Source organism: Salmo salar, chromosome 17 (assembly GCF_965601325.2).
Source record: "Salmo salar chromosome 17, fSalSal1, whole genome shotgun sequence".
Taxonomy (NCBI): domain Eukaryota; kingdom Metazoa; phylum Chordata; class Actinopteri; order Salmoniformes; family Salmonidae; genus Salmo; species Salmo salar.
Window position 1 is genome coordinate 1,350,898 of NC_138307.1, and position 72,089 is coordinate 1,422,986.

At 42.4% G+C, this 72,089-nt stretch overlaps 2 protein-coding genes across 2 annotated transcripts in view; one reads left to right on the forward strand and one right to left on the reverse strand.

The window, feature by feature from the left end:
- LOC145861461 (dual specificity calcium/calmodulin-dependent 3',5'-cyclic nucleotide phosphodiesterase 1A-like) overlaps positions 1-10,439 on the forward strand; it is an 18,835-nt gene extending 8,396 nt beyond the window's left edge. The window contains exons 6-8 of the mRNA XM_082964376.1: positions 9,444-9,523; positions 10,050-10,172; positions 10,385-10,439. Of these exons, the coding sequence (XP_082820502.1) occupies positions 9,444-9,523; positions 10,050-10,172; positions 10,385-10,439 (258 nt within the window). The remainder of the gene's footprint in view (positions 1-9,443; positions 9,524-10,049; positions 10,173-10,384) is intronic.
- Positions 10,440-22,281: 11,842 nt separating this feature from the next.
- LOC106575153 (protein phosphatase 1 regulatory subunit 1C) lies at positions 22,282-49,692 on the reverse strand. Its single transcript, XM_014151381.1, has 6 exons — positions 49,581-49,692; positions 48,744-48,804; positions 30,706-30,746; positions 28,360-28,426; positions 23,388-23,615; positions 22,282-23,035 (listed from the first exon to the last, which is right to left on the reverse strand). Exons 1-6 carry the CDS (start codon positions 49,659-49,661, stop codon positions 22,980-22,982), a joined length of 534 nt encoding a protein of 177 aa, XP_014006856.1. The 5' UTR covers positions 49,662-49,692; the 3' UTR covers positions 22,282-22,979.
- Positions 49,693-72,089: the final 22,397 nt, after the last annotated feature.

Genomic DNA, 72,089 nt, shown 5'->3' on the forward strand with positions numbered 1-72,089 from the left:
AATTAACAGTAACAAACAGAACAGACTCAACAAAACAGTAAACACCACACAACGTCATATAAAGAGCTCCAGATCATCATAAATTATGGTAATTCAAATAAGCTTGTCGCCATGGTGCCAGAAGCTGATCACTCCTGTGGCTTAGTTGAAATTAGTTATTTTAAAGTTATGTTTTTTTGAGATTGTTACTGTTTCCATTGGGTAAAATAGTATGTTAATGGTGTATACAATTCTCTAAAGCCTTGTTCACATTGGCAGTTGTGACTCAAATTCATACATTGTTTTTGCATATCTGATTCAAATTTGTGCTTTTTCCTCCAGTCTGAACACCCAAAAAGCACATGGAATCAGATATTTCAAGCCACATTTCACAGGTGGTTTGAAATCAGATATACATCTGATTCCTGGCCATGCGACTTGTGTCTTAACGGTCAAATCTGAAAAATTCTCCTCAAGTGGTTTTTAGACTGTCATTTGGCATATCACGTTGCTTGCTTGCTAACTACCCTGTTGATAGTTTTGACAAGAACATGTGGTAGCTGTGGAGCTAACTATCTTGTTAATTGTTTACAAAAAAATTATTGAATGTGCTAGAAAGCTAAACATCTACCTAGTTAGCTAGTTGACAGCTGTGGCTGGCCAAAAAGGACTAGTCTTGCAAGTTGGATCATCTTATCTATCCTTTGAGGCTTTAAAAGTGTTCTTACACTAAGCAACTGTGAAACGTCCGTAGCAGGCATCGTTGTCACCTTAGCTTGCTACATAACTTCTAAGTGATAGGAAGCACGAGCACCACCACCAATCAGCCTACACCACTGTGCACACACCCGTTGTTACTATGACAACAAGCATAGCCATGTCAGCAAATTAATGCTGTCTGAACACATACAGTGGTTCCTCCTTTAAAAGTTGCATCATACTGCAGCACACCTTGCGGGCTGCTGCAGCATTCTGTGGCACGTTATCTATATGTCAGCCATTTTTTCTGTCAATGCAAGTTATTGCTAGTTTGACCAACAGAGGGCATCTTTGAGATACATTTGATAGTCTTCCATGTTGCAGGCATGCGGGAGACCGGGGTTCAATCCCCCAATGGGGAGGAAGGAGTAGACTGTCCTTGTGAATAAGAATCAGTTCTTAACTGATTCCATATGTGTTATTTCATAGTTGTGATGTCTTCACCAATATTCTACAATGTAGAAAATAGTACAAACATAGAACAATCCTGGAATGAGTAGGTCTGTCCAAACTTTTGATTGGTACTTGCTTAATTAATTTAATTAATATTATGGTGTTTCTATTCCATGAAAAACAAAAAACCCTGACGGTCGGCAGTACAGTACTGGGCTATTTAGCTAAAGAATCCCTGTGTTGTGTGGACTGGATGGGAGACCGGGGTTCAATTCCGCGATGGGGAGGAATGAGTAGGTTGTCCTTGTAATTAAGAATTTGTTCTTAACTGATTTCATAGTTGTGATATCTTCACTATTATTCTACAATGTAGAAAATAGTCAAAATAAAGAAAATCCTGGAATGAGTAGGGGTGTCCGAACTTTTGACTGGTACTTGCTGGGTAAATTCAGACCGTTTTGCTCTCTGAGCGCACACTGGACGTTCGGGCCGAGGAGTAGGGTTGATTTGAGCATTCTGGCCTTACAATGGCAGTCAAGCACCCAAGCTAACGATGGCTAGCTTGCTAGCTACTTCCAGACACAAATGAGACCACTCTGACCATTTGACTCACCCTAGCAGAGCTGGTTAGGCAGTTTTTGTGTTAACCAGAGCGTTGGTGACTGTAACTTTGCTGCTGGAAACAATGTAATTGCGCTTTTTTTGGCAACGTTTACTGACACCGGCCATATTTAACGGGTATTGAGCGCTTGTAAATTCATTATTCTGCGCTCTGGTACACTCAGACGAGAGTGCTCTGAAATCGGAGTAGATAGCCAGGGCGAATTTACGAATGCTCCCGAATGTCCATTGAGAGCGCACAACGACTATACCATTTAGCTAAGCTAAGAAATGGGAATCATTAAGTCAATAAATGTTGGGTTGTTAGATAGCCTATAGTTAATATACTGTCAAGTTTGATGTATAACTACTAACGTTAGGTAGATAGCTAACATAATGGTACATACTGCTGTAATGATTTGCTATGTGGGTCGTAAGGACAGCGTAGCTAGAAAATTGTCAGCCAACATAACGTGTGAGGTAACTTATTTGAAAAGTCAATACTTTATTACATTGAGTAGCAAGCTACCCTTGGTCGTTAGGGCAAATCTGGTCTGTGATAGGAGGGGGGGGGGGGGGGTTTCACACCTAGCTCGGCTATTAGACTAATCTTTAGTAAAGGTTGAGTAGTCTATTGTTCAGCTATTAGCTATTATGCCCCCTCCCCAACTTGCAACAAAACAGCAAAAATGAGGCTTCAAAGTAAAAAAAATTTGAAATCAAATAATTTGTAATAGAGTGCAACACTTTATGCATTTTATTCCCCCAAAATATTTTGAGAACAAGAAATGTATTTCAAAACAAAATGTTGCTATCAACCAGCCTCCATTTCGACCATTTTTGAGTGTCAGTTTGGCTACAACCAATACTGTTCAGCCTTTCTTTCCGACACAAAGGAAGTCACCTACGAAGAAGGACTGTGTAATGATGGCATCTCAGGTAAGCAGCACTGGGTGTTCTTCAGTCCAACTTTTACATTTCTAGTAGTTAGCTCCTATGATTCAGTGTCAAGTCATAACATTGTACTATATTACATACATACCATAGAATGATAAACCATGCAATTATTATTCTCAAGCTAACCAAAAGCATTTAGCTATGAACGCCTGTTCTCACCATTTTCAGTTGAATTAATCTAACTTTCTTTCATAGCAACTCATAAGCAGGCCATGTCCTATTTATTTCATAGTCGATATATAATCATATTTCATGACAGTGTAACGATGACCTTTTTTTACAGAAGGATGAAAGAACACTATGTTTGTCACTATGTTTGTCATGCTATTCTGATATGTCATATAAAGAGTTAGACCAGAAAGTCAACGCAATTAAGACAAGGATTCCCCATGCGGGCTTTAGAATTGTCAAAGGAGCAATGGGCCATCGTGTATAATGGCGAAGAGTTAGGGAGTCTTTGCAGCGTGTAGACGGCGGAGGTATCATTGCCAGAATGATCCACCTTCGTTGCATTGCTCGGCAAAAATACTCTGTTCCTGCACCCCCTGTCTCGCGTCCACATTGATACAAATCATAAATTGATAAGGTATTAAGATATATAATGTCTCCATCAAATCTAAGAAGTTATTTAAACTTTTATTCTTTGTTATTCCTAGAAAAATGTTCAATGATGTATGAAGTTGTTCTTCATCAACTGGTAAAACATAAATAATGAAGGAGGTTAATAGGTTAAACATTTCACTTTTAATTCCAATGCTTTTTTTCAAGATACAACAGGTAAGTATATTATTTTGTATACATACTGCATATTTCCCATCACCTAATGAACAACCACAATACCAGTCTGGTGTTAACAAGAAGTTAAGCTTTATTTTGATGTATCAAGAATGTTAAATATTTGAATTTAGTATTTTTGAATTTCGTGCTCTGCAATTTCACCGGATGTTGGACGGTAACGTCCCACCTGCCCGTAAGAAGTTAGAATAAAAAAAAGGCTTAATCGTGCTCTCTCTCTATCCATCTGTCTCTCGTCTCCAGGTATGTTTTGATGTGAGAGAGGAAGCCAGTCCAGTCATCGCCACCTCACCCGCTCTTAAGATAACCTTTGGGCCAACTGGGGGCCCAAGGCTGGTAGGAGACACTGTTAGAGACACTGTAATTGTGATGAACTGAGATAATATTAGGGTAGCACTGTAATTCATTTAATCATATGCTGTCTGCTTCTGTTCTTACCTCTTTCTGTCTTCTACACCTCTCTCCCCACCTCGTATTTCTTCCTCGTTTTATAATGCACACCATATGTGCATTGACGTACAGATTGAACTTGTATTTATAATATAATATTACAATTATCATAATTATAATGCATGTATTATGTATTTATGACACCTGGATAATGAACTTCTTTCAATAAAATGTTTCACATTCTCCTCTGGTTGAAATGAAGTATCTCATTGAAATATTATACTGTGTCCTCAGATTAATGCAGATGAAGGGAGTTAGATATGCAATGTTTTTTTTTCTGTATTCATGAATTACAAATCAGCCTTTACTTAAATCATGTTTCTAGTCTATTGCATAGTTACAATGTGTAATCATTGATGTCCCAGGAGCAGGAGTGATGAACACTGTTGAAGTGTATAATTGTAATACATACATCCAGACACAGCATCATTCAAAGAATGGTTTGATACACCTGGTGTTGGATATGACTGAAAAAGAAGAGATTCATACCTGAACCACACCTTTATTTGCCAAGGAAGAGTACATGATCAGTGAATATATTCAATGTACAGGCTACAATGTGGGGATATCATGCGTGGTAATAACTACAGTACAAGTATATAGGACTTGCATCATTGGCACAATAAAGTTATTATATCCTACTCAATCCATGCCATTCAGACTTGAAGTTGATACAACAACTCTGATAGCTGAGGTTCATAGACTGGTATGAAAATTAGTTCAGAACCTATAGTTTTAGGGTCCATACACAGATCGGCTACATACTGTAGCTAGCTACACATCCATAGGCATACAGTTATTTTTATCCTCCACTACACAACAAGCAAGTAAATAGTTAGCTAGCTTTGTTACTTCAGCTGCATTGCATGGCAAGGCAAGCTTACACAACTGTACATTCAATTTGCAGTAAATGCTTTAGCTAGCTAGATTCGTTACATCCACTGTTTCCCAAGACGACAGCCTGGCTTGCTGGTTTTCTCAGGAGTCCCTAAAACATTAAACAACACAAATTACAATGTCATACTGTAACACCAGCTAGCTATCTGGCTAATGTTAGCTAGTCAGTTAAATTGCTAAATCATGATTTTCGTAAATTAACTTATACATTATATACATTAACCTGTTGGGGATAGGGGGCAGTATTTGCACGGCCGGATAAAAAACGTACCCGATTTAATCTGGTTACTACTCCTGCCCAGTAACTACAATATGCATATAATGGTTTGATTTGGATAGAAAACACCCCAAAGTTTCTAAAACTGTTTGAATGGTGTCTGTGAGTATAACAGAACTCATTTGGCAGGCCAAAACCTGAGAAGATTACAAACAGGAAGCGCTCTCTCTGACCATTTCATGGCCTTCTTGATCATCTCTAACCAAAACAGGGGATCTCTGGCATGACGTGACATTTTCTAACGCTCCCATAGGCTCTCAGAAGGCGCCAGAAAGATGAATGGTGGCTTTGCAGGCCCTGGCTGAAAAACAGTAGCGCATTTTGTGTGGTCGATCTGAGGACAATGAGACTGGAGGCGCGTGCATGACAACGACTCACGGTCGGAATATTATCGCTTTTTTGCGCGAAAAATAGCATAAAAATTGATTTTAAACAGCGGTTGACATGCTTTGAAGTACGGTAATGGAATATTTTGACATTTATTGTCACGAAACGCGTCGGGCGCGTCACCCTTGTTTACCCTTCGGATAGTGTCTTGAACGCACGAACAAAACGCCGCTATTTGGATATGACTATGGATTATTTTGAACCAAACCAACATTTGTTATTGAAGTAGAAGTCCTGGGAGTGCATTCTGATGAAGAACAGCAAAGGTAATCAAACTTTTCTAATAGTAAATCGGAGTTTGGTGAGTACCACACTTGGTGGGTGTCAAAATAGCTAGCCGTGATGGCTGGGCTATCTACTTAGAATATTGCAAAATGTGCTTTCACCGAAAAGGTATTTTAAAATCGGACATAGCGAGTGCATAAAGGAGTTCTGTATCTATAATTCTTAAAATAATTGTTATGTTTTTTGTGAACGTTTATCGTGAGTAATTTAGTAAATTCACCGGAAGTGTTCGGTGGGAATGCTAGTCACATGCTAGTCACATGCTAATGTCAAAAGCTGGTTTTTGATATAAATATGAACTTGATTGAACAAAACATACATGTATTGTATAACATAATGTCCTAGGATTGTCATCTGATGAAGATCATCAAAGGTTAGTGCTGCATTTAGCTGTGGTTTGGGTTTATGTGACATTATATGCTAGCTTGAAAAATGGGTGTCTGATTATTTCTGCCTGGGTACTCTGCTGACATAATATAATGTTTTGCTTTCGTTGTAAAGCCTTTTCGAAATCGGACAGTGTGGTTAGATTAACGAGAGTCTTGTCTTTAAAATGGTGTAAAATAGTCATATGTTTGAGAAATTGAAGTAATAGCATTTCTAAGGTATTTGAATATCGCGCCACGGGATTACACTGGCTGTTGAGTAGGTGGGACGCAAGCGTCCCACTGGCCCAGAGAGGTTAACTAATATATTCTTCTCAGTTGTAAATGTTTTGCTTGACTCGTTATGACGTTATAATTGCTTACATTTGCTGCCCCTGTAATGTTTTGCCAGCCATCTTTGCTGAAGAAAGTCACCAGGGACGGGTGACTCGCGTCAAATTTGTCATTGGAACCACTCAATATGATTTGTAATATAAAATCTTGGAACCAAAATGCATAATGAGTGTTCTACCTCCCCCTTGTGGTGGTGTGGGGCAATGAAGCCGTGACGCTGGGTACCTCTAAGTCCCGCGGTGGAAGCTCACAACTTTTAACCTCTATGGGCTAGGTGGGACGTTAGCGTCCCACTCTATTCATCAGCCAGTGGAAGAGCATGGCACAAAATACAAAAACCTCAAAAATGCTATAATTTCAATATTTCAAACATACGACTATTTTACAGCTATTTAAAGACAAGACTCTCGTTAATCTAACCACACTGTCCGATTTCAAAAAGGCTTTACAACGAAAGCAAAACATTAGATTATGTCAGCAGAGTACCCAGCCAGAAATAATCAGACACCCATTTTTCAAGCTAGCATATAATGTCACATAAATCCAAACCACAGCTAAATGCAGCACTAACCTTTGATGATCTTCATCAGATGACACCCCTAGGACAGTATGTTATACAATACATGCATGTTTTGTTCAATCAAGTTCATATTTATATCAAAAACCAGCTTTTTACATTAGCATCTGACGTTCAGAACTAGCATACCCCCCGCAAACTTCCGGTGAATTTACTAAATTACTCACGATAAACGTTCACAAAAAACATAACAATTATTTTAAGAATTATAGATACAGAACTCCTCTATGCACTCGCAATGTCCGATTTTAAAATAGCTTTTCGGTGAAAGCACATTTTGCAATATTCTAAGTAGATAGCCCGGCATCACAGGGCTAGCTATTTTGACACCCACCAAGTTTGGTACTCACCAAACTCAGATTTACTATAAGAAAACTTGGATTACCTTTGCTGTTCTTTGTCAGAATGCACTCCCAGGACTTCTACTTCAACAACAAATGCTGGTTTAGTTCCAAATAATCCATAGTTATATCCAAATAGCGGCGTTTTGTTCGTGCGTTCAAGACACTATCCGAAGGGTGACGCGCCGGCGCATATCGTGACAAAAAAATTCAAAATATTCCATTACCGTACTTCGAAGCATGTCAAACGCTGTTTAAAATCAATTTTTATGCGATTTTTCTCGTAAAATAGCGATAATATTCCGACTGGGAGTCGTTGTTTTCGTTCAAAGACTGAAAAAGTAAAATGGACTCTTCATGTGCACGCGCACACCCGTCTCATTGTTCTCAGATCGACCACTTACCAAATGCGCTACTGTTTTTCAGCCAGTAACTGCAGAGTCATCATTCAATGTCCTGGCGCCTTCTGAGAGCCTATGGGAGCCTTAGAAAGTGTCACGTTACAGCAGAGATCCTCTGTTTTGGATAGAGATGACAAAGAATGCCAAGAAATGGTCAGAGAGGGCACTTCCTGTTTGGAATCTTCTCAGGTTTTGGCCTGCCATATGAGTTCTGTTATACTCACAGACACCATTCAAACAGTTTTAGAAACTTTAGTGTGTTTTCTATCCAAATCAAACAATTATATGCATATTGTAGTTACTGGGCAGGAGTAGTAACCAGATTAAATCGGGTACGTTTTTTATCCGGCCGTGCAAATACTGCCCCCTATCTCCAACAGGTTAACAAGAGTCTTGTCTTTAAAATGGTGTAAAATAGTCATATGTTTGTAGAAATTGAAGTTATAGCATTTTTTAGGTATTTGTATTTCGCGCCATGCGATTCCACTGGCTGTTGAATAGAGTGGGACGCTAACATCCCACCTAGCCCAGAGAGGTTAGAGTACACATTTTTTTATGGTGAACGAGTGTTGCGCCTTTTCCTTTCCAATTATGGAACCATACCAAACATAACATAACATAATTATAGTGTTCCGGATTTACATTTACTATGTTACGTCTAGCCTATGAGACCAGGCTGACCAAAGATGCTGCTCCCTCCACTCCCATTCTGAACTGCTTCGTATCAACTCTCCAATCAACTCTTTATTCCCCTTATCTAAATCGACTCATTTAAAAAAAAATTCTGTACATGTTTACTCTAGCTTGGTCCCAGATCTGTTTGTACTTTTGCCTACTCCTTTGTCATTGTCAAGCCTAACAGTCTGGCCTTTCAGAAATCTTCAAATATGAACATTCTATCATCAATGACCTCGAAGAGAACAGAGGATTTGATCCTTATTGGATAACCTCCAAAGCAATCAGCTGCGAATACGTAGAAGCTCAAATAAACCTTAGCACACAATGAAACCTTAGCATTCATACATGAAAAATATTGAACAGAAAAAGAAAGGCATTGTGTGCTGTACGTGTGTCCTGTATATGTGCATACTATATGGAGCAATTATTAGTGTGTCAAAACACAAACGCACTGTCCTCATGTCTTTGTTCTGTCTTTTTTTGTTTGTCATTGTCACGTCCTGACCAGTATAGAGGATTATTTGTTATTGTAGTTTGGTCAGGACGTGGCAGAGGGTAGTTAGTTTATGTATTCCGGGGTTTTGGGTTTATTTTCTATGTTTGTGTTTCTATGGGTTTTCTATCTGTTCTGTTTCTATGTTAGTTAATTGGGGTATGGACTCTCAATTGAAGGCAGGTGTTTTCTAGTTGCCTTTGATTGGGAGTCCTATATATTAGGGTGTGTTTGGTCTTGTTGTTTGTGGGTAGTTGTTTTAGCACTGCTATATGTGTGTAGCCTGCTATACTGTTACTGGCGGTCATTGTTTTCTTGTTTTTGTTCACATTATAATAAATTATGATGAGCACGCAATCCGCTGCATATTGGTCCACTTTTTCCGACAGCGATTTCAACATATCTTCTGACGAAGAGGAGCGTGACAGTCATTGTCTTTTTTTGTATGTTTTCAGGGTGACAAGGAGGCTGAATTTGGACTGCCCTTCTCTCTTCTCTGTGACCGCAACACAACCATGATCGCTCAGTCACAGATAGCCCAGTAAGAATAGCCCAGTAAGCATCATCATTCATTTTTCATTTGTATTTACTTAGCCAGGATAGTCCATTCAATTCAATGCATTGGAAAGCTTGCTCCAATCCTGTAATGTCAGATCAGTGATTACTTCAAGGAAGGAAGCATTTCAAAGTGTTTGGACAGGGCTTCTCACTATCTCAGTCTTAATCACAGGGCTTTACCACCCTGTGTGGGCAGAGGAATATTGGGAAATTAGCTTCAACAATTGCTTGCATCTCAATAAAAAAGCGGCCTCATTGTCTCCTTCCCTATATCTGCACTGATCTAGCAGAACTGGAATAGAGAACAACATAACTTCCAACATATTGCTTTTCACCTGTTCTCTGTTTTCAGACCAATCCAGGTGAGTATAGTAGATGAGGAGAGGAAGACACTTTACTACTAAGATGCACCCTCTCTGATGAGGAAAATGTTTGACCTTAAACTTTGTCATGATTACAAAAATCTTTGCAATTACTCTTTGGAATGGTCTCCCCTCTCTCTCAGGATTCATTGACTTCATTCTTGAGCTGATGTTCTCTGCCCTGATCGACTCTACAGTGAAGGCGATCTCTCCTCTCATAGAGGAAGCTGTGAAGTCAGGAGCCTCTGGAGTCAGAATGTCCAGGTACTTTCCATGAAACCCCAGCAGAGACCCATAGACTCATCTGACACTAGAACAGATGTATTAAACAATGGCATTTACTTCCATGTGTTCTGGTATAAGTAAATTCAAAGCATGCGTGTGTGTGTGCTTATACGTGAGGGTGCTTGCTTACATGTGTGCGAGCCTGCACGTGCATGTGTTGGTGTGTTTGTACGTGTTGGTCTTTCTTTTAGCATGACTGGCACAGACGCAGAGACAGTGATGGAGTCGGTACAGAGACACATTTGACTACTCCCTGACCAGCATAGACCTCAGATGGGTACACCGTCTAACCTTAACCATAACCCAGCACAACAAGGAAAGATGGAAGGAGCTAGCTGAGCAAAGTAGCCCAACCTAACTCAGTCTTATTGATTTAGGAAACATAACAAACAGACCAGTCTTGTTTAGCGTCTTCTAGAGTAGAAGCTTAGGAGGTACATTCAAAAAGCCAACAGAATGCAGACTAACTGTTTATAAAAGGTAGAAAAAATAAAGGACATTGCACACTATAATATTCCCAGCTCTTACAGTATATTACTGCATGACTAAATGGTCTAACCCTAACACTGTCTATGCCTAGCCAGCACAAATCTGTCTTGCCGTGTTTCACATAACTCCAGTTTATTTATCCAGAATTGTGTACAAAGTGTGTACTACACTTGTAGTGCATGTGTAGTAATAATAACACAATAATGTCTAGTGAGCTGTCTCAGTGTCATTGTCTTCTGTTTGTTGATGACCAGAGTTGGCCAGCAAAGAGAGGTTGTGTCATAGAAAGGAGCATGGACAAGACCAGTCGAGCACAGTCAGAGGGGTCAAAGGTTTCACTGACAGACAGCTTTGGAGAGGAGTGATGATATAGACGATACAGAAGATACAGAGGGTCTAAATGAACTGGATGATGCCCATAATGCCCTACCACAGGACTGCTGGCCCTCCTTTGTAGACAAAGGGGTGGACACACCCCAGAAACACAGGTCTCGAGTTTGACCACAAGGACACACAGACAGACATATGCCATGTGCATGTGCGAACACACACACCACTGTGTGCACAGGTGTGTTCAGTGTATATATTTTTAACAAGAAGATCACAGTGCTTTAGGATTCCAACCTTTTGTTTCATTTGGATTCAGCTGGATTTTTACATCCATAGTATTCTAATGCAGACAAATGTTCCAATTATATTGTGCATCCTTCTTCCCCTGAGACAAATGTCATGTTACCTTGGTGACAGGTGTGTGTGAAAGACGTTATCGTGACTGATGTGTCTTCACAGGAGAGAGTACAGAGATAAATGAAGAGAAAGAGGAGCCCCAGAGCCCTTGATCCACCTTTTTGCAAAATTGTCTCATGTTCAGTATCAGTACTATTATTTTTTGTAAATGCATTATTTTCAGCTATCTATTAAAGGTAGGGTACTTACTGCAGCACAATGTTTTATTTTCAACAATCAGTTCTGCATAGGCTACATTGTTATGCTGTATTGGCAACATTTTCGGGGTGCTAAAGAGAACAGATCTGTGCAAAAAGTACTGATTTGATTTGAAACTTTTCTTAATAAATAAACGTGACAAGGAGGCGACATTTTGCATTTCTCAGTTTACAAAACTCTAGTTACAGTAAATATGTGCTCCCTTACGTTTACATTTTAGTCATTTAGCAGACGCTCTTATCCAGAGCGACTTACAGTAGTGAATACATACATTTCAATTTTTACTTTCATGCATTTTTTTTTTGTACTGGCCCCCCGTGGGAATCAAACCCACAACCCTGGCATTGCACAAACCATGCTGGCATTGCAAACACCATGCTCTACCAACTGTGCCACAGGCAAGGCCCTTATAACACACATTGTTGAATAAATTATTTAAATTATTACATCATGCTAAGTCACCTTTATAAAGGTGTCGACCCCCCACCCTCATACAATGGATTATGGAATTTAATCATGAATCATCTAGCGCTGTGCTCTGTAGCATACAAGGATAAACATGTTTATTTTCTCCCAAAATATCCAAAGAAGAAATGGTGCCAAAGCATATGGTTAACATACATGTTTATCTTGAACATAATATTAGGCCTATAGTACAGGCTGGCTACAAAATAATAGACAAGAGTCAAAGACAGATGGAGGATTGGCAGTTTTCCCTCTGGAAATATGGACCCATCATGGATGTGTCAGCTGAAACCTAACTCTCCAGTCTAGTCTAATGAAGAGGAGCACAGCACTCAGTTTGATTCAATTTCCTTTTGATGGCCATTAGGGGCCATGGTAAAAGCATTCGCTAAAGGTATGGGTAGTTCTGGCTTGGGTAGTTCTGGCTTGGACAGATGCATTAGGTGATATAGCCTTTGCAGCAAACCAATTCCGCCATAGTATATATACTGAACAAAAATATAAACGCAACATATAAAGTTTTGGTCCCATGTTTCATGAGCTGAACTAAAAGATCCCAGAAACGTTCCATATGCACAAAAAGCTTATTTCTCTCAAATGCTGTGCACAAACTTGTTAATTTAAGATAAGATAAGATAATCCATCCACCTTAAAAGGTGTGGCATATCAAGAAGCTCATTAACCCTCCTGTTGTGTTCGTTTCATGTTACCGTAATTTCCGGACTATTGAGCGCACCTGAATATAAGCCGCACCCACTGAATATTTTTTTTTTTTTTTTTTTTACATAAATAAGCCGCACATGTCTATAAGCCGCAGGTGCCTACCGGTACATTGAAACAAATTAACTTTACACAGGCTTTAACGAAACACGTCTTGTAACAAAAATAAATAGGCTTTAACGAAACACGGCTTGTAACAAAAATAAATAGGCTTTAACGAAACACAGCTTGTAACAAAAAATAAAAAATTTGCAGTAAGCTTTAGTTGTCTTTTTGCACTGAGTCAATTCCACACGCTGCTGTTTCCAACGTCTTATCATCGGCTCATTAAGACCAAGCTCCAGTGCAGCAGCTCTATTTCCTTTTCCAACAGCCAGATCAATCGCCTTCAACTTGAAAGCTGCATCATATACATTTCTCTGTGTCTTTGCCATGATGAGGGTGACAAAATGACTACCGTAATCAGAATGATGGGAAGTTTGTGAGCGCTCGATTTAATCTAAACAGTAAACAAAAAAGTTGTTTGACCTTAACCCGTTCGGCAATTTAATTGGTCTAATGAAAGCTTCATGCCGGCAAAAAACTGAGCACGTCACAGAATGTGTTTTTTTGGAGAAAAAAAAAATTGAAAGAGGGAAAAATCCATATATTAGCCGCGTCATTGTTTAAGCCGCGAGGTTCAAAGCCTGGGAAAAAAGTTGCGGCTCATAGTCCGGAATTTACGGTAGTTAATTCTGTGTTCCCGGTCCAAAATGACCACCCCATTATAGCTGATTATAAATCCATAATAATACATATGTTATCACCTAATGTCGTGCTGGATGTTTTTATCAACTTAAGTTCTTGTGAACATTACAAGTTTTGAACTTCTATTTGCTATTTATGGCCTGTAGTCCAGACTGACCTGAGCTCATAAAAGCATAATGTACAGATTATTTTGACTATAACAAATACTCAGATGAAACATATTGTGCTATTTATCACAGACTACTTTGTGTCAAAGTTTAACAAGGACTCTCTCCTCCTCACCAGTGTCATGATCAAAGATATGATCAAGAACCTCACATACAGTATATCGTTTGGTCATTGTGCTGCCACAGAATGAATTGTGAGCAAGGCCTCAAAAAAGCTTTATATACCGGAGCCAAAAGAAAAGTTCTATATATTATTGAAACAATGTTGCGATTGTTTGTGAGAATGCTAACAAGTGTGGTTCCCATGGGGGAAAGATTCTATTGGGGAAAGGTTCTCGTGGGGGTTGACATAGAAGCCAAGAAGGGGAGTTAGGTGTCTGTGTGTGTGTGTGCTCAAACACACATGCATGTGGGGGTCTGGGAGAGGAAGTGTGTTCATCTGATGAATGGGCATGTGCCTGAACTCAATTTTATACACTAATTGTAGTCTCACTCATTCATTTCTAATGACCTGTCATTTTTGACCGGTGTCACGCTCTGATCTGTTTCACCTGTCCTTGTGCTTGTCTCCACCCCCCCCCAGGTGTCACCCATCTTCACCATTATCCCCTGTGTATTTATACCTGTGTTTTCTGTCTGTCTGTTGCCAGTTCGTCATGTTTGTTCAAGCCTACCAACATTTTGTCGCAGCGCCTGTTTGTCCCTAGTCTCTCTTTTTCTCTTCCTCCTGTTTTTTGACCTTTGCCTGTCCTGACCCTGTACACGCCTGCCTGACCACTGCCTGTCTCTGACCCTGAGTCTGCCTGCTGTCCTGTACCTTTGCTCCACCTCTGGATTACCAACCTCTGCCTGCCTGCCATCCTGTACCTTGGCCTCTGCTCTGGATTATCGACCCCTGCCTGCCTTGACCTGTCATTTGCCTGCCCCTGTGGTTACAATAAACATTGTTACTCCACACAGTCTGCACTTGGGTGTTACCTTGATTCCTGATAACCGGGAACACCACAGGTGTACAAAAGTTAAACAAAAGACCCCATATTTTATGAAAATCATCAAAATGTATTTTGTTTATTCAGATGCCCTGTGTGGACAAAGTCATGGAATTCTTATGACAATCAGATTAAATTAACTACATTTTTCAGAGAGACAACTTGTAAGTCGGTCCAATTCGACCGGAACACAGCAGGAGGGTAGATCTGAACATCAGATTTAGTTTAATATTGCATTATTGTTAGTAAAGAAATTGAGACTGTTAATCTGTTGTTGTTTTGTGCTATATAGCTACATAGAAATGTGGTTAACGAAAGTAGCTAGCTAGCAAGAGTCATTATATAAATTATTTCGCAAAATATTTAACAAAACGTTAACATTGAACATTAGCATAGGTAACGACCCTACTTGTCTAATACAAAAGGTAACTTGCTAGTGCAGAAGCTAGATGTTACCCCTCATCATGATCCATGGTTATTTAGCAAGCAGCCCAAGTTAGCTGGCTAGCTAAGCTATCACTTGTCATGATCCATGGCTACATGGGCTACTACTTGAGTAGTAGCAAGGACTCTGTCAACCCTGGGAAAACATGCCAATATAAAAACTTGGTACTTAACCTGGTATTAGCTACACTACAAATAAACATCCGGACAATACGGACCCAACAGCTAGGTGAATATCCATCTAGAGGAGGGAAGCTAGAGGGCGGCAGTGGAAGGTAGCACTGAGAGCTGCTGTCGTGGCGCTGTCTGTGAGTGTAGGTATCTCTTGTGGTCTTCCCAATGATTACAGGTGATTAGTTGTGGTTTGCTGATATCATCAGGCAGTCAGCACTGGTCGCCATCTTCTGCGTCAGATTTTATTTTTTAAGTGAGAGTCGGCAGATGAGAAGTGTGAGTGCCTGTGAGTGCCCTATAACATTACAGGGCACAACTATGACCTGTAATGTTACTGCCTATTCTCTTAATCTGCTGCCTGCCAGACATCCAGGCTAATGGTAACACAGATGAAACAAGATAACTACATAAAGAAAAGTTTAAGTTCATAATTATCAGCTAACTATAGGTGAATCATAACAATCGAGCTAGGCAGCTAGTTTAACAGGCAAACCAAAACTAATGTAATGCAAGGTAGATGACTAGCTAGCTGTCAATTATTCATGGCAGCTAACATTAGCAAGCAATTCTTGTGGATAGCTACAGTTGAAGTCTGAAGTTTACATACACCTTAGCCAAATACATTTAAACTCAGTCTTTCACAATTCCTGACATTTAATCCCTGTTTTAGGTCAGTTAAGATCACCACTTTATTTTAAGAATGTGAAATGTCAGAATAATAGTAGAGAGAATTATTTATTTCAGCTTTTATTTCTTTCATCACATTCCCAGTGGTTCAGAAGTTTACATACACTCAAGTAGTACTTGGTAGCATTGCCTTTAAATTGTTTAACTTGGGTCAAACGTTACGGGTAGCTTCCACAAGCTTCCCACAATAAGTTGGGTGAATGTTGACCCATTCCTCCTGACAAAGCTGGTGTAATTGAGTCAAGTTTATAGGCCTCCTTGATTGCACACAGTTTTTCAGTTCTGCCCACAAATGTTCTATAGTATTGAGGCCAGAGCTTTGTGATGGCCACTCCAATACCTTGACTTTTTTGTCCTTAAGCCATTTTGCCACAACTTTGGAAGTATGCTTGGGGTCATTGTCCATTTGGAGGACCCATTTGCGACCAAGCTTTAACTTCCTTACTGATGTCTTGAGATGTTGCTTCAATATATCCATATAATTTTCCATGATGCCATCTATTTTGTGAAGTGGACCAGTCCCTCCTGCAGCAAAGCACCCCCACAACATGATGCTGCCACCCCCGTGCTTCACGGTTGGGATGGTGTTCTTGTCACAACTTCCGCCGAAGTCGTTCCCTCCCATTGTTCGGGCGGCGTTCGACGTCACCAGCTTTCCAGCCACCGCCGATCCACTTTTCATTTTCCATTTGTTCTGTCTTTGTCTTACATACCTGGCTTCACTCAACCAATTACTTGTTTATTATTTAACCCTCTGTTCCCCATGTTGTGTTTGTGAGTGATTGTTTGTTGTAATTCGGTCCGTCTTTGTGGGCTCGGTATGTTCCTTTGTATATTTGTCTTTTTGAGTAAAAGAACGTTGATTACTCATATTTGCTGTCTTGGGCCTGACTCTCTACACCAGCTACACACAGGACCCTTACAGAATCACTCACCTGAAGAATGGAGTCAGCAGGAGCAGATGCCCTCCCTGTTGCAGTGGAGGAGCGTGTTCAGCAGCACGCGACCATGTTGCAACATCTGGGCACTGCCATAGATCACGTGCTGCAGACGATGGATCGTTGGGAGAGAGGAGGAGGCTCTCCAGCACCTCCACCAGCTCCACTACAGCCGGTCACACTGTCCACCCCTCCTACACCCGGTCCCAGCGGGATTCGATTCGCGCTCCTGAGGGAGTATGATGGGACGGCTGCCGGATGCCAGGGGTTTCTACTCCAGCTGGAGCTCTACCTGGCGACCGTCCACCCGGCTCCTGAGGGGCGTGAGAGCATGTCCGCCCTTGTCTCCTGCCTCTCAGGCAAAACCCTGGAGTAGGCCAACGCAGTATGGAGTGAGGGAAACGCGCCATTGGACCATTACGCAGAGTTCACCCGCCACATTCGGGCAGTGTTCGACCACCTGCCTGAGGTTCGAGCGGCGGGTGAACGTCTGTTCCACCTGAGGCAGGGGATGAGGAGCGTGCAGGATTTTGTCTTGGACTTCCGTCCCTGGCCGCCAGCACAGGATGGAACGACAGGGCCCTGATCGATCACTACCGGTGCAGTCTGCACGAGGATGTCCGTCGGGAGTTGGCCTGCCGAGACACCACCCTCACATTGGACCAGCTGGTGGACCTGTCCATCCAGCTGGGCAACCTGCTGACTGCCCGCAGACGTCCGGATCGGGGCCTGTCAGTTCCATCCCCCAGCACCTCCGCTCCGCGACCTGGGACGCCACCCATGTGCACCTACAACGGGCCGTGAGGCAGCAAAAAACGAGCGCCGACCGCCACCACAGCGAGGCTCCAGTGTTCGCACCGGGGAACCGGGTCTGGCTCTCAACCCGAAGCCTGCCCCTTCGTCTGCCCTGCCAGAAGCTGGGTCCGCGGTTTGTGGGGCCATTTAAAGTCTTGAGGAGACTGAACGAGGTATGCTACAGGTTACAGCTTCCCCCAGATTATCGTATTAATCCCTCATTTCATGTGTCTCTCCTCAGGCCGGTGGTGGCTGGTCCACTCCAGGAAGCTGAGGTGCGGGAGGTTCCTCTGCCCCCTCTGCCCCCTCTGGACATTGACCAATTACTTGTTTATTATTTAACCCTCTGTTCCCCGTGTTGTGTTTGTGAGTGATTGTTTGTTGTAATTCGGTCCGTCTTTGTGGGCTCGGTATGTTCCTTTGTATATTTGTCTTTTTGAGTAAAAGAACGTTGATTACTCATACCTGCTGTCCTGCGCCTGATTCTCTACACCAGCTACACACAGGACCCTTACAGTTCTTCGGCTTGCAAGCCTCCCCCTTTTTCCTCCAAACATAACGATGGTCATTATGACCAAACAGTTCTATTTTTGTTTCATCAGAGCAGAGGACATTTCTCCAAAAAGTACGATCTTTGTCCCCATGTGCAGTTGCAAACTGTAGTTTGGCTTTTTTTATGGTGGTTTTGGAGCAGTGGCTTCTTCCTTGCTGAGCAGCCTTTCAAGTTATGTCGATATAGGACTCGTTTTACTGTGGATATAGATACTTTTTTTTCTATTTCCTCTAGTGTCTTCACAAGGTCCTTTGCTGTTGTTCTGGGATTGATTTGCACTTTTCGCGCCAAAGTACGTTCATCTCTAGGAGACAGAACGCGTCTCCTTCCTGAGCGGTATGACGGCTGCGTTGTCCCATGGTGTTTATACTTCTGTACTATTGTTTGTACAGATGAAAGTGGTACCTTCAGGCATTTGGAAAATGCTCCCAAGGGTGAACCAGACTTGTGGAGGTCTACAATTATTTTCTGAGGTCTTGGCTGATTTCTTTTGATTTTCCCATGATGTCAAGCAAAGAGGCACTGAGTTTAAGTTAGGCCTTGAAATACATCCACAGGTACACCTCCAATTGACTTATGTCAGTTAGCCTATCAGGAGCTTCTAAAGCCATGACATAATTTTCTGGAACTTTCCAAGCTGTTTAAAGGCACAGTCAACTTACTGTATGTAAACTTCTGACCCACTGGAATTGTGATACAGTGATAAGATAAGTGAAATAATCTGTCTGTAAACAATTGTTGGAAAAATTACTTGTGTCATGCACAAAGTAGATGTCGTAACTGACTTGCCAAAACTATAGTTAACAAGAAATTAACAAGAAATTAACAAGAAATTTGTGGAGTGGTTGAAAACAAGTTTTAATGACTCCAACCTAAGTGCATGTAAACCTCCGACTTCAACTGTAGCAAGTTAGCCCTGCTAATTTACAGTACTATGGGATTGCGATATACGCACATTACCGTGAGTATTGTAGGCAGGTAAACATGCCAAAATGAACACAATGTATTTATTAATGTATCAAGATAAAATATTGTAAACAAGGCAACATGTGAGATATGAATGGGCAACATTTTATTCCAAAGCCTTGGTTTATTTTCTTTAATTTCAGCCCAAATAATGGGCACCATGGATTTCACTATATTTTTCGTTTGAGTTTTACATCATATTTCATATTTCATGCATATTCATGCATCATATTTCTGCATAAAATATAATAATATAATATTTCATATTTTCATTGAGGCTTGCATCGATGCATACTTCGAAATGTGTACAAGCCGAGTACACATCAAAGAAGTGCCCTACATGCTCCGTTTTGCATACATTGATTTAGACTCATACTCTGACTGATGCGTGAGAAACACCCTGGGTCATTTGTCCAATTGACAAAATCTCATAGCCAAATGAACTTATGTGGTTTGATGTTTGTGAAAGGTTTTTTTATTTTTTTATTTCTCACAATATCCCTTTATCACTGTCATTGATTGTCAGCTAGCGGTAGTTAAAGTTAGCTGAAGTATGTAGTGGTCGTAAAGAAAACAGAACCATGGATCACAGTTTTCCTTGGCCCACTTACGCTTTCAGGGTAGTCAGTGGGCCAAGTTGTAAAATCCTGAACTTCCCCTTTAACGTGCATACACTGTTTATAAACAAACATACAGTACCAGTCAAAAGTTCAGACACACCTACTCATTCAACTGTTTTTCTTCTTTTTACTATTTTCTACATTGTAGAATAATAGTGAAGACAATACTATGAAAAAACACATATAGAATCATGTAGTAACCAAAAAAGTGTTAAATAAATCAAAAGATATGTTATATTTGAGATTCTTCAAAGTAGCCACCCTTTGCCTTGATGACAGCTTTGCACACTCTTGGCGTTCTCTCAACCAGCTTAATGACCTCGTACCCTGGAATGTATTTCAATTAACAGATGTGCCTTGTTAAAAGTTAATTTGTGCAATTTCTTTCCATCTTAATCCGTCTGAACCAATCAGTTGTGTTGTGACAAGGTAGGGGTGGTATACAGAAGATAGCCCTATTTGGTAAAAGTTTATATTATGGCAAGAACAGCTCAAATATGCAAAGAGAAACAACAGTCCATCATTACCTTAAGACATGAAGGTCAGTCAATACGGAACATTTTAAGGACTTGCTCTCATGAGGACTGCCACAGCAATGGAAGACCCAGAGTTACCTCTGCTGCAGAGGATAAGTTCATTAGTTACCAGCCTCAGAAATTGCAGCCAAAATAAATACTTCACAGAGTTCAAGTAACAGACACATCTCAAGAACAACTGTTCAGGGGAGACTGCGTGAATCAGGCCTTCATTGTCGATTTCCTGCAAAGAAACCACTACTAACGGACACCAATAATACGAAGAGACTTGCTTGGGCCAAGAAACACGAGCAGTGAACATTAGACCGGTGGAAATGTGTCCTTTGGTCTGATGAGTCCAAATTGGAGATCTTTGGTTCCAACCACTGTGTCTTTGTGAGATGCAGAGTTGGTGAATGGATGATCTCCGCATGTCTGGTTCCCACCGTGAGGCATGGAGGAGGAGGTGTGATGGTGTTGGGGTGCTTTGCTGGTGACACTGTTGGTGATTTATTTAGAATTAAATGCACACTTAACCAACATGGATACCACAGCATTCTGCAGCAATACGCCATCCAATCTGGTTTGTGCTTAGCAGGACTATCATTCGTTTTTCAACAGGACAATGACCCAAAGCACACCTCCAGGCTGTGTAAGGGCTATTTGACCAATGAGAGTGAATATGCTGCATCAAATGACCTGGCGTCCACAATCACCCGTCCTCAACCCAATTGAGATTGCTTGGGATGAGTTGGACTGCAGCGTGAAGGAAAATCAGCCAACAAGTGCTCAGCATATGTGGGAACTCCTTCAAGACTGTTGGAAATGCATTCCTCATGAAGCTGGTTGAGAGAATGCAGAGGGTGTGCAAAGCTGTCATCAGGTTTTTGGTCACTACATGATTCCATATGTGTTATTTCATAGTTTTGATGTCTTCACTATTATTCTACAATGTAGAAAATAGTAAAAATAAATAAAAACCCTTGAATAAGTAGGTGTCCAAACTTTTGACTGGTACTGTATATACAACAGATACCGCATACTATTCAGTCAGATCCAATGTTATGGCAGTGTCGGAGGTGGAACTGCATTAGTTCTGTCAAATACTGAAGCAGCTCCTGGCATTATACTTAAAGCGGACATTGCTATTTTAACTGCACGGAGTCGCATTAAGAGAAATACCACACAACCATGTTTACAAGCGAAAACACTGGAATTTTAGATGTAATCTAGACCTCAAATAGGCTAATAGAAATCTTCATTATTTCTATATAGCCTACACTTTCTTGTTCTGAACTTCTAACACAAGTGGGATGGGTGTGGCTTTGTGACAATGACCATGAGCAGCTGCTTTCATATTTGACAGCTCCAACGCAGTAACACCTCCGACAGCAAAACATCAGCTATGCGGGTGTCGGCTATCTCTGGTTAATGCTTGATCTGACTGAATCAAGGCCTAAGACTGTCAGACGCATACTTATAATAACCCTCCTGTTGGGAATCATCTAATTGTTCCATGAGGTCACCCACCACCCTTCTGGAGTACTTATGGTATACACTGCCCTCTTTAGAGAAACCTAAACCCCTGTTCTCTACTTAGTGTAAGAGCTGACGTAGTGCTCTCAAAGAACTGAGCCATTATGGGCCCAATAAGGAGAAGAATGTATCTATCCCTACTGCTCTGAGATCAGAGGTCAGGTTTTTTGCCTTCCCACAGAGTGTCCAAACTGGTGAGGGTCAGAGGTGCGTAAAAGTAAATGTATGTCCTTAACATGTTCACCAAAGTCTCTCTCTCTCTCTCTCTCTCTCTCTCTCTCTCTCTCTCTCTCTCCCTTTGTTTCTGTTCTAATTGGGATCCATATGACATGTTTTATGCTTGTGTCAGGTGCTAGAAGTTTGGTTTGTGCTTTTACAGCTATGGGAATGCTGACTCATGCGCACCAAAGCCAGACGTAGGTATTTTCATGGTGTTGCTGTGCTAGTCGGGTCCCTATCCGTTTACTGTACTGTGAATCCTTGTGTTATTTCAATGTACCAGAGAATTATGTAGCATTTCATAAAACACATTTTATTTTAACAACTTCCATTCATTTTTGCAAGATAAATCTTAAGAACAGTACATACCAACATATTAATAACAAGAGACCAACTATCGTATAAATTGACTAAAAACTAACAAACAAACCAGAAAGTTTTCTGAACAGAAAGGTAATTTGAATATCTTAGACCTCACTAATTACATAAATGATGTAACATCCAGTTAGATAAGCAATGAAAATAATCCAATCTTACACTTCTGAGACACTTCGTACATCAGGAGAGCTGGAGCTGTATATTTGTTTGAAACAACTTCCAGGGATAACAACCATTGTATAACTGGAAGAGGAATTAGAGGGCCAGGGTTTTGTTCAGTAGGCACAAAACAGAATAAAACTTTTGAAGCTTAAAGAGATGGGGAGGTACTATGTCAACTTGTCGTTTCCATTGCAAAACGTTTTGCTACGTTTTTATGCCCTAATGAACACGACCCAGGAACAAGCGATAGACAGAAAGACAAAACAGAGTGACAACTTTATCGAGAGATAGACGTGGGACTGGAGAGATTGCCCTGCTGACTTGTAGAAGTCTCTAATAATAATACAAATATGATAATGACAATAATAATGGTAATAATGTAAACAAAAGAGGGAGAGAAAGAGAAAAGAGATATATTAGTAACATGTTGGAGAATTCATCCCCTCGAAAATCTGAAGAGGAATATAGAGTACAGCACAAACTTTACATCTTCTATCTTGATCCTTATTATATTTTCATTATGTGTTTATGATATTTTGTATAGAGAAGATTAAAACTGCTGCTTTGTGGATGATGGTGCAGGTGATAAGGAACTTAGTGTCCTTTGTGAAAACATAGAGATTTCAAATAGTTTCCTCGTTTCTAATGTGAGGTGGGACAGCGGCAAACACGGAGCCACACTTACCCCCAGTACAGTTGCTGTCTGCGACTGGGAGGCCCCCATTGGCTGGCAGTCGATGATTGACATACAGCTCATTGCCATTTGGCTCATCAGGCCCGTTATGATTAGCCCGTTGGGCAGTATTGCCATAGTGCTGGGCTGTGATTGGGCTGAGCTGGTCAGTGTTTTCACAGAGGCCCGCTTCCAGATGTTCCGGTTTCTGAAAGTTTTGGTCCATCACCATCTGTAGCTCTGAACTCGACAGGGGAACACAGAAGCATCGCCTATGGTGGGAAGCTGACAGCTGAGCTAATACATTTTAAACATTCATTAATAATAATGTGTTAATGTGGATCTTTGAGGGGTCTTTGAAACTGAACCAAGAAGATAAACTATAGTTTGGTTGAAAATAAGGGGGGATATAATGGTCGTAAATAAAAGCATAATTAAGAGTGTGATGGCAACAGAGAAGTATCAGAGGAATGAGCCATATGAGAAACGTATGCACCTTTATATGAGGAGTAGTTGCAATCTACTGCAGAGATAGCTTGCAAAGTTCTGTCATACTTTCCAGGTCTTTGCTCAAACCGTTCGAACTTCTAATTAAAAAAATGTATCTCTCCAGAATTAAGTCTCTCACTGTTGCCGCCTGTTATAGACCCCAGTCAGCTCCCAGCTGTTCCCTGGACTCCATATGTGAATTGATTGCCCCCCCATCTATCTTCAGAGTTCGTTCTGCTAGGTGACCTAAACTGGAATATGCTTAACACCCTGGCCGTCCAACAATCTAAGATAGATGCCCTCAATCAAGGAATCCACCAGGTACAACCATAAATCCGTAAACACGGGCACCCTCATAGATACTATCCTGACCAACTTGCCCTCCAAACACACCTCTGCTGTTTTCAATCAGGATCTCAGCAATCACTTCCTCATTGCTTGCATCCGTTATGGGTTTGTGGTCAAACGACACCCCTCATCACTGTCAAACGCTCCCTAAAACACTTCTGTGAACAGGCCTTTCTAATCAACCTGGCCCGGGTATCCTGGAAGGATATTGACCTTATTCCGTCAGTAGAGGATGCCTGGTTGTTCTTTAAACGTAATTTCCTCACCATCTTAATTAAATAAGCATGCCCCTTTCAAAAAATGTAGAACTAAAAACAGATATAGCCCTTGGTTCACTCCAGACCTGACTTCCCTCGACCAGCACAAAAACATCTGGTGGCGTACTGCACTAGCATCGAATAGTCCCCGCGATATGCAACTTTTCAAGGAAGTCAGGAACCAATACACACAGTCAGTTAGGAAAGCAAAGGCTGGCTTTTTCAAACAGAAATTTGCATCCTGAAGCTCTAACTCCAAAAAGTTCTGGGACACTGTAAAGTCCATGGAGAATAAGAGCACCTCCTCTCAGCTGCCCACTTCACTGAGGCTAGGAAACACTGTCACTACCGATAAATCCACGATAATCGAGAATTTCAATAAGCATTTCTCTATGGCTGACCATGCTTTCCTCCTGGCTACCCCAACCCCGGCTAACAGCTCCGCACCCCCCGCAGCTACTTGCCCAAGCTACCCAGCTTCTCCTTCACCCAAATCCAGATAGCAGATGTTCTGAAAGAGCTACAAAACCTGGACCTGTACAAATCAGCTGGGCTAGACAATCTGGACCCTCTCTTCCTATAATTATCTGCCGCAATTGTTGCAACCCCTATTACTAGTCTGTTCAAACTCTATTTCTTATCGTCCGAGATTCCTAAAGATTGGAAAGCTGCCGCGGTCATCCCCCTCTTCAAAAGGGGAGACACTCTAGACCCAAACTGTTACAGGCCCATATCCATCCTGCCCTGCCTTTGTAAAGTCTTCGAAAGCCAAGTTAACAAACAGATCACTGACCATTTCGAATCCCCCCGTACAGGGTTCAATTCTTGACTCTTTTCTCTGTATATATCAATGATGTCGCTCTTGCTGCGGGTGCGGGCGGGCGGGTGATTCCTCGATCCACCTCTACAAAGACGGCACCATTCTGTATACATCTGGCCCTTCTTTGGACACTGTGTTAACAAACCTCTAAATGAGCTTCAATGCCATACAACACTCCTTCCGTGGCCTCCAACTGCTCTTAAATGCTAGTAAAACTAAATGCATGCTCTTCAACCATCGCTGCCCTCACCCACCCGCCCAACTAGCATCACTACTCTGGACAGTTCTGACTTAGAATATGTGGACAACTACAAATACCTAGGTGTCTGGCTAGACTGTAAGCTCTCTTTCCAGACTCATATTAAGCAACTCCAATAGAAAATTAAATCTAGAATCGGCTTCCTATTTCGCAACAAACCCTCCTTCACTCACGATTCCAATCCTACCGATCCTCGACTTCGGTGATGTCATTTACAAAATAGCCTCCAACATTCTACTCAGAAAACTGGATGCAGTCTATCACAGTGCCATCCGTTTTGTCACCAAAGCCCCATATACCACCCCCCACTGCGACCTGTATGCTCTCGTCGGCTGGCCCTCGCTACATATTAGTCACCAGAGCCACTGGCTCCAGGTCATCTATAAGTCTTTGCTAGGTAAAGCGCCACCTTATTTCAGCTCACTGGTCAGCAGGTATATCTCACTGGTCATCCCCAAAGCCAACACCTCTTTGGCCGCATTTTCTCCCAGTTCTCTGCTGCCAATGACCTGAACTAATTGCAAAAATCGCTGAAGTTGGAGACTTATATCTCCCTCACTAACTTTAAGCATCAGCTATCTGAGCAGCTCACCGATCGCTGCAGCTGTACACAGCCCATCTGTAAATAGCCCATCCAACTACCTACCTCATATTGTTTTTATTTACTTTATTTTGCTCTTTTGCACACCAGTATTTCTACTTGCACATCTATCACTCCAGTGTTAATTTGCTAAATTGTAATTACATTTTAGTCATTTAGCAGACGCTCTTATCCAGAGCGACTTACAGTAGTGAATGCATACATTTCATAAATGTTTTTCTCCGTACTGGTCCCCCGTGGGAATCGAACCCACAACCCTGGGGTTGCAAACACCATGCTCTACCAACTGAGTCACACGGGACCACTTCGCTTCTATGGCCTATTTATTGCCTTACCTCCTTACTCCATTTGCACGCACTGTATATAGCTTTTTCTATTGTTATTGACTGTACTTATGTTTATCTCATGTGTAACTGTGTTGTTGTTTTTTGTCGCACTGCTTTGCTTTATCTTGGCCCAGGTTGCAGTTGTAAATGAGAACTTGTTCTCAACTGGCCTACCTGGTTAAATAAAGGTGAAATAATAAAAATACAACATATTAACCTATTCCACTATTTGGTTCAACTAACCAATCAGACAAGACACCACATTCCCTGACACATTGCTACAATACTCATCATGAACCATTTAAAACTGTGTGCATTGCATTGAACAGAAAACTATTTGTAATTAACTGATGCTCAAACACTTGATATGCCCGCAGTAGCAGAGCAACTGGAAGTCCATTACAGCTCTGTTACAGAGCGGCTCAAGGTAGCTAGCTAAGTGCCTGCACACAACTTAGCCTTGGGCGGGCACCGCCAGTCCATTTGCAGCCATTTACTGCATGCCCACTCTGGCTGGATCAATAACAGAGATAAAGACGCATTTAGCGTTAAGCAGCACAACTATTCCAGGAATGAGCTGCAAAAAGTGAGTCAGCATGGAGATCCTAACGCTCACCCCCTACCTCTTCGAAATAACACCCACATTTCTCTTTGCTTCACAGCTGAGGTAAAGTCTCTGCAGAAGATGGTTCATTTGAGTCCAATGGTATTTCTGTCCAATTTATTTAAATTGTGTTATTTCACACACTGCCTCCACATTTGTGGGACTTACAAGAGACTATGGTCCAATCCATGTAGTTTAGGTTCATCAGTTCTAAAGTATAGAGCATGATTTATTATAAAGATTATTTATTTTATTCTATTACAGTTATGTAAATTGTAAAGGGTTATCAGCATGACCTCCAACATTAAGTAAATTATAGGTATTGCATGTGTGCAATGTGTGTAATATAATAGAAATAGTGATAATATATACAGTACCAGTCAAAAGTTTGGACACACCTACTCATTCAAGTATTTTTCTTTATTTTTACTATTTTCTACATTGTAGAGTAATAGTGAAGACATCACAACTATGAAATAACACATATGGAATCATGTAGTAACCAAAAAAGTGTGAAAAAAAAATCTAAATATTTGTTATATTTGAGATTCTTCAAAGTAGCCACACTTTGCCTTGATGACAGCTTTGTACACTCTTGGCATTCTCTCAGCCAGCTTCATGAGGTAGTTACCTGGAATGCATTTCAATTAACATGGGCCTTGTTAAAAGTTAATTTGTGGAATTTCTTTCCTTCTTAATGCATTTGAGCCAATCAGTTGTGTTGTGACAAGGTAGGGGTGGTATACAGAGGATAGCCCTATTTGGTAAAGTACCAAGTCCATATTATGGCAAGAACAGCTCAAATAAGCAAAGTGAAACGACAGTCTATCATTACTTAAAGACATGAAGGTCAGTCAATACGGAACATTTCAAGAACTTTGAAAGTTTCTTAAAGCGCAGTCGCAAAAACCATCAAGCGCTATGATGAAACTGGCTCTCATGAGGACCGCCACAGGAAAGGAAGACCCAGAGTTATCTCTGCTGCAGAGGATGAGTTCATTAGCGTTAACTGCACCTTAGATTGCAGCACAAATAAATGCGTCACAGAGTTCAAGTAAAAGACACATCTCAATATCAACTGAACAGAGGAGACTACGTGAATCAGGCCTTCATGGTCGAATTGCTGCAATTGCCCTCCCCCTCAAAAAAAGGCTAATCATATGAAAATATATTGCATCGTTAGAATTTATACCCTCAAAGTACTGTTCTGGTGTGTATCTAGTAGCAAATATTAGGGTACTCATGAAATGGCTGATGGGAGGTGGGCATTATGGTGGTACCTTTTACAGTTGGCGGAATGAAGGTGCTCTGCTTCCTCTGTGCTGGGGACAAATCTGCACCCTGGAGCTGATGGGAAGAGAGGAGTAAACAAAATAAAAAGATCTAGTTCACTCCAGCTATTTCAAGATGACAAGAATCAAAAGTTACAGGGTGAGACGTGCCTCCATAAAATAACCTCTCAAGAAACCACGTGCCTCCATAAAATAACCTCCCAGAGGACTGCTGAAATGATGTCTAGGAGAAGGAAGTCTATCAGACTCTAGTATTACACAACATAAACAACAACACAATGGTCAACAATGATTGTCCATGAATCAGAAGGTTTCTCATGGCAATATTCCACAGAATGTCACATACGTACACATTGGTAAAAACCTGCAAAAGCGGAGCCCTGGCGCCTGACGATAGCTTCCAATCCCAATCTAACCCATAGGCCTTACCCCTCTGCGTTGCATGTAGATCTAGAAGGATTGGATAGGTGTAAGCAATACGGTAATAGTTAAACTTTGCTGTCACGATAGTCTTGAAATTTTGGCCATGTTGTTTATGTTCACACCTCTCCAATCCTGACGGATTTGTTTATACAAGTACCTAGGGGGTTAGGGGCCAGTTGTTAGAAATCAGTTTGGGATTGGGTGTGAATGTAGTAGATGATGGTATAAGTCAGAATCCTCCCCTACATATAGACAATAGTCCAAGGGGAAGTTTCCCAAGGTACATAAACTCAGCAAAAAAAGAAACGTCAATTTTTCAGGACCCTGCCTTTCAAAGATAATTCGTAAAAATCCATATAACTTCACAGATATTCATTGTAAAGGGTTTAATCACTGTTTTCCATGCTTGTTCAATGAACCATAAACAGTTAATGAACATGCACCTGTGGAATGGTTGATAAGACACTAACAGCTTACAGACGGTAGGCAATTAAGGTCCCAGTTATAAAAACTTAGGACACTAAAGAGGCCTTTCTACTGACTCTGAAAAACACCAAAAGAAAGATGCCCAGGGTCCCTGCTCATCTGCATGAATGTGCCTTAGGCATGCTGCAAGGAGGCATGAGGACTGCAGATGTGGCCAGGGCAATAAACTGCAATGTCTGTACTGTGAGATGCTTAAGACAGTTCTACAGGGAGACAGGATGGACAGCTGATCATCCTCGCAGTGGCAGACCAAGTGTAACAACACCTGCACAGGATCGGTACATCCGAACATCACACCTGCGGGACAGGTACAGGATGGCAACAACAACTGCCCGAGTTACACCAGGAACGCACAATCCCTCCATCAGTGCTCAGACTGTCCGCAATAGGCTGAGAGAGGCTGGACTGAGGGCTTGTAGGCCTGTTGTAAGGCAGGTCCTCACCAGACATCACCGGCAACAACGTCGTCTATGGGCACAAACCCACCGTAACTGGACCAGACAGGACTGGCAAAAAGTGCTCTTCACTGACGAGTCGCGGTTTTCTCTCACCAGGGGTGATTGTCAGATTCGTGTTCATGGTCGAAGGAATGAGTGTTATACCGAGGCCTGTACACTGGAGCGGGATCGATTTGGAGGTGGAGGGTCCGTCACGGTGTGTCACAGCATCATCGGACTGAGCTTGTTGTCATTGCAGGCAATCTCAACGCAGTGCGTTACAAGGAAAACATCCTCCTCCCTCATGTGGTACCTTTCCTGCATGCTCATCCTGACATGACTCTCCAGCATGACAATGCCACCGTCATACTGCTCGTTCTGTGCGTGATTTCCTGCAAGACAGGAATGTCAGTGTTCTACCATGGCCAGCGAAGAGCCCGGATCTCAATCCCATTGAGCACGTCTGGGACCTGTTGGATTGGAGGGTGAGGGCTAGTAGAGCCATTCCCCCCCCCAGAAATGTCCGGGAACTTGCAGGTGCCTTTGTGAAGAGTGGGGTAACATCTCACAGCAAGAACTGGTAAATCTGGTGCAGTCCATGAGGAGGAGATGAACTTCAGTACTTAATGCAGCAGGTGGCCACACCAGATATTGACTCTTACTTTTGATTTGTACCCCCCCTTTGTTCAATGATCCATTATTCCATTTCTGTTAGTCACATGTCTGTGGAACTTGTTCAGTTTATTTCTCAGTTGTTGAATCTTGTTATGTACATACAAATATTTACACATGTTAAGTTTGCTGAAAATAAACGCAGTTGAGAGTAAGAGGACATTTCTTTTTTTGCTGAGTTTATCTAGGATCTGCTTCCCCTCCCCGAATCCTAACCTTAACCATTAGTTGCGAAAATGAAAAACTGATCGAAGATAAGTGTCTAGGGGCAACTTCACCATACACCAAATAGAGTTGTACATATATCTTTCCTTACATCTTCCACACTGCTGCTTGTTGTCCGCTTCTCGTCTGCTTCTAGAAGAAAAAGGGAAACAAGCACACTGATTTGGTAAAGGAGGTGGGCATACAGTTTTCAATTACAAATATGTGAAAAGGGAATCTTACCAATGTAAGTTGTATTCCAGCCCAGAGGTCACAAGTAGATTCCATTTCATTCTAAACATGCATGAAGCATAACTGATTTCTAGAAATGTCTACAGCATTGAGAATAACATTTTTGCAAATACAGTCCCCTCCAAAATTATTTACACTCTTGATAAAGAAGTATACAATATGACATCATATAATATACACAGTGCATTCGGAAAGTATTCAGATCCCTTGACTTGTTCCACATTTTGTTAAGTTACAGCCTTATTTGAAAATGGATAAAATATATATTTTTTCTCATCTATCTACATACAATACCCCATAATGACAAAGGAAAAACAGGATTTTAGAATGTTTGCAAATGTATTAAAAATAAAAAACAGAAATATCTTATTTATTTAAGTATTCAAAACCCTTTGCTACGAGACTCGAAATTGAGCTCAGGTGCATCCTGTTTCCTTTGATCATCCTTGAGATGTGTCTACAACTTGATTGGAGTCCACCTGTGGTAAATTAAATTGATTGGACAGGATTTGGGAAGGCACACACAGGTCTACATAAGGTCCCAAAGCTGAAAGTATATGTCAGAGCAAAAACCAAGCCATGAGGTCGAAGGAATTGTCTGTAGAGCTCAGAGACAGGATTGTGTCGAGGCACAGATCTGGGGAAGGGTACCAAAAAATGTCTGCAGCATTGAAGGTCCTAAAGACCACAGTTCTTCATTCTGAAATGGAAGAAGTTTAGAACCACCAAGACTCTTTCTAGAGCTGGCCGCCCGGCCAAAATTAACAATAAGGGGAGAAGGGCCTTGGTCAGGGAGGTGACCAAGAACCCAATGGTCACTCTGACAGAGCTCAAGAGTTCCTCTGTAAAAATGGGAGAAACTTTCAGAAGGACAACCATCCCTGCAGCACTCCACCAATCAGGCCTTTATGGTAGAGTGGCCAGACGGAAGCCACTCCTCAGTAAAAGGCACATAAAAGGCACACATACAGGCACCTAAAGGACTCAGACCATGAGAAACAAGATTCTCTGGTCTGATGAAACCAAGATTGAACTCTTCGGCTGGAATGCTGAGTCACGTCTGAAGGAAACCTGGCACCAGCCCTACGGTGAAGCATGGTGGTGGCAGCATCATGCTGAGGTGATGTTTTTCAGCGGCAGTGACTGAGAGAGTAGTCAGGATCGAGGGAGAGATGAAAACCTGCTCCAGAGTGCTCAGGACCTCAAACTGGGGCGAAGGTTCACCTTCCAACAGAACAACAACCCTAAGCACACAGCTAAGACAACGCAGGAGTGGCTTCAGGACAAGTCCCTGGATGTCCTTAAGTGGCCCATCCAGAGCCCAGACTTGAACCCGATCTAACATCTCTGGAGAAACCTGAAAATAGCTGTGCAGCAGCGTGCCCCATTCAACCTGACAGAGCTTGAGAGGATCTGCAGAGATACTCCCCAAACACAGGTGTGCCAAGCTTGTAGCGTCATAACCAAGAAGAATCGAGACTGTTATCGCTGCCAAAGGTCCTTCAACAAAGTACTGAGTAAAGGGACGGAATACTTACGTAAATGGGATATTTTTTTATTTTTTTTTTATACATTTGCAAACATTTCTAAAAACCTGTTTTTGCTTTGTCATTATGGGATATTGTGGGGTATTGTGAGGGGGAAAAACTATTTAATCCAGTTTACAATAAGGCTGTATCGTAACTAAATGTTTAAAAAGTCAAGGGATCTGAATACCTTCCGAATGTGATGTATATACAGTACCAGTCAAACGTTTGGACACACCTACTCATTCAAGGGATTTTCTTGATTTGTACTACATTGTATAATAATAGTGAAGACATCAAAACTATGAAATAACACATATGGAATAATGTAGTAACCAAAAAAGTGTTAAATAAATCAAAATACAGAGGAGATTCTTCAAAGTAGCCACCCTTTGCCTTGATGTCAGCTTTGCACACTCTTGGCATTCTCTCAACCAGCTTCATGAGGAATGCTTTTCCAACAGCCTTGAAGGAGTTCCCACATATGCTGAGCACTGCTTTCCTTTACTTTACGGTATAACCTATCCCAAACCATCTCAATTGGGTTGGGGTTGGGTGATTGTGGAGGCCAGGTCATCTGATGCAGCCCTCCATCACTCTCCTCTTGGTCAAATAGCCTTACACAGCCTGGAGGTGTGTTGAGTCATTGTCCTGTTGAAAAACAAATGATAGTCCCACTAAGCGCAAACCAGATGGGATGGCGTATCCCTGCAGAATGCTGTGGTATCCATGCCGGTTAAGTGTGACTTGAATTCCAAATAAATCAACAACAGTGTCACCAGCAAAGCATCCCCACACCATCACACCTCCTGCTCCATGCTTCATGGTGGGAACCACACATGCGGAGATCATCCGTTCACCTACTCTGCGTCTCACAAAGACACGGCGGTTGGAACTAAAAATCTCAAATTTAGCTCATCAGACCAAAGGACACATTTCCACCGGTCTAATGTCCATTGCTTGTGTTTCTTGTCCCAAGCAAGTCTCCTTATTATTGGTGTCCTTTAGTAGTGATTTCTTTGAGGCAATTCAACCAGTTGATGTTGACATGCGTCTATTACTTGAACTCTGTGAAGCAGTTATTTGGGCTGCAATTTCTGAGGCTGGTAACTCTAATGAAATACCCTCTGCAGCAGAGGTAACTCTGGGTCTTCCTTTCCTGTGGCGGTCCTCATGAGAGCCAGTTTCATCATAGCGCTTGATGGTTTTGGCGACTGCACTTGAAGAATCGAAGAATTGAAGAACTTGAAGAATTATCCTCGTTTGCTAAGTCAAACGACACCGCTGGTCCTGCTCACATTGCCCTACCCTGTGCTTTGACCTCTTTCTCCCCTCTCTCTCCAGATGAAATCTCGCGTCTTGTGACGGCCGGCCGCCCAACAACCTGCCCACTTGACCCTATCCCCTCCTCTCTTCTCCAGACCATTTCCGGAGACCTTCTCCCCTTCCTCACCTCGCTCATCAACTCATCCTTGACCGCTGGCTACGTCCCTTCCGTCTTCAAGAGAGCGAGAGTTGCACCCCTTCTGAAAAAACCTACACTCGATCCCTCCGATGTCAACAACTACAGACCAGTATCCCTTCTTTCTTTTCTCTCCAAAACTCTTGAACGTGCCGTCCTTGGCCAGCTCTCCTGCTATCTCTCTCAGAATGACCTTCTTGATCCTAATCAGTCAGGTTTCAAGACTGGGCATTCAACTGAGACTGCTCTTCTCTGTGTCACGGAGGCTCTCCGCACTGCTAAAGCTAACTCTCTCTCCTCTGCTCTCATCCTTCTAGACCTATCTGCTGCCTTTGATACTGTGAACCATCAGATCCTCCTCTCCACCCTCTCCGAGTTGGGCATCTCCGGCGCGGCCCACGCTTGGATTGCGTCCTACCTGACAGGTTGCTCCTACCAGGTGGCGTGGCGAGAATCTGTCTCCGCACCATGCGCTCTCACCACTGGTGTCCCCCAGGGCTCTGTTCTAGGCCCTCTCCTATTCTCGCTATACACCAAGTCACTTGGCTCTGTCATATCCTCACATGGTCTCTCCTATCATTGCTATGCAGACGACACACAATTAATCTTCTCCTTTCCCCCTTCTGATAACCAGGCGGCGAGTCGCATCTCTGCATGTCTGTCAGACATATCAGTGTGGATGACGGATCACCAGCTCAAGCTGAACCTCGGCAAGACGGAGCTGCTCTTCCTCCCGGGGAAGGACTGCCCCTTCCATGATCTCGCCATCACGGTTGACAACTCCCTTGTGTCCTCCTCCCAGAGTGCTAAGAACCTTGGCGTGATCGTGATCCTGGACAACACCCTGTCGTTCTCCACTAACATCAAGGCGGTGACCCGATCCTGTAGGTTCATGCTCTACAACATTCGCAGAGTACGACCCTGCCTCACACAGGAAGCGGCGCAGGTCCTAATCCAGGCACTTGTCATCTCCCGTCTGGATTACTGCAACTCGCTGTTGGCTGGGCTCCCTGCCTGTGCCATTAAACCCCTACAACTCATCCAGAACGCCGCAGCCCGTCTGGTGTTCAACCTTCCCAAGTTCTCTCACGTCACCCCGCTCCTCCGCTCTCTCCACTGGCTTCCAGTTGAAGCTCGCATCCGCTACAAGACCATGGTGATTGCCTACGGAGCTGTGAAGGGAACGGCACCTCCATACCTTCAGGCTCTGATCAGGCCCTACACCCAAACAAGGGCACTGCGTTCATCCACCACTGGCCTGCTGGCCCCCCTACCTCTGAGGAAGCACAGTTCCCGCTCAGCCCAGTCAAAACTGTTCGCTGCTCTGGCACCCCAATGGTGGAACAAGCTCCCTCACGACGCCAGGACAGCGGAGTCAATCATCACCTTACGGAGACACCTGAAACCCCACCTCTTTAAGGAATACCTAGGATAGGATAAAGTAATCCTTCTAACACCCCCCCCCCCCCCTTAAAAGATTTAGATGCACTATTGTAAAGTGGTTGTTCCACTGGATATCATAAGGTGAATGCACCATTTTGTAAGTCGCTCTGGATAAGAGCGTCTGCTAAATGACTTAAAAGTAAATGTAAATGTAAGAAACTTGAAAAGTTCTTGAAATGTTCCGTATTATAGTAATGATGGACTGTTGTTTCTCTTTGGTTATTTGAGCTGTTCTTTCCATATTATGGACTTGGTCTTTTACCAAATAGGGCTATCTTCTGTAAACCACCCCTAACGTGTCACAACACAACTGATTGGTTCAAACGCATTAAGAAGGAAAGAAATTTCACAAATTAATTTTTACAAGGCACACCTGTTCATTGAAATGCATTCCAGGTGACTACCTCATGAAGCTGGTTGAGAGAATGCCAAGAGTGTGCAAAGCTGTCATCAAGGCAAAGTGTGGCTACTTTGAAGAATCTCAACTATAAATATCTTTTGATTTGTTTAACACTTTTTTTGTGACTACATTATTCCATATGTGTTATTTCATAGTTGTGATGTCTTCACTATTCTACAATGTAGACAATTGTAAAAAATTAAGAAAACTCCTTCAAAGAGTAGGTGTCAAAACATTTGACTGGTACTGTACTGTCTATATAATGTAAAAGTATAAAATAGTACAAATACTGAGCTGTTATTGTATGCAAAAAGAAAATAGGTATTTTATACTAATAAAATTGCTCAGAGAAAAATATTATGTTTAACAAGTAATACAAAAAATCTAAAAAACATAGGTGTCTTAATTATTTTCACCTCTGTTTTCAATACTTTGTGCACCCTCCCCTTACAGCACTTAGCCTTTTTCTACTGTATAATGTTTTATGAGATTGAAGAGCACATTGGGAGGGATCTTAGACTATCCTCCATACAGAATATTTCCAGATCCTTGATATCCTCCGGTCTGTGCTTATGGACTGCCGCTTTAATTCAAATCACTGTTTTTCAATGGGGTTTAAGTCCTGAGACTGAGACGGCCATAGCAAAAATGTTGATTTTGTGGTCAATTTACAATAGCTGTCATAAGCTTCGTCTTCTGATAAGGAGAAATCAGTATCGGACCAATACACAGCGGATTGAGTGCTCATATTTACTTTTAATTTGTAAAGTGAACACGAAAAAACAATAAACAAAGAACGACAGTACGACAGTTTCGCAGGCTAACAGCTAAACAAGAACATAAACCAAAAACCCCGAAACGCATAAATCCAACACCCCTCTACATACACACACACCCCGAACCATATAAAACAAATACCCCTCTACCAAAATACATAGCCCAAACCACATGAAACAAACACCCCCTGCCACGTCCTGACCAAACTATAATAACAAATAACCCCTATTACTGGTCAGGATGTGACAATAGCTAAACTTAAAAAAGTGTAATATTTATGCAGGTTTTATTTTGTTAGATATTAGTAATATGAATCTTTAGGGAGGCCAATCATTTTGATACCTACCTTTTTAAGATAAAAAAAAAAATATCTTTCTCTGCAAAATAATAATTTTGTTTTAGTTGCATACAATTAATATAGCTCAGTTGTTGTATTATCTAATTTACACAGCATTTTTTTCTCACCTTTATCAAGGGTGCCAATAATGTTGGAAATTATTGTATGTACTGTACATATTTTAATAGATGTTGTATGTTTTGAAAAGAAAACGAGAGAGAGAGAGAAGAGACACAACAGTCTGCATCACCCGGCCTCACCTTACTACAATCTGAAGTCAAATATCTACAGTTTGCTGATGATCTGGTACTTCTGTCCCCAACCAAGCAGGGTCTACAGCAGCACCTACGTAGATCTTCTGCACAGATTCTGTCAGACCTGGGCCCTTACAGTAAATCTCACTAAGACAAAAATAATGGTGTTCCACAAATACAAATTCCATCTAAAAGCTGTTGCCCTAGAGCACACAAAAACTACACGTACCTCGGCCTAAACATCAGCACCACAGGTAACTTCCACAAAGCTGTGAACGATCTGAGAGACAAGGCAAGGAGGACCTTCTACGCCATCAAAAGGAACATCAAATTCGACATCCCAAATAGGATTTGGCAAAAAATATTTGAATAAGTTATAGAAGCCATTGCCTATTAACTCACAAAATGGGACAAATACCATATTGAGACTCTGCATGCAGACTTCAGCAAAATCATTTAAAGTGTACGATGCAAAACACCAAATAATGCATGCAGAGCAGAATTAGGCCGATGCCAGCTAATTATCCAAATCCAGAAAAGATACATTAAATTCTACAACCACCTAAAAGGAAGTGATTCCCAAACCTTCCATAACAAAGCCATCACCTACAGAGAGATTAACCTAGAGAAGTGTTCCTTAAACAATCTGGTCCTGGGGCTCTGTTCACAAACAGAGCCCAAGTACAGCAAAAGCACAATTAAACCCAACAAAATCATGAGAAAACAAAAAGATAATTACTATTACAAAGAACTGACCAGAAAACAGAGCTAACTGGAATGCTATTTGGCCCTAAACAGAGAGTACCCCGTGGCAGAATACCTGACCAATGTGACTGACCCAAAATTAAGGGAACAAGCATTGCTATTGAGAGAGGCTGCCGTTGGTAGACCTGGCTCTCAAGAGAAAACTGGCTATGTGCACACTGCCCACAAAATGAGGTGGAAACTAAGCTGCACTTCCTAACCTCCTGCCAAATGTATGACCATATTAGAGACACATATGTTCCAAAGATTACACAGACCCACAAATAATTCCAAAACAAAACCAATTTTGGTAATATCCCATGTCTATTGGGTTAAATACCAGAGTGTGCCATCAAAGCAGCAAGATTTGTGACTTGTTGTTACAATTCATAATTGATTCAGAGGAATCATGCAAAAAAAAATTTTTACTCTCACTCTCTTATTCCCTGACCACACTCCTCAACAAAAGCACTATTGTTAAAGCTCCAAACATGTTGTAATCATGACCAGAGGGAGAGTAACAGGAACTGGAAATGCCTGCACTGCTCTATTAGGGTTGCTTGTAAAGGTTTTCCCCAAATTCCCCCTGGTGTTAACGAGTGCTTTGATTATTCACAATATCAGAGTAAAGTGCCCATTGATGATTTTATACAAGAGCCGAGACTTGGAGAATCAACTAGGAAACAGCACACTAACTTTTGTTACACCCTCAAAAACTGCACACCACCTCAATCATAAACGTTGTTTCCACGTCATTTCAACTAAATTATGTTGAACCAACTTGGAATAGATGTTGAATTGACGTCTGTTTGCAGTGGGCTGTAATCCATGGCTTCTGGTTGGAGTATGTACGTACAGTCACTGTAGGGACGACGTTGTCAATGCACATTTTAATGAAGCCGGTGACTCTACAGCTTCACCAAAATGAAATGGAATAAATTCATGCAAGATTGAAATGGCTATGAAATCATATAAACAAATTCATGTTTGTTTGCTAGTTGATCTAATGATTTAATGTGCGGAACAATGATCTTTACCATCTCGATAGGAAACACATGACGATTAAGAACCCGCTCTGGTATTTCTGGAATTAACAGTGACACGTCATCTGGCAGGAGAGAATCAGCAACCTGACAAAGAGCTACTCTATTAGACAACAGCTTTGGATAAGACAGGGGTCCTAACCAGAGGTTGGAACCAGTTCAGGGAACAGAACTGAAAAACAAAAAAGAAACTAAGTAACAGAAACAGAACCGGGAAAAAGTGTGGCAGAAATTCCTTCAGGAACATGTGAACTTTCATGTGCCTTAATAACTTGCATGCCATCTGTAAATACGAGTTTTTTTTAATTACGAGCCTAGTTGGTTTAGCCACGGGAAAAGACAGGAACCTTCCCGCTAGCCATGATTGGCTGAGATAATGAAACCTGATACATTTTTCACAGTAAGGTTGTATTCGGCGCATGTGACAAATAAACATTTGATTTGATTTAATGGATCAATGCTGAGAGATGAGTTCGGATTGGTCTGCCATGTAGCACGCTTCTGTCTATAACATGAGCTGGTCAGTATGTGTAGGTAATCCTTTCTAACGTGTCTTTTTTAGAAAGAAATCACTTATTAGAACTGCAAAAGTGTTGTTCTCCACTTTCTGGAGGACTGAGTTTTGAAATCAGTGGAATAGTCTTATACAGACATCGTACACACTCTCACTAAATCACATCCAATATCATACACATGAACCTACTCAGATTTACTAAACACATAATATCTTGTCTCAGTTTGCTAACATCTGTGGAATTGGCTCACATGCAAACAGGCAAGGGAATAAAACAAATATTGCTAGAACCTATTTCTTGAATTAAAAATATCAGACATTTGAAAGCTCTAGTTTTGGCCGTCATAATACCTCTGATGGAAGTGTAACAGTGATAACACCAAGTAAAACTGAAATGATAACTTAAAACACAAAATATAAATATCCATTAACAAACTTCTTATAGCTTATTAGACACACTTTCACTTCCTGAACACATACTACAGTCGGCAGTCGGGCCAGTCTGGCATCGCCGGGGGGGCAGTCGGGCCAGTCTGGCAACTCGGGACAGTCTGGGCAGTCTGGCAACTCGGGACAGTCTGGGCAGTCTGGCAACTCGGGACAGTCTGGGCAGTCTGGCAACTCGGGACAGTCTGGGCAGTCTGGCAACTCGGGACAGTCTGGGCAGTCTGGCAACTCGGGACAGTCTGGGCAGTCTGGCAACTCGGGACAGTCTGGGCAGTCTGGCAACTCGGGACAGTCAGGGCAGTCTGGCCACTCCGGCAGTTCAGGGCAGTCTGGCCACTCCGGCAGTTCAGGGCAGTCTGGCCACTCCGGCAGTTCAGGGCAGTCTGGCCACTCCGGCAGTTCAGGTCAGTCTGGCCACTCCGGCAGTTCAGCGCAGTCTGGCCACTCCGGCAGTTCAGCGCAGTCTGGCCACTCCGGCAGTTCAGCGCAGTCTGACCACTCCGGCAGTTCAGCGCAGTCTGACCACTCCGGCAGTTCAGCGCAGTCTGACCACTCCGGCAGTTCAGCGCAGTCTGACCTCTCTGGCGACTGTTGACTGGCGGGCAGCTCTGACGACTGTTGACTGGCGGGCAGCTCTGATGACGACTGTTGACTGGCGGGCAGCTCTGATGACGACTGTTGACTGGCGGGCAGCTCTGATGACGACTGTTGACTGGCGGGCAGCTCTGATGACGACTGTTGACTGGCGGGCAGCTCTGATGACGACTGTTGACTGGCGGGCAGCTCTGATGACGACTGTTGACTGGCGGGCAGCTCTGATGACGACTGTTGACTGGCGGGCAGCTCTGGTGACTGTTGACTGGCGGGCAGCTCTTGTGACTGTTGACTGGCGGGCAGCTCTGGTGACTGTTGACTGGCGTGGCTGGGTTGACGCACTTGTAGCCTGGTGCGTGGTGCTGGTACTGGGCTTACCAGATTATGAACACGCACCTCCAGGCTAGTGCGGGGAGCGGGAACAGGACGAGTCGGACTGGGTTGACGCACTTCCGGGTCCGCACGAGAGACAGGAGCTGGAAACCCAGGGCTATGGAGGCGCACAGTCGGTCTAGATCTTACCTCCTGCACAACCCGCCTTGGCTGGATGGAACTAGTAGCCCTGTACGAGCGGGGTGCTCGTACAGGGCAGACTGGGCTGTGCAGGGGCCTGATGGTAGCCGTGCGTAGAGCGGGAGTTGGGTAGCCTGGTCCTCGGAGGCGTACCGGCGACCAGATGCGCTGCGCAGGCATCCTCCTACCAGGCTGGATGCCCGCTCTAGCACGGCACCTGCGAGGGGCTGGAATAACGCACACCGGACTGTGCGTGCGTATGGGTGAGATAGTGCGCTCCTCAGCGAATCATAGCGCTTTCCACCCCATACGCTCCTCCATATAACCACGGGTAGCTGGCTTCCGGCTCTTCCTATGCCTAGCCAAACTACCCGTGTGCCCCCCCCCCAAAAAAATTATTGGGGGTGCCTCTCGTGCTTCACCCTCAGCGCGTACTTGGCCTCGTACCTCCGCCTCTCTGCCTTGGCTGCCTCAATTTCCCACTGCGGGCGGCGATAATCCCCAGCCTGGTGCCAAGGTCCGGCCCCGTCCAGAACTTCCTCCCAGGTCCACTTCTCCCACCAGTCCAACTCGAAGTCCCTCTGCTCCTTCTTCTGCTGCTTGGTCCATAGTTGGTGGGTGATTCTGTCAGGGATTTCTTCGTCTTCTGACGATATAACGAAATCGTCATCGGAAAAGGTAGACCAATACGCAGCAGGTGTGCAGTTGTTCATTTTGAACATTTAATTAAATCAACACGAATACAAAAACAACAAACAAGAAAATGAACGATAAACTGACAGTCTGCAAAGCATAGGCTCAACACAGAACAATCACCCACCAATATGGGACTCTCAATATGGGACTCTCAATCAAAGGCAGATAGACAACACCTGCCTTCAACTGAGAGTCCCAACCCCAATTGATCAAACATAGACATACACTCACTAGACTCCACATAGAAATACCTAAACATAAACCAAAACCTGGAATTACTAAATCAAACACCCTTTTTACAAAACACACCACCCTGAACCACATAAAACAAATACCCTCTGCCACGTCCTGACCAACCTACAATACTAATTAACCTTTATACTGGCCAGGACGTGACATCACTCTACAACCTATCATCACCGTGCCCTTAAGGAAATCACAAATATTATGGACACATTAGAAATAGTGGATATTTAGAAACTAAAAAACCCTGACCTAGTGAGATATCCATGGAGGAGTCTTAATCTAGCTAGTCGTCTTGACTACTTTCTTGTCTCTTTTCCTCTTGCATCAAAGGTTAAAAAAGTTTTAATAGGAGACAGAATGCAATCGGATCATCATCTAATTGGCATTCACATAACTCTTATAGATTTTCCACGTGGAGGGGATATTGGAAATTTAATCAAAGTTTACTGGAGGACAACTTATTTTTAACAAAGACAAAATTATTTATAACAGAATTTTTCCAGTATAATATAGGTTCAGCAAATCCCCTTATTGTTAGGGATACCTTTAAATGTGTCACAACGTCCACGGAAGGTGGCGCCTCTCCCCGGTCGGGCGGTGCTCGGCGGTCGTCGTCGCCTGCCTACTAGCTGCAACTGATTTATGTTTCTGTGTCTGTTGGTTTTGTCTGATTAGGTCTGCACCTGTTTTGTGTTAGTCAATTAGTGGAGGTATTTAGTTTGTCTGTTTCGTTTGGGGATTTGTGCAGGATTGTTCTTTGTCATGTTGTTTGATAGTCAGGAATTTTTGTATGTTTTCCCAGTGAAGCTGCTTGTTTAGGCATTAGCGTTGCCGGTCTACGCCCCGTCCTTGTGGATCTTTGGAGCTGTCCTCCTTCCTAGTTGTTTTGCAACCTGCCTTGTTGCGGCATTTTTTCTGTTTTGATTATTAAACGTACGTTTAAACGGATCTCAGTCTCCTGCGCCTGACTTCACCCCTCCTGCTATAAGTATTCCGTGACAAAATGTGTCAAGGCTTTGGGTAACTGGTGAAAAGGAGTCAGGCGCAGGAGAGTTGAGATGCGTGGACAAGGTATTTAATACACGAAAAAACACCAGTATAGAAACAATACAACGGTGCGTGAAATATGCCGGTACCACGAATAAACGGGCGTAAATACAAAACCCGGCAACAAAATACCAGCCGTCAGATACAGCCATCAACATAGAACAAACATGCACACAAACATGGGGGAAACCAGAGGGTTAAATAATGAACATGGAATGGGGGAATTGAAACCAGGTGTGTAAAAACCAAAGACAAAACAAATGGAAAATGAAAATGGGATCGGTGATGACTAGAAGGCCGGTGACGTCGACCGCCGAACGCCGCTCGAACAAGGAGAGGGACCGACTCCGGCGGAAGTCGTGACAAAATGTACCTTCAGGGGTCATTCAATTCAATATTCATCAATAATAAAAAAGCAGTTTCTGGCTAAAGAGACAAGACTAACAAGGGAAATCCATGAACTTGTTAGTAATGTCTCTAGATAGCAATAAAAACTAAAAAACTTGAGGAACTTATTCAAGAATGATCTAACATAATATATTACAAAAATAAAGCTAACTGAATGGAATATTTTTTTAAAAATTCACAAAATTATTCCTATATCTCCAATACAGGGACGCTAACAAAAAGAATTTGCAGACACTCGTTAATGAAGACGGAGTCATCTATGATTCTCCGAATGATATTTTAAGAGGAAGCTAATTATTTTAGCAGTTGTTCTCTTTTCCATCTCATCCTCTCCCACTGAATGAAGATTACGGTAAGGAATTCTTTCCAAATAATATAAAAAATGGAAAATTAACAAATGTACAGAAAGATCAGTGCGAAGGCCAAATTACAGAGGAATAACTTTTTCAGGCTATTAAATCCTTTCAATCTGGAAAAACCCCAGGGCTTGATGGCATACCGGTAGAGCTATATCAAGCCTTTTTTGATATACTAAAAGCTCCATTGTTACACGGCTGCGTGCCCGCGCCATCGTGCGCCATCGTGCATACATGTATTTTGTCCCCCCACACCAAACACGATCATGACACGCAGGTTAAAATATCAAAACCAACTCTGAACCAATTACATTAATTTGGGGACAGGTCGAAAAGCATTAAACATTTATGGCAATTTATCTAGCTAGCTTGCACTTGCTAGCTAATTTGTCCAATTTAGCTAGCTTGCTGTTGCTAGCTAATTTGTCCTGGGATATAAACATTGAGTTGTTATTTTACCTAAAATGCACAAGGTCCTCTACTCTGACAATTAATCCACACCTAAAACGGTCAACCGAATCGTTTCTAGTCATCTCTCTTCCTTCAAGGCATGTTCTTCTCTTGTCTTTAAATTGCGATTGGAAATTTCATAAATTTGGTGCATTACCGCCACTGACCTCATTCTTCTTTCAGTCACCCACGTGGGTATAACCAACGAGGAGATGGCGCGTTTGTACCTGCTTCTATAAGCCAATGAGGAGATGGGAGAGGCAGGACTTGTAGCGCAATCTGCATCAGAAATAGAAATGACTTCTATTTTAGCCCTTGGCAACGCAGACACTCGTTGGCGAGCACGAACAGTGTGGGTGGAATAATTGAATAACATAGATTTCAAAATGTATTTTGCAACACCCGTTCACGCGATGCGAGCAGTGTAGTCAGCCTGTTAGATTGTTATAACTACTCCTATAGAAATGGTAGTCTGTCAGGTACTCAGCAGGAATTTCTGATTTCTCTATTATTAAAACAAGATACAGATGGCAAATATAAAGACCCAGTCTATCTAAAAAAATGGAGGCCTATTACACTTCAATGTTGTGATGCAAAAATACAAAGCAAAATGCATAGCACTCAGAATTCAAAGGGTTTTACCAGGTATTGTTCATCCTGATCAGACAGGTTTTTTACATGGATGATACATTGGAGATAATATACGACAGCTACTAGAAATAATAGAACATCATGAAACATCTAAGAAGCCAGGCCTTAAAATCAGATCCAATAACAAAGGTGTCCATGTATGCCGATGACTCAAGTTTTATATTACGTCCGCAAGCTAGATCCCAGCAATGTCTCATTGAAGATCTAGATAACGTTTCTGTACTCTCTGGACTAAAACCTAATTATGATAAGTGTACAGTATTATGGTGAAGTAGACATAATTGGTTTTCATATCACAAAATATATAAATATGCTCTCCACAATGAATTTAAATAGAATACTTGTAAAAATAGACAAGATCCTGCATCCATGGAGAAGTAAATACCTGTCTATTTATGGAAAAATTGCCCTGATTAACTCCTTAGTGATAACTCAGTTTACTCACTTACTTATGGCGCTGCCTACTCCTGATGACTTGTTTTTCAAATCATATGAGCAAAACATATTTTGCTTCATCTGGGACGCTAAACCAGACAAAATAAAATGTGCCTATCTATATAATGAATATGAATTGGGTGGGTTGAGATGATAAAATATAAAAGCAGTAAACCTCTTTCTAAAAGCTTCACTTATTCAAAAGTTTATTTGAACCCTAAATGGTTCTCAAGAAGATTACTGAGAAAAGCTCATCATTGTTTAAGAAATAGCTTTTTTGCCTTTGTGCAGATCGCCATGTCTCATTTTCGATTCATTGAAAATGATACTTTTTTCAAAGTATCTCTCTTTTTCAAACAAGCATTGCAGAGCTGGCTACAATTTCAATTTCATCCCCTTGAAAGGATAAAACAAATATTACAACAAATATTATGGCTGATCTCAAATGTGCTTTTTGATAAAATATATGTATTTATGGGAAAGATGTTTAAAAAGGGTATTTTGTTCTTAAATTATATTGTAAATTGGAATGGTAGAGTTATGTTCTTCATGGAGTTATCAGAGTTGTACGGGAAGGTCTGCTCAATCCAAGAGTACAACCAATTGAATACAGCATTACCCCAAAAATGGAGGAGGCAGGTGGCAGCGGGAGGAGGTAGGGAACTGGTCTGTCTGCCAAATATAATGGATCAAACCTGGCAGAGGAATACAAATAGCATAAATAGGAAAGTATACCAGTTTCATTTGAGGACCAGGATGTTGACAACTATGCCATACAGATTGCAAAATAGTTGGGAAGAGATTTTTGATGTACTGATTCCATGGGGTGCAGGGTGATCCGGAAGAAGACGGTGGGACTCCTGCAGCATTGAAGGGTCCAATACATCCTCGACCGGAACCCAGCACCTCTCCTCTGGACCGTACCCCTCCCACTCCACGAGATACTGAAGGCCCCTTGCCCGGCGCCTCGAATCCAGTATGGAGTGAACGCAGTACGCCGGGGCCCCACCGATGTCCAGATGGGGCGGAGGAACCTCCCGCACCTCAGACTCCTGGAGCGGACCAGCCACCACCGGCCAGAGGAGAGAAACATGGAACGAGGGGTTAATACGGTGATCGGGTGGAAGTTGTAACCTATAACAAACCTCGTTCACTCTCCTCAGGACTTTAAATGGCCCCACAAATCACGGACCCAGCTTCCGGCAGGACAGGCGAAGGGGTAGGTTTCGGGTCGGTCCTCACTGCGATGGAGATCTGCATTCTCCTTTTGGCGCATCATGGCCTGCTGAAGGTGAACACGGACAGCTTCCCATGTCTCCTCCTCGTGCCTGAACCAGTCGTCCACCACAGGAACCTCGGTCTGACTCTGATGCCAAGGCGCCAGAACCGGCTGGTATCCCAGTATGCACTGGAAGGGAGGGAGGTTAGTGGAGGAGTGGCGAAGCGAGTTCTGTGCCATCTCAGCCCAGGGCACGAACGCCGCCCACTCCCCCGGCCGGTCCTGGCAATAGGACCGCAGGAACCTACCCACATCCTGGTTCATTCTCTCCACCTGCCCATTACTCTTGGGGTGAAACCCTGAAGTAAGGCTGATCGAGACCCCCAGACATTCCTTGAGCGCCTTCCAGACCCTAGACGTGAACTGGGGACCTCGATCAGACACTATATCCTCAGGCACCCCGTAGTGCCGGAAGACGTGCGTAAACAAGGCCTCTGCAGTTTGTAGAGGCCTTGTTTACGAACATCAGCTGTTCTGGATAACTGTGTGATCACGCTCTCCGAAGCCGATGTGATTAAGACCTTTAAATAGGTCAACATTCACAAGGCCGCAGGGCCAGACGGATTGCCAGGATGTGTACTCCGAGCATGCGCTGATTCAAGGTTCAGATTCAAGGTTCAACAGTTTAACCATTCCAAAGCACCTTTACAACTGCACAGCCTGTGCATTGGCACGTCCTAATGTTGCTCCAGGAGAAATTTGATAAAAGTGACCATTCAGATGGCTACTAGGATTAATGGCCTCCCTAAATGGTGAGAGGAGGATAATGCCACTGGCAACCTATACAGAGATTATAGACAAGTGTGGGACAAAACTAAACAATGACCAACACTGGAAGGAAACTTACAGACCACCTACAGACCACCAGAGGGGAAAAGAAACTTTAGACGACCTTTACTCCACACACAGAGACTCGTACAAAGCTCTCCCTCGCCCTCCATTTGGCAAATCTGACCACAATTCTATCCTCCTGATTTCTGATTTCATGCAAAAATGAAAGCAGGGAAGCACCAGTGACTCGGTCGATAAAAAAAGTGGTCAATATGCTCTGGGATACAGACGCCTTTGTATTTGGGCCAGTGCTGAAAGGTTCTTACATTGTTATGACTAAAATTCAGCTGGAATTCCTGTACAAACTATCAGCTGACTCCTTTTATTTGACGTTCATTTATCCATCTTTGTCTCATTAAGATAAAAATTAATTTTTCAAAATAGTCCTGATCAAGATAGCAGAAGAGTTTTCCTTAGATAATTGGCTCTCAATAGCACATGAGTGAGCATGAGTGAATGTCCTGACTTCTATAAACTCAGTTTGTTATGCTGATAATGTTAAGGCAGATAAAGTATATAGTCTCTAATTCTTATTTACAATGACGGCCTAGCCCGGCCAAACCCAGACGGCCCTGGGCTAATTGTGCGCCGTCCAATGGGACCCAATCACAGCTGGATGTGATGCAACCTGGATTCAAACCACTGCGCCACTCAGGAGCCTCCAGACATGCTGTAAAAGCTGGTAAAAATGATATGGTGGTGTATGCCACTCCATTGTAACCTTAGTTGCAGTACACACAAGGAGAGATACGCACACACACGCACACACACACACACACACACACACACACACACACACACACACACACACACACACACACACACACACACACACACACACACACACACACACACACACACACACACACACACACACACACACACACACACACAGTATTGTACAGCTAACCTTGTGGGGACACACAATTCAGTCACATTCAAAATCCTATTTTTCCTAACCTCTAAACCTAAACCTTAACCCTAACCCATACTCTTACCCTAACCTTAACCCTAACCCAAAAATATAATCTTAAACCAAACCCTAAAACAAACCCTAGCTCCTAACCCTAACCCTTAACATAATTCTAACCCTAACACTAATTATAACCTTAACCCTAAACCTCCTAGAAACATCATTTGACCTTGTGGGGACCAACAAAATGTCCACAGTTAGTCAAAGTTTTGTTTTTGTACTATTCTTGTGGATTAGATGAATAAGAAGAATATTTAAACACAGACAGACAGACAGACAGACAGACAGACAGACAGACAGACAGACAGACAGACAGACAGACAGACAGACAGACAGACAGACAGACAGACAGACAGACAGACAGACAGACAGACAGACAGACAGACAGACTCACACACTCACACACTCACACACACACACACTCACACACTCATACATACACTGTGATGGGATAGAGTTTCCCCTGTCTTACCTGCCCCAGATGGCTCTTGGTAGATGACCAGCGTTGCAGGGGTGGGTCTTCTCCTACGAATCTGAGATGGGGGAGGATGGGGTGAGGGATAGCCTATGATATAGCTCTGGGGTGAAGTTTCCCCTAGGTAAAGATTTACGATCAGCTTCCCCTTTCCCAATCTCAACAATAACCATTAGTGGGGAAAATCAAAAAACTGACCCACGATCAGAGCCTAGGGGTAACCACCCTACAGTACAATGCACAGCAGCATCTAATCCTCAACTGCATCTAATCCTCTTATTCTGTGTGTTCCAGCCATTACTAGCCAAAAGAGTTGCATCAGGCTGATATTGGTTGTAGTAATGGATTTAGGGGCATAAAGGTTTTGCTTCAACCATTAAAGTAACATGATATTGTTCATCCAATGCTGACAGTGTAAATGCAATCAACTTCAAGCATGATGTTTGTGAATCATCTTTAGAATAATTGTTAGATAGTTTAATGCACAAATATTGAAATCAGCTATAAAGATGACCACGAATAAAACCAAAAGCTATTTCATAAAGACCAGGGCAATTATGTATCAAGTGATTCAGAGCAGGAGTGCTGATCTAGGATCAGCTCCCTCTGTCCATGTAATATTATTTTTTGTGATGTAAATGGTTAAACTGATCCTAAATCAGCACTGTTACGCTGAGACACTTGATACGTCCCCAGCTTGTCAGTTAGCAACAAACCCAACTAGCCATCTACTCTCTAGTGAAGTCCAAATGATCAAATATCCCTGTCACCCATGCACATTATCCGCCACCCACCCACCCCCCACAAGCCAATAGTGCAGTGGGATGAACTCACATGTTCAGCTGCCTGAGGGTCCAACTGGCTCTGAAAGGGAGGCACAGCAAACTGGATCTTCTTAGGACTGTTGGGCTCCATACTGCTAACACACCAGACAGACAGAGAGAGCGCAAGAGAGATGGAGAGGGAGAAAGAGAGGAGGGGATTGCTGACAGCGTGAGAGAGGGAGGGGGGCTGTGTAGACAGGCACACAGCAGCAGTCACTCTCCTCCTCCTCCTCCCAATCCCTCCAACTACCCCGGAGTGGATAGCCCTCCCTCCTCTTCTTCAGTCAAATGGTTAAGGTTGTATCACACGGGAGAAGGGGAGAGATTGAAAGAGAACTTCTGTGCCGTGATCAGTACTTGATATCTGTGGGTAATGTAGCTGTCTAATGTAGCTGAGCTCCTTTGTACATGTGCGTCCCATGTACATGATGCATTATGCCTCTGATATTGTAGGACTGCCTCTAAGCCATGGTAGAGTGGTTAACACTCCCGGCTTTACGCACATGTACGATTCCCCGCATGAGACGGATTCAATAACTGATGCCACCTCTCACGCTTTGTTTCCTCTTTACCTGCCACCTCTGTTTCTGATATATCTGTAAAAAATTATAATAATATGCAAGCAGAGTGAATCTCCACCCTCCTTTAAAAAATACTGCCTCTAAATCTCTTTAGGGCTGCATCTGAGCCACCCTACAGAATATGTGTGGGTGGCCCAGTTCACAGGGCTCTGACTATGACTGGCAGCCTTTTATTTAATTCTATTTAACCCTTATTTTACCAGGTAACTTGACTGAGAACACATTCTCATTTACAGCAACGACCTGGGGAATAATCACAGGGGAGAGGAGAGGGGATGGATGAGCCAATAAAATACAATTTTATTTGTCACTTGTGCTGAACACAACAGGTGTAGACATTACCGTGAAATGCTTACTTACAAGCCCTTAACCAACAAAGCAGGTTTAAGAAAATAGAGTTAAGAAAATACTTACTAAATAAGCTAAAGTTAAAAAAAGCTAACAATAAAATAACAATAATGAGGCTATCTACAGGGGGTACCGGTACCGAGTCAATGTGCCAGGGTACAGATTAGTCAAGGGAATTTGTATATGTACAGTTTAAGTCGGAAGTTTACATACAGTTAGGTTGCAGTCAATAAAACTAGTTTTTTCCACTCCACACTTTTCATGTTCACAAACTATAGTATTGGCAAGTCGGTTAGAACATCTACTTTGTGCATGACACAAGTCATGTTCCAACAATTGTTTACAGACAGATTAGTTTACTTATCATTCACAATTCCAGTGGGTCAGAAGTTTACATACCATAAGTTGACTGTGCTTTTTAACAGCTTGGAAAATTCTAGAAAATGATGTCATGGCTTTAGAAGCTTCTGATAAGCTAATTGACATAATTTGAGTCTATTGGAGGTTTACCTGTGGATGTATTTCAAGGCCTACCTTCAAACTCAGTGTCTCTTTGCTTGACATCGTGAATATCTAACGAAGTTAGCCAAGACTAACCGCCACAAGTCAGGTTCATCCTTGGGAGCAATTCCACGCCTGAAGGTACCACTTTCATCTGTACAAACAATAGTACGCAAGTATAAACACCATGGGACCATGGAAGGAGACGTGTTCTGTCTCCTAGAGATGAACGTACTTTGGTGCGAAAAGTGCAAATCAATCACTGAACAACAGCAAAGGACCTTGTGAAGATGCTGGAGGAAACAGGTACAAAAGTATCTATATTCACAGTAAAATGAGTCCTATATCGACATAACTTGAAAGGCCGCTCAGCAAGGAAGAAGCCGCTGCTCCAAAACTGCCATAAAAAAGCCAGTCTATGGTTTGCAATTGCACATGGGGACAAAGATCATACTTTTTGGAGAAAATGTCCTCTGGTCTGATGAAAATAAAACTGTTTGGTCATAATGACCATAGTTATGTTTGGAGGAAAAATGGGGGAGGCTTGCAAGCCAAAGAACATCATCCCACAGGGATGGCAGCATCCTGTTGTGGGGTGCTTTGCTGCAGGAGGGACTGGTGCACTTCACAAAATAGATGGCATCATGAGAAAGGAAAATTATCTGGATATATTGAAGCAACATCTCAAGACATCAGTCAGGAAGTTAAAGCTTGGCTGCAAATGGGTCTTCCAAATGGACAATGACCCCAAGTGTTCTTCCACAGTTGTGGCAAAATGGCTGAAGGACAACAAATTCAAGGTTTTGGAGTGGCCATCACAAAGCCCTGACCTCAATTTGTGGGCAGAACTGAAAAAGTGTGTGCGAGCAAGGAGGCCTATACACCTGACTCAGTTACACCAGCTCTTGTCAGGAGTAATGGGCCAAAATTCAACAATTCAACAATTTAAAGGCAATGCTACCAATGCTACAGGCAATGCTACCAATGCTACAAATTGAGTGTATGTAAACTTCTGACCCACTGGTAATGTGATGTAAGAAATAAAACCTGAAATTAATCATTCTCTCTACTATTATTCTGACATTTCACATTCTTAAAATAAAGTGGTGATCCTAACTGACCTAAGACAGGGCATTTTTACTAGGATTAAATGTCAGGAATTGTGAAAAACTGAGTATAAATGTATTTGGCTAAGGTGTATGTAAACTTCCGACTTCAACTGTAAATGTTCCTTTTGTCCAGGTGGGAAAGGACAGTGTGGCGTGCGACTGAGATTGCATAATCTATGGATCTTTTGGGAAGTGTAGGTGATTTGGAGTGGTTCTAGGGTTTCTGGGATGATGGTGTTGATGTGAGCCATGACCAGCCTCTCAAAGCACTTCATGTCTACCGATGTGAGTGCTACGGGGCGGTAGTCATTTAACCTCTCTGGGCTAGGCGGGACGAATTCGTCCCACCTACACAACAGCCAGTCTAATCCAGTGGCGCGATTTTCAAATACCTTAGAAATGCTATTACTTCAATTTCTCAAACATATGACTATTTTACAGCTATTTAAAGACAAGACTCTCGTTAATCTAACCACACTGTCCGATTTCAAAAAGGCTTTACAACGAAAGCAAAACATTAGATTATGTCAGCAGAGTACCCAGCCAGAAATAATCAGACACCCATTTTTCAAGCTAGCATATAATGTCACAAAAACCCAAACCACAGCTAAATGCAGCACTAACCTTTGATGATCTTCATCAGATGACAACCCTAGGACATTATGTTATACAATACATGCATGTTTTGTTCAATCAAGTTCATATTTATATCAAAAACCAGCTTTTTACATTAGCATGTGACGTTCAGAACTAGCATACCCCCCGCAAACTTCCGGGGAATTTACTAACAATTTACTAAATTACTCACGATAAACGTTCACAAAAAGCATAACAATTATTTTAAGAATTATAGATACAGAACTCCTCTATGCACTCGATATGTCCGATTTTAAAATAGCTTTTTGGTGAAAGCACATTTTGCAATATTCTAAGTACATAGCCCAGCCATCCCGGGCTAGCTATTTAGACACCCGGCAAGTTTAGCCTTCACCAAAATCAGATTTACAATTACAAAAGTTTGATTACCTTTTGTTGTCTTCGTCAGAATGCACTCCCAGGACTGCTACTTCAATAACAAATGTTGGTTTGGTCCAAAATAATCCATCGTTATATCCGAATAGCGGCGTTTTGTTCGTGCGTTCCAGAAACTATCCGAAATGGTAAATCAGGGTCGCGCGCATGGCGCAATTCGTGACAAAAAAAATCTAAATATTCCATTACCGTACTTCGAAGCATTTCAACCGCTGTTTAAAATCCATTTTTATGCCATTTTTTTCGTAAAAAAGCGATAATATTCTGACCGGGAATCTCCATTTAGCTAAACAGGGGAAAGAAAACAAAGCTTTCGGTCGACGCGGGCACGAGCCTGAGTCTCACAGTACTGTAACCAGCCACTACCCAAACGTGCTACTTTTTTTCAGCCAGAGCCTGCAAAGCCACGATTCAGCATTTTGCCACCTTCTGAGAGCCTATGGCAGCCGTAGGAAGTGTCACGTTACAGCTAAGATCCTCACTCTTCAATAAACAGAGACAAGAAGAACGACACCTTGTCAGACAGGCCACTTCCTGCATGAAATCTTCTCAGGTTTTTGCCTGGCATATGAGTTCTGTTATACTCACAGACACCATTCAAACAGTTTTAGAAACTTTAGGGTGTTTTCTATCCAAAGCCAATGTGTAGAACCCTGTGTAGACAATAATGTCCTGGACAAATCTGGTCTTCACGTCGCACATAACAAAGTACTTGACCCCAAACCTGTACCTTTTGGAGGGAATATATTGATGGAACTAACTAAAGCAGCAGGTTAGGTAACGTAGGAAGTTAAGAGAATGAGTTTAAGGTTACGTAAATGTCTGTCAGACCAAAGATGTCATAGTAAAATGAGTAAACTGAATGATGGGAAGTGAATGATGTAGACGACCCACCCCTTTCACCTTCAATATGCATTATGCGTTTTGGTTGAAACAGAAAAACAAATATGGCAGCGTGCACACACTCTGCCCACCATCAGATTACTTTAGATTTTTAGAAAATGTTTTACTCAATTATTTTGATCACTGGTGAGCTCACCCCTTATGTGATACATTTTAAATAGTAAATGCTATTAGCTAATTCATATTATGGTTTCTGTCAGTCAGGAGATAGCTAAATATGACCGCTTGTGTTAGCCCACTCTTTCCTCAGACTAATGTAGCCTACATTTTCCGATTTGGATGAGAATTGTGTTAGCTGTTGCTACTTCTGTGAATGTCCAAACATCTGCATTTAAAAATCAACATCTCCCATTGAGGACATAAAGTTGTAAAGACTGTGTTTGTGCAAAATGTTTCTGTGAAAAACAGCATGGCCAGCTCCAACGCTGACTGTGGCAATGTTATATTGCAGTGTTCTAATCAAACGGTTTGAGCGTAATGATCACACTGGTGTGTTCGTACATGTCAAAAGGTTAGCCATATGTTGTCAAAAATGTCCAAGTCACTTGTCGCGACTGGTACTAGCGTGTGCTTTTTCAAAGCCTATGTTTAAATTTTATTTAACTTTTATTTTGACACGGAAGACATATTGAGAACGAAGTCTCTTTACCCAATGTGCCCTGTATAATACAATATAAAATACACATTAAACACAATAACTGATAAATATACTGATAAATATATGAGTATACCAAACATTAGGAACACCTTCCTAAAATTGAGTTGCTCCCCCCATGTTGTACTCAGAACAGCCTCAATCCACGTTTCTTTTGTGTCAAGGCTTAAAAATCCTTCTTTAACCTGTCTCTTCTACTTCATATCCACTGATTGAAGTGGATGTAACAAGTGACATCAATAAGGGTTCATAGCTTTCACCTGGACTCTCCTGGTCAGTCTGTCATGGAAAGAGCATGTGATCTTAATGTTTTGTATACTCAGTGTACATACACACATTAAAATACAAAAACAGTCATGCTAAGCACAAATAACACATTACAAATCACACAGAAAACAGTTAAATTCCTCCACAAATAAATCAATACTTTAAATTGCCCAAACAGCACCAGAGCATCAAGATAAAATGTATTCAGAATTTTGTTCCAACAATACGGTGCATTAAAACTTGCGAGGGTTAACACTTTTAAATGTCTTACTTACGGAGAAGGAGAGCCCACAGTCCTTGGTAGTGGGCCACGTCGGTGGCACTGTATTAAACTCAAAGCGGGCAAAGAAGGTGTTTAGTTTGTCTGGAAGCAATACGTCGGTGTCCGTGACGTGGCTGGTTTTCCTTTTGTAGTCCGTGATTGTCTCTAGACCCTGCCACATATGGCTCGTGTCTGAGCCGTTGAATTGCGACTCCACTTTGTCTCTATACTGACATTTTGCTTGTTTGACTGCTTTGCGGAGGGAATAATTACACTTTTTGTATTCAGCCACATTCCCAGTCGCCTTTCCATGGTTAAATATGGAGGTTTGCATTTCAGTTTTGCCCGAATGCTGCCATCTATCCACGGTTGCTGGTTAGGGTAGGTTTTAATAGTCACAGTGGATACATCTCCTAAACACTTCCTTATAAACTCACTCACCTAATCAGCATATATGTTGATATTATTGTCTGTGGCTACCAGGAACATATTCCAGTCCTCGTGATCAAAACAATCTTGAAGTGTGGATTCCGATTGGTCAGACCAGCGTTGAATAGTCCTTAGCACGGGTACTTCCTGTTTGAGTTCCTGCCAATAGGAAGGGAGGAGCAAAATGGAGTCATGGTCAGATTTGCCAAAAGGATGGCAGGGGAAGGCCTTGTATGCATCGTGGAAGTTAGAGTAACAGTGGTCCAGTGTTTTTCAAGGGCGAGTGCTACTGTCGATATGCTGATAGAATTTGGGTTGTCTTGCTCTCAAATGTGCTTTGTTAAAGTCCCCAGCTACAATAAATACAGCCTCAGGATACATGGCTTACAGTTTCCATAAAGTTCCTTGAGGGCTGTCGTGATATCACTGGCTTCCAGTTGAAGCTCGCATCCGCTACAAGACCATGGTGATTGCCTACGGAGCTGTGAAGGGAACGGCACCTCCATACCTTCAGGCTCTGATCAGGCCCTACACCCAAACAAGGGCACTGCGTTCATCCACCACTGGCCTGCTGGCCCCCCTACCTCTGAGGAAGCACAGTTCCCGCTCAGCCCAGTCAAAACTGTTCGCTGCTCTGGCACCCCAATGGTGGAACAAGCTCCCTCACGACGCCAGGACAGCGGAGTCAATCACCACCTTCCAGGAGACACCTGAAACCCCACCTCTTTAAGGAATACCTAGGATAGGATAAAGTAATCCTTCTAACCCCCCCCCCCCCCCCCCCCTTAAAAGATTTAGATGCACTATTGTAAAGTGGTTGTTCCACTGGATATCATAAGGCGAATGCACCATTTTGTAAGTCGCTCTGGATAAGAGCGTCTGCTAAATGACTTAAATGTAAATGTAAATATCAGCTTGAGGGGGGATATACGCATCTGTGACTCAATAATGGAAGAGAATTCTCTTGGGAGATAATACGGTCAGCATTTGATTGTGAGGAATCCTAGGTCAGATGAACAAAAGGACTTGAGTTCCTATATGTTGTTACAATTACACCATGAGTCGTCAATCATGAAACATACACCCCCGCCCTTCTTCTTCCCAGAGAGATGTTTATTCCTGTTGGCGCGACGCACTGAGATTCCAGGTGGCTGTATCGACTCCGACAGCATATCCCGAGAGAGCCATGTTTCCGTGAAATATAGTATGTTACAATCCCTGATGTCTCTCTGGAAACAACCCTTGCCCTGATTTTGTTGTCCTTGTTATCTAGGGACTGGACATTAACGAGTAATATACTCAGAAGCGGTGGGGGGGGGGTGTGCGTGCCTCCGAAGACCGCTCCATCTCCTTCTTCTCCGGCGGCTTTGTTTTGGATCGGCCTCTGGAATCAGTTCAAATGCCCTGGGTGGTGCGGACTGTCACGTCCTGGCCAGTATAAGGGTTAATTGTTATTGTAGTTTGGTCAGGACGTGGCAGAGGGTATTTGGTTTATGTGGTTCGGGGTGGTGGTTTTTCTAAAAAGGGCATTTGATTTATGTATTCCGGGGTTTTTGGGCACTGTTCCTTGTTTACGTATTTCTATGTTGATCTAGTTAGTTGTATGTCTATGTTTGGTTAATTGGGGTCGACTTCCAATTGAAGGCAGCTGTGTGGTGTTGCCTTTGATTGGAAGTCCCATATTAGTTGGGTGTGTTTGTTTGTGTAATGGTGGGAGATTGTTTCTTGTTTTGCCAAGTGAGCCTTTCAAGACTGTTTCGTTGTTCGTAAGTTCGTTTTGTTATTTTGGTGTGTTCATTCTGAGTTAACCTCTTACATCTAGACGTTCCGCTAGCGGAACACCTGCTCCAATATCCAATGATAGGCGTGGCGCGAATGACAAATTCCTCAAAAATACAAAAACTTCAATTTTTCAAACATATGACTATTTCACAGCATTTTAAAGACAAGACTCTCCTTTATCTAACCACACTGTCCGATTTCAAAAAGGCTTTACAGCGAAAGCAAAACATTAGATTATGTCAGCAGAGTACCAAGCCAGAAATAATCAGACACCCATTTTTCAAGCTAGCATATAATGTCACAAAAACCCACAAGACAGCTAAATGCAGCACTAACCTTTGATGATCTTCATCAGATGACACACCTAGGACATTATGTTATACAATACATGCATGTTTTGTTCAATCAAGTTCATATTTATATAAAAAAACAGCTTTTTACATTAGCATGTGACGTTCAGAACTAGCATACCCCCCGCAAACTTCCGGGGAATTTGCTAACAATTTACTAAATTACTCACAATAAACGTTCACAAAAAGCATAACAATTATTTTAAGAATTATAGATACAGAACTCCTCAATGCACTCTATGTCCGATTTTAAAATAGCTTTTTGGTGAAAGCACATTTTGCAATATTCTAAGTACATAGCCCAGCCATCACGGGCTAGCTATTTAGACACCCGGCAAGTTTAGCCTTCACCAAAATCAGATTTACTATTATAAAAGTTTGATTACCTTTTGTTGTCTTCGTCAGAATGCACTCCCAGGACTGCTACTTCAATAACAAATGTTGGTTTGGTCCAAAATAATCCATCGTTATATCCGAATAGCGGCGTTTTGTTCGTGCGTCCCAGACACTATCCGAAATGGTAAATCAGGGTCGCGCGCATGGCCCAATTCGTGACAAAAGATTTCTAAATATTCCATTACCGTACTTCGAAGCATGTCAACCGCTGTTTAAAATAAATTTTTATGCAATTTATCTCGTAAAAAAGCGATAATATTCCGACCGGGAATCTCCTTTTCGGCAAACAAAAAAAAGGAAAAATCACAAAGACGGGGGCGGCCAGGGCATGCGCCTAAGCCCACAGTCCCTTGATCGGCCACTTGAGAAAGGCGATAATGTGTTTCAGCCTGGGGCTGGGATGACGACATTCAGGTTTTTCCCGGGCTCTGAGCGCCTATGGAAGACGTAGGAAGTGTCACGTTAGAGCAGAGATCCTTTGTAAAAGATAGAGATGGCAAAGAAGTTCAAGAAATGGTCAGACAGGCCACTTCCTGTAAAGGAATCTCTCAGGTTTTGACCTGCTATTTGAGTTCTGTTATACTCACAGACACCATTCAAACAGTTTTAGAAACTTTGGAGTGTTTTCTATCCAAAGCCAATAATTATATGCATATTCTAGTTACTGGGCAGGAGTAGTAACCAGATTAAATCGGGTACGTTTTTTATCCAGCCGTGAAAATACTGCCCCCTAGCCATAACAGGTTAATAAATGTCAAGATGAGCCTACACATACCTGCTGCGTTTTGGTCCTCCATTTCCAACGACATCCGTGACACGGACAAAGGATCCACTTCAGGAAAGTCTTATTCCTGGTCGTGGTGCTGGTAAATTGATGTCGCTCTGATATCCAATAGTTCTTCACTGGCTGTATGTAATAACACTTAAGGTTTTCTGGGCTAACAATGTAAGAAATAATACATAAAAAAACAAAATACTGTATGGTGCTATAAAAACGCTTTCCTAAGGTTCTATAAAGAACCATTAAAAAAGGTTCTAAACAGCACCAAAAAGGGTACCGCTACAGTTACAATCCTTTTTCTAGTTCTTTAACTTCTTATGGGCAGGTGAGACGGTAATGTCCTACCTGGCCAACATCCGGTGAAATTGCAAAGCGTGAATATCAAACTACAGAATAATAAATATTTAACTTTCATAAAATCACAAGTGTCATACATCAAAATAAACCTTAACTTCTTGTAACCCCTGGTCGACATCCAGCGAGAAATCCTATCGCCATTAGCATAACAAAATTTAATATTTTTTATTTTTCAAATGTAGGACTATGTTATATCGTTTTATAGATACACCTCTCCTGAATCGAAAATTTAATAATTTAATAATTTCAATTTTTTTTTCAAATTATATCGTTTTATAGATACACCTCTCCTGAATCGAACCACGTTGTCCGATTTCAAAAAGGCTTTACAGCAAAAGCAGAACATTAGATTATGTTAGAGGAGTATATGGTAAATGTAGCCACATAGCCATTTTCCGACCAACCACATGCATCACAAATAACCAAAAACCAGCTAAATGCAGCACTAACCTTTGACAATCTTCATCAGATGACACTCCTAGGACATCATGTTACACAATACATGCATTCTTTTGTTCGATAAAGTTCATATTTATATATAAAAACAGCATTTTACATCGGCGCGTGACGTTGACTAACTATTTTCCCTCAAATGCATCCGGTGAAACAGCGCTACAATTTACTAAATTACTATTCAAAATCATTTTTAAAATGTAATATTGTCATTCTAAGATTTATAGATGAATATCTCTTGAAAGCACCTGTAATGCCAGATTTAAATATAACTTTACTGGGTAATCACACTTGGGTAATCACACTGGGTAATCACAAAAATAGGCTACCGTTACAGGTCAGCGCCATTTTGGAACAATCGCATATCAAATCTACTCTTGTATACTATTGTCAATAATCCCTTACCTTTGATTATCTTCCTCAGGAAGCACTTCCAGGAATCCCAGGTCCACAACAAATATATTTTTGTTCGAAAAAGTTAATCCTTTACGTCCCAATAGCTTGTTCTTGTTAACATTTACATTTTAGTCATTTAGCAGACGCTCTTATCCAGAGCGACTTACAGCAGTGAATGCATACATTTCATAGATTTTTTTTTTTCTTTTTTTTTCTGTGCTGGCCCCCCGTGGGAATCGAACCCACAACCCTGGTGTTGCAAACACCATGCTCTACCAACTGAGCTACAGGGAAGGCTAGCGCGTTCTGAAGGCTGCTCCAAAACTTACGTCGGCTGCGGGACTCCTCTTTCAATAAAATGCTTTTTTTTAAAATTTAGGTTCGTTCAAACATGTCAAACGTTGTATAACATAAATCTTTAGGGCCTTTTTCAACCAGAGGTCCAATAAGATTCAAGGGGGACGATTGCATTGTCTTTCAAAACGTTTCGAAAGGGGAGGGTAGCCAGGGGCGCCGGCATCATAATGGTGATGGCCCTCCTCGTGTGACCACTTTCCACAGCATCTCATTCAGTCAGTTTTCACAGTAGGAGACTCAAACCAATTTCTAAAGACTGGGGACATCTAGTGGAAGCAATAGGAAGTGCTCAATGAACCATTGCTCACGGTGTGATTAATAGGCAAAGTGATGAAGTTGAGTCCGCAATTCAGAATTCCACATCCTGTTACGATCGGTCTCTGGGTTTTGACTGCGCTATGAGTTCTGTTATATTCACAGACACCATTCAAACAGTTTTAGAAACTTTAGGGTGTTTTCTATCCACAAGTATTAATTATATGCATATCCTAGCTTCTGAGTTTGAGTAGGAGGCCGTTTAAAATGGGCACAATTTTTTTTCAAAAATCGCTGTAGCGCCCCCTATTCTAGGCGACCGTCAAGAGGTTAATCCAGCTGCTGTGTCAGATTTCAAAAAGGCTTTACGGCAAAAGCACACCATGCGATTATCTGAGGACAGCGCCCCGCATACAAAAGCATGAAAAACATATTTCAACCAGGCAGGTGCGCCACAAAAGTCAGAAATAGCGATATAATAAATGCCTTACCTTTGATGATCTTCCTTTGATGGCACTCCAAAAGGTCCCAGATACATCACAAATGGTCCTTTGTTCGATAATGTCCTTCTTTATATCCATAAAATTCAGTTTAGCTTGCGCGCTTCAGTCAATGATCCACTCAGTTTCCCTCCATCAAAATGCATACAAAATTAATCCCAAACGTTACTAATAAACTTATCCAAACAAGTTAAACACATTTATAATCAAACCCTAGGTACCCTAATACGTAAATAAACGATACAATTTAAGACGGAAACTCGTTATTGTCTTTACCGGAGAAAAATACCAAAGAACACGCTCTCTTCCACGCGCTTGGAAACACTACAGCCAAAATGGGAGCCACCTAGAAAAACTACAATTTCTGGCTCATTTTTCCAAAACCCAGCATGAAACTCTTTTGAAAGTCTGTTGACATCTAGTGGAAGACCTAGGAACTGCAATCTGGGAGGATTTTGCCTTATAATAAAAGTGACAGCCATTGAAAACAGTGGTAGGCTGAAATGTATTTTTTGGGGGATGGTTTGCCCTCGGGGTTTCGCCTGCCATATCAGTTATGTTATACTCACAAACATAATCTTAACAGTTTGAGAAACTCTAGAGTGTTTTCTATCCAAATGTACCAATTTTATGCATATCCTAGCTTCTGGGCCTGAGTAACAGGCAGTGTACTTTGGGGCACGCTTTTCATCCGGACGTGAAAATACTGCCCCCTACCCAAGAGAGGTAAAACAACCTTTTTGGAGAATGGTTCTATAATAACTAACCTTTCTCAATCTCAAAAGTTCTTTGTAAAACTATACATTGTTTTTATCCTGGATTAGCCATATTATATAGTAAAATTCCTTAGGTTTTATTAATATGGAACTGTGTCCCCCTAGCAGGACAACTTCTGGTGGAACTTGAGGGTGCGTAATTCAATTAATAAATATTATGGATTTTAAACCTTTAGGTATATGTAAGTGTCTTATATCGGCTGAAAGCTTACATTCTTCTTAATCTAAATGCATTGGCTGATTTACAGTAGCTATTACAGCGAAAACATGCCATGCAATTGTTTGAGGACGACACCCCACATCAAAATATTTTTCAACCAGCACAGGTTTCATACATTCACAAATAGCGAATAAATATTCACTAACTTTTTGAAAATCTTCCTCTGATTTGTCATCCAAAGGGTCCCAGATATTACATGTAGTGTCATTTTGTTAGATAAAATCATTCTCTATATCTTAAAAAGTCTGTTTAGTTGGCGCCAGCCATCAATTTGAGTAATCCACTCGTTCAACTTGCAGAGAAAGGAATCCGAAAATCTACCCCTAAACTTTGTTTCAACAAGTCAAAATACATTTATATTTACTCCTCAGGTACCCTAAAATGTAATCAAACTATAATATTTATTTCGGAAAGAAGTATGTTCAATAAGAAACAGATTTCCAAGACACGGATTTCCAATACTGTGTCCTTATACAAACTGTTATTTCTTATTAATTTCTGAAGTTACAAGCCTGAAACCTTGAACATAGACTGCTGAAATCCCGTGGAAGCCATAGGAATTGCATCCAGTGAGCTATTTTACAATATGACCTTTCTCTTGCATTTATAAGAGGATGGTCTCTCAAAAATAAATTCAGGTTGGCTTTTCTTTGTATTTTCTCCTACCATATCTATTGTGTTATATTCTCCTACATTATTTTTTACATTTCTACAAACTTCAAAGTGTTTTCTTTCCAATGGTACCAATTATATGCATATCCTGGCTTCAGGGCCTGAGCTACAGGCAGTTTACTTTGGGCACATCATTCAGGCAGAAATGAAGAAAAAAAGGGCCCATCCCTAAGAAGTTTATTAATGTGGTATTAACAAGTTAAATCAGTTGTGCTCGCTCTGGAACAGCTGGGGATCATAGAGGAGAGAATTGAGAACTTCTGACTTAGTAAGTCTTTCACAAGACACCATTAACAACTATGGTAATACTGTATTTAACACGTAAATGTATAACACAGAAGTTGAATAAACTAGAATGACACTCTCACTCACGGTTGCACAAAAAGAGCTGTGCATAAACTACGCCCCAAAATATTCTAATGAGCCACCGCCCCTACATTTTAATTTTCACTAAAAGAGGAAATAAACCTTTTTTGAACTGCAAAGAACCATTCAAGGGCTCAAAGGGTTATTTGGGTAACTATGGTTCCACATAGAACCAGCTCCCTTCCCAAAGAACCCGTGAGGAATCCACATGTTTTAGTGTGTAGCTCTCCTCTCCAGATTTACCTTACTCTATCTCCCTCCAAATCCAATGTGCTATTTCGTTAACACTTTACTAAGTGTGAACCTTCATAATCTGTATAAGGCTATGCTGTGTTTCTATATAGATATTTTCAACAGACTCAAAATGGCTTTTATTTAGTAAGCATTATTAAGCATTGGTAATAGCACATTACAAGGGGGTCATACAAGCTTATGACAAGTCTTACAATGCATTATAACAGCCTATAAACAATGTGCTATGCAGGGTTTAAATAAAGTAGTACTGTTCTATTTTTACAAGTAGTTTGATAGTCTGAGCTGTATTTAATGTGCAAAAAAACAAGAATATTAACAAAACCTTTGACCTACGTAAAGACACACAGAAGCCTACTGTATAGAGATTTGAGTTATTTGTGTTCCATTATCCTGAAACATCTACCAGATGACCCTCAGACAGATATGAAAAAGCCAAACAACATTCGGAAACCTACCATTTTCAATTCCACTAATGGTCGGTTGAAGAATTTGGCATTTAAACGTAAGGTGCAGTAAAGACAACTAACAGGCTTGTCGTGAATGTGTGTGTGTGTGTGTGTGTGTGTGTGCGTCCGTGTGTGTGCGTGCGTCCGTCCGTGTGCACTCGTGTGTGTGTGTGTGTGTGTGTGTGTGGTGTGTGTGGTGTGTGTGTGTGTGTGTGTGTGTGTGTGTGTGTGTGTGTGTGTGTGTGAATATAGCCATTTGCACTCATCTCTGTGAGAGCTGCTAATGTAATTAGTACCTGGCAGGAGAGGGAGCAGGAAGTGCTCTATTGAATCATTACAGGCAGTTATTTCCACTAGTGCTATCTAGAGTGGAGTGCATTTTGACTGTATACAGTGATAGGGAGCAGGTCGGCACTCTCTGAGCACTCACACAATGCTAACCTGGGTCATTCACAGCTCCAAAGGGTTAACACTGGTAAAGAACATCAGCACAGCACCTGACTATTGGATGTGTTATAGTTATAGGGTGTCCGTAAGGGAAACATACACTACCGTTCAAAAGATTGGGGATACTAAGAAATGTCCTAGTTTTTGAAAGAAAAGCACATTTTTTGTCCATTTAAATAATATCAATTTGCTCAGAAATACAGTGTAGACATTGTTAATGTTGTAAATGACTATTGTATCTGGAAACGGCTGATTCTTTTAATGGAATATCTACATAGGCGTACAGAGGCCCATTATCAGCAACCATCACTCCTGTGTCGCAATGGCACGTTGTGTTAACTAATCCAAATGTATCATTTTAAAAGACTAATTGATCATTAGAAAAGCCTTTTGCAATTGTTAGCATAGCTTAAACTGATTAAAATAGCAATAAAACTGGCTTTCTTTAGACTAGTTGAGTATCTGGAGCATCAGCATTTGTGGATTCGATTATAGGCTCAAAATGGCCAGAAACAAAGACTTTCTTCAGAAACTCGTCAGTTTTTTCTTGTTCTGAGAAATGAAGGCTATTCCATGCAAGAAATTGCCAAGAAGCTGAAGATTTATTACAACGCTGTGTACTACTCCCTTCACAGAACAGCACAAACTGGCCCTAACCAGAATAGAAAGAGGAGTGGGAGGCCACGGTGCACAACTGAGCAAGAGGACAAGTACATTAGAGTGTCTAGTTTGAGAAACAGATGCCTCACAAGTCCTCAACTGGCAGCTTCATTAAATTGTACCCGCAAAACACCAGTCTCAACGTCAATAGTGAAGAGGCGACTCCGGGATGCTGGCCTTCTAGTCAGAGTTCCTCTGTCCAGTGTCTGTGTTCTTTTGCCCATCTTAATCTTTTCTTTTATTGGCCAGTCTGAGATATGGCTTTTTCTTTGCAACTCTGCCTAGAAGGCCAGCATCCCGGAGTCGCCTATTCACTTTTGACGTTGAGACTGGTGTTTTGCGGGTACTATTTCATGAAGCTGCCAAATGAGGACTTGTGAGGCGTCTGTCCCCAGTCCACCTGGTCGTGTTTCTGTTCCAGTTTCAACTGTTCTGCCTGTGGCTATGGAACCCTGACCTCTTCACCGGACATGCTACCTTGTCCCGGACCTGCTGTTTACGACTCTCTATCTCTCTCTCTCTCTAGCGTACTTGCCTTCTCGATCTCTGAATGCTCGGCTATGAAAACCCAAATGACTTTTACTCCTGAGGTACTGACCTGTTGCACCCGCTACAACTACTGTGATTATTATTTTACCCTGCTGGTCATCTATGAACGTTTAAACATCTTGAAGAACAATCTGTCCTTAATGGCCATGTACGCTTATAATCTCCACCTGGCACAGCCAAAAGAGGACTGGCCACCCCCTCAGAGCCTGGTTTCTTGCTAGGTTCCTGACTTTCAAGGGAGTTTTTCCTAGCCACTGTGCTTCTACATATGCAAAGCTTGCTGTTTGGGGTTTTAGGCTGGGTTTCTGTATAGCACTTTGTGACATCTGCTGATGTAAAAGGACTTTAGAAATGCATTTGAGTGATTGTCCCCATATGGGAACCCTTTTTGGTGCTATGTAGGGTTCTTTATTGAACCCCCGTATATGGTTCTACCTACAAACCTCTATGAAGGGTTCTACCATGAACCAGTTTATCATTTAAAGGTTCTTCCTTTAACCCTCGATGAACGGTTCCACCAGCCTCATCAACCTTTAAAATTTAATAATTTATGACAATACATTACACATTGTCACGGTTGTTGTCGGTGAAGGAGGACCAATACGCAGCAGGTACGTGTATGCTCATCTTGAGAATTTATTAACTTCAAAAAATGAACGTACAAAATCACAAAACAAAAAGAACGAACGAACGAACAACTACAAACAGTCTGGCTAGCATAGGCTCAACACAGAACAATCACCCACAAATCACAAACACAAACACACCCTAATATATGGGACTCTCAATCAAAGGCAGATAGACAACACCTGCCTTCAACTGAGAGTCCCAACCCCAATTAACCAAACATAGACATACACTCACTAGACTCCACATAGAACTACCTAGACATAAACCAAAACCCGGAAATACTAAACCAAACACCCTTTTAACAAACACACCACCCCGAACCACATAAAACAAATACCCTCTGCCACGCCCTGACCAAACTACAAAACAATTAACTTTATATACTGGCCAGGACGTGACAGTACCCCCCCCCTTAAAGGTGCTACCCCGGAAGCACCTTAACAAAAAAAATAACCCCAAACAATACCCAAAAGAAAAATTCCCCCTTACTAAAGGGAGGGAAGGGAGGGTGGCTGCCGTCAACGACGGCACTGTGCTACACCCCCCCTCCCCAACCCACCTATTTTTTGGAGGTGGCTCCGGCTCAGGCCGTTCCAGGCTGTCTGGGCAGTCTGGCAGCTCGGGACAGTCTGGGCAGTCTGGCAGCTCGGGACAGTCTGGGCAGTCTGGCAGCTCGGGACAGTCTGGGCAGTCTGGCAGCTCGGGACAGTCTGGGCAGTCTGGCAACTCGGGACAGTCTGGGCAGTCTGGCAGCTCGGGACAGTCTGGGCAGTCTGGGCAGTCTGGGCAGTCTGGCAGCTCGGGACAGTCTGGGCAGTCTGGCAACTCGGGACAGTCTGGGCAGTCTGGCAACTCGGGACAGTCTGGGCAGTCTGGCAACTCGGGACAGTCTGGGCAGTCTGGCAACTCGGGACAGTCTGGGCAGTCTGGCAACTCGGGACAGTCTGGGCAGTCTGGCAACTCGGGACAGTCTGGCAACTCGGGACCGTCTGGGCAGTCTGGCCACTCCGGCAGTTCAGCGCAGTCTGGCCACTCCGGCAGTTCAGCGCAGTCTGACCTCTCTGGCGACTGTTGACTGGCGGGCAGCTCTGACGATGACTGTTGACTGGCGGGCAGCTCTGACGATGACTGTTGACTGGCGGGCAGCTCTGACGATGACTGTTGACTGGCGGGCAGCTCTGACGAAGACTGTTGACTGGCGGGCAGCTCTGATGAAGACTGTTGACTGGCGGGCTGACGCACTATAATCCTGGTGCGTGGTGCTGGTACCGGATATACCAGCTTATGAACACGCACCTCCAGGCTAGTGCGGGGAGCGGGAACAGGACGAGTCGGACTGGGTGGACGCACTTCCGGGTCCGCACGAGAGACAGGAGCTGGAAACCCAGGGCTATGGAGGCGCACAGCCGGTCTAGATCTTACCTCCTGCACAACCCGCCTTGGCTGGATGGAACTAGTAGCCCTGTACGAGCGGGGTGCTCGTACAGGGCAGACTGGGCTGTGCAGGGGCCTGATGGTAGCCGTGCGTAGAGCGGGAGTTGGGTAGCCTGGTCCTCGGAGGCGTACCGGCGACCAGATGCGCTGCGCAGGCATCCTCCTACCAGGCTGGATGCCCGCTCTAGCACGGCACCTGCGAGGGGCTGGAATAACGCGCACCGGACTGTGCGTGCGTATGGGTGAGATAGTGCGCTCCTCAGCGAAACATAGCGCTCTCCACCCCATACGCTCCTCGATATAACCACGGGTAGCTGGCTTCCGGCTCTTCCTTCGCCTAGCCAAACTACCCGTGTGCCCCCCCAACATTTTTTCTTGGGGGTGCCTCTCGTGCATCTCCTTCAGCGCGTCCACTCTGGCCTCGTACCACCGCCTCTCTGCCTTGGCTGCCTCAATTTCCCACTGCGGGCGGCGATAATCCCCAGCCTGATGCCAGGGTCCGGCCCCGTCCAGAACTTCCTCCCAAGTCCACTTCTCCCACCAGTCCAACTCGAACTCCGTCTGCTCCTTCCTCTGCTGCTTGGTCCTTTGGTGGTGGGTGATTCTGTCACGGTTGTCGTCGGTGAAGGAGGACCAATACGCAGCAGGTACGTGTATGCTCATCTTGAGAATTTATTAACTTCAAAAAATGAACGTACAAAATCACAAAACAAAAAGAACGAACGAACGAACAACTACAAACAGTCTGGCTAGCATAGGCTCAACACAGAACAATCACCCACAAATCACAAACACAAACACACCCTAATATATGGGACTCTCAATCAAAGGCAGATAGACAACACCTGCCTTCAACTGAGAGTCCCAACCCCAATTAACCAAACATAGACATACACTCACTAGACTCCACATAGAACTACCTAGACATAAACCAAAACCCGGAAATACTAAACCAAACACCCTTTTAACAAACACACCACCCCGAACCACATAAAACAAATACCCTCTGCCACGCCCTGACCAAACTACAAAACAATTAACTTTATATACTGGCCAGGACGTGACACACATACAGTATCGTAAGGCCTTTCTTTGGCCCTAGTTATATTCTAACACAGTGGTGTTAGGAAAATCCTGGTTTACAGGTCACATCAGGCCTGCAAGTGCTGGCTTGATAAGTGATGCGCAGTGGTGTAAAGTACTTAAGTAAAAATTCTTTAAAGTACCACTTAATTGTTTTTTTTGCGGTATCTGTAGTTTATTATTTATATTTTTGACAACTTTTACTTTTACTTCACTACATTCCTAAAGAAAATAATATACTTTTTACTGACACCCAAAAGTACTCGCTACATTTAGAATGCTTAGCAGGACAGAAAAACGATCCAATTCACACGCTTTTCAAGACAACTTCCTTGGTCATCCCTACTGCCTCTGATCTGGCGGACTCACTAAACACACATGGTTTGTTTGTAAATTATGTTGCAGTGTGACCCTGGCTTTCCGTAAATAACAATAATATGTTGCCATCTGCTTTGCTTAATATAAGGAATTTGAAATGATTTTAACTTTTCATACTAAAGTATATTTTAGCAATTACATTGAGTTTTGATACTTAAGTATATTTAAAACCAAATACTTTTATACTTTTACTCAAATAATAGTTTACTGGGTGACTACAACCATTTCGCTACACTCGCATTAACATCTGCTAACCATGTGTATGTGACAAATAACATTTGATTTGACTTTCACTTGAGTCATTTTCTATTAAGGTATCTTTACTTTTACTCAAGTATGACAAATGGGTACTTTTTCCACCAATGGTGATGCATAATTCCTATTGGAATCCAGCCAGTTAGGATATCCAATAAATACAGTAAAAATGATAATCACCTGCAACCTGCCTTCAGAATGACTGCCAGGGTAGGGAAAATGATATACTGAGACTACCTCAATCATCTAAACTGGAACAACCATCTCAGTACCGGGTGCAATAACTCCATCTACTAACAGATTGGATTAGTTTAGAAAAATGTAAGATGTATATCTTTGTGTAGCATAAAATGTATCAACCAATCAATGTACATGCAAAAACAAAGATATTAAAACAAATAATTCTGAAAATCACCCTGCAATACAGCATGCTGGGAAATAGTATATATGGTTCTATGTAGAACCCTTCGTGCCTTACAAAGAATCCTTATTGCCTTCCAAAGAATTATGAAAGAATCCTTTCCTCCAAAAGCGGTTCTTAGGATGTTAAAGGGTCATAGGTAGAACCCTTTGCCTTACCCAGAACCCTTTAATCTGCAGTGTAGATTTGGCCTAGTGTTTTAGGTTATTGTCCTGTTAAGTTGTATAATGATGATTTATTGGGAAAGATGGGTTGATTTGTGACTCTCTGAAGAGTGGAATTGATGAGTTTTGGAATCATTATATACACAAATGTACAGTATCAATGTTTGAGTGTAGTCTTCCCTGTGGCTCAGTTAGTAGAGCAAGGTGTTTGCAACGCCAGGGTTGTGGATTCGATTCCCACGGTGGCCAGAACCAAAAATAAATAAATAAATAAAATGCATGAAATGAAATGTATGCATTCACTACTGTAAGTCGCTCTGTGTACGAGTGTCTGCTAAATGACTAAAATGTAAAATGTTTGAGGTCCTCTGCTGAGGGCGGGGATGAAATAATTGTGTATTTTGCATTTCGCCATTTATGTTCTGTGGTTTGGCTTCATGCTGTGAGCGCTCTGTGTGCTGGTCCTGGTAGTTATGGGTGCGCTCGCCTCCATGCCCACCCGAGCGTCAGGCAGGGCTTGGTTCTTCCCGCCCTTGGAAAATCCCCTTGGGCCGAGGGCGGGGCCTTGCCGGCATCTCGGGCAGGAGGGGCGAGCGCACCCACTGACCAGAGCACCCACTGATGGGAGCGGCTATTTGTAATGTCTGTGTATTGTATTGTTGTTCTAAAGAAAATAAAAATAAATAAAAATAATTATTAAGACGGTTATATACAACTTACAATAAATGTAACAACAGATTTCACAACACATTAAGTGTGTCCTCAGGCCACTAGTCTACTACCACATATCTACAACACAAAATCTATGTGTACGCGTGTGTATAGTACATATGTTATCATGTATGTGTGTATGCATGTCTGTGCCTGTGGGTGTCTCTTCACAGTCCCCCCTGTTCCATAAGCTGTATTTTTATCTGTTTTTTTTCTGATTCTACTGCTTGCATGAGTTACTTGATGTGGAATAGAGTTCCATGTAGTCATGGCCAGTCAGTGTGTATGTGGAAACGCAAGTTACATTTTTAGTACGTGTGTATGTGATCCCTGTGGGGATTGAACACACAACCTTTGTGTAGTGTCCCTCTTACCAACTGAGCCACACAGGACAGTAGAGGGGCTCACCTTGGCTGGCAGTCTTTTCAGTTGACTACGTATGTTAGTGTAATGCTTAATGTGTGGATTTGTGTTTAAGCTAAAGTTACTGTTGAATTCAGGGGTGAGTTCACTGTGACCCCAGCTATGAGGGACATTGGCAGTCCTACTAACAGGCCAACCGTAGTGAGCACTGCTAGGAGGATAGTCACTGCATAGGGGGCACTGTTAGGATTTAAATATGACTGTAGCTGTGACTGTTACTGTGGTTGTTGCCACTGTTGTTGCTGTTGGAGTTGGAGGTCTTGCCACTCTCATTTTTGATAATGTGGCATTTATTGCTGTGGTTGTTGCCATTCTCATTGTTTTTGCAGTGTCAGGCCGTAGCCTGGAATATAAGTGTTGTCCATAGTCTGAAGGCCTCTAGTAGGGAGTACTGTTTGAGGGTTGGGTTGGCACACTGGGCTCTCCAGGGGCTGTGCCGCTCCCACTGGGTGTGTTCAAGCCAGACCAGGGTGTGGATGGGGAGGGGATGGGGCAGACTGGTCAGCTGACCTGGGGGGGGGTCAAGGTTCACGGGCATGCTGGGAATATCTCTTCAATTATTGGTGGGTTTGTTAATGATGCAGGTAGAGTGACAGGACCACTGCTCTTCCTCCTCTTCCTTAACCTCCTCCTCATCCTCTCTCTTCCTCCTCCCTGTCCTCATCCTCCTCATAATCTTCTTCCTCCTCCTTCCTCAATGAGTTGTAATGGTAGGAGAAGGAGGGTGAGATGCAGCGAAGTACATCTCCCGGACACAGTTGAACCGTTACAGAGGACACCACGCGAAGGACACTGGGCAGGGAAGTGGGCACAGAATGGCTCTTCTGTAGAAGTGGCCGTTTTCAGCTCTCTGGGACCCCTTGAGAGGCCATATCTCTATGATCCTGCCTGGCCTGTTTCTCACAACCAGAGGGC

Coding starts and splice junctions, on each gene's coding strand:
- LOC106575153 (XM_014151381.1), bottom strand. CDS start 49,661: ATGGAGCCCAACAGTCCTAAGAAGATCCAGTTTGCTGTGCCTCCCTTT. Junction 48,805..49,580: donor ACCCTCAGGCAGCTGAACAT/GTGAGTTCATCC, acceptor CCCCCATCTCAG/ATTCGTAGGAGAAGACCCAC. Junction 30,747..48,743: donor CCAAGAGCCATCTGGGGCAG/GTAAGACAGGGG, acceptor TTTTTCTTCTAG/AAGCAGACGAGAAGCGGACA.